Source organism: Abramis brama, assembly GCF_963993115.1.
Source record: "Abramis brama genome assembly, chromosome: 17".
Taxonomy (NCBI): Eukaryota; Metazoa; Chordata; class Actinopteri; order Cypriniformes; family Leuciscidae; genus Abramis; species Abramis brama.
The window spans coordinates 36,035,965-36,108,053 of NC_139979.1; the positions used below are offsets into that span (position 1 = coordinate 36,035,965).

Consider the following 72,089-nt stretch of genomic DNA (forward strand, 5'->3'; position numbering starts at 1 on the left):
AAGTCCTCTTTATGATTTATTATCAGGAACTCTGTGTTCTGCAGAAAGATAAATGAAAGACAAAACTGAAATGAAGGCAAGGATGAACAAATAAAAAGAATGAAGGAGTGAAAGGCAACAAAAGAATAAACAAAACAAATAATGAAGAAAAACTGATGAACAAACAAAAACTAGTTAAAGAAAGTATAAATTAACAAACTAATTAGAAGAGAGAGAAAATAAATCAATTGAATATAAAAAAATAAATAAAACAACACAGATAAAAACAAACTGAAAAGATGTGGGTGCTTAATTTTGTAAACAAACAAAATTTACCACTTAAATATTAATCTCCAACGCGCGTTCAACAACGTCTGCTCTCACGCGCATGTGTCGTGGTGCTCTCGTAAACGCGCGTCTCTCTCTCTCTCTCTCTCTCTCTCTTGTCACAAATAGAAAGTGAAAGTAAGTTTTCCTGTCGCCATTTTAAGCAGGACAAATGCAAATGTGTTTATCAACCATTATAACGGAATTTACGTGTAGTTTTATGATGTTAAAGCTGGAGGATTTGAGATCCTGTATCTTGTAAAAGTTTGATCAAGGTGAGTGTTCATGTGTGACTTTCTCATATTAATATGAATCTAAACATACATAGGCCATTTCACACAAACGCCAACAAACACGTCTTTTATTTACCGGATCAGTGTGTGTTGATGTGTGTCGGGGTTTGTTTTCTTTTTCACCCGAACATGTTCAGTCAGTGTTTCTCGGTGTCAGTTATTATTCAGAAAATGCTAAATCTAACGGCCGACTTGTGTGTGTGAAAAGGCCAATGATCTTGAGTTAACGCAGTCACATGATCCTTTTCTCCCACACTCCAGATATGTTCAGCTAAATTATTAAGGTTGTTTAATTTAATCATATAATTTAGTGTCTGGATGTTTCTTCATTCAGAGTCAATGGAGGAGATCAAACTCATCAGATTCTCCTGCAGCTTCATCATGGGTAAATCACAAGGATCCAGAGATGGAGATTTTCCTCCAGGATGCAGGTACTTTCAACATTATAAAACATAACATAACATTACATTCAACATAAAGTTGTTTTGGTGTGAAACATTGCAAAAATGTTACATTACCCCCTCCACACAGACAGACACACACACACACACACACACACACACACACACACACACACACATCAAAGAAAGTTTACAGAAAAAATATTATTTGTTTGCCTATTTTTGTGTTGAAACTCACATGAAATATTAAATTGAAAGATCATTGTTAATCCATGTATCACTCGATCAGTCGTTTTTTTATTTTTTATTTAAAGGTGCATTGCGCAACATTTCATGTTAAAAATACCCGTTTTTCTAACCCATACATGCTTAAACAATTGCCTGGTGGGCTGAAAGAGCCCTTCTCTGATCACTGCGATTGCCTTTATAATCCTGTACAGTAAAATAAATAAGAGGGATTCGGGACGGAATTTGAGACTTGGCGTGACGTCATGCGCGTTCACGCTCACCTGGTAATGTCTGGCAGGTTTGTGTATTCGCCGCCATTCTCCGTATCAGCGAAGACAACTCGAGCGACAAAACTTTAGTCAACTTTCGACAAAAGTAGAAGATGGATTCAAAGAGACCGGCTTGTAGTTCATTCCAAACCCCAACGCAAACTCCACGCAAGACAAAGAAAAGAAAACTTTTGTCTAGTGCCACAGGCGTCGGAATAAGACGAGTCAACATCGGGAAGGCTTTCAACCATAGACTGTAAAAAGCTTTCAACAAATGGAGAGCTCTCCGGTCTGCACACACTAGGAAGCGCCCGCGCCCGCGCCCTCAGATCACTTGGACGTGGCTGTGTACAAAAGGTAAAAACGATATAAATACTGTTCGTTGGAATCTCCGGTCTGCTCTAGAGCTCAAACGGGATCCTCAGTTGGCTTTTTTCTTGATAAAACGGTAAGATATAGCCCAGTCTCTAATGTCTGATACGGCAAATCTATGACAACAAATGATGTAATAATCTATGAATATTACCTTGAGACATTTGAGTGTACTTTGTTGACCAACTGTGTATGGTATGATTATTATTTTGAGCTTTTACAAAGTAATAACAAAGTAATAACTTATATTGTTCATGAACGTGTTTCCATAATAATACAATCATAAGTGGATACAGTAAACACATAAAACAGTTCAACATGGTCGATAGATGGAAACAAAAACCGAAGTTTTCTATTACCCCCGTTTTCCCCTCACACATAAGTGTGTAATTTACTCAAATGCCTTTCCTTTCACATATTTAAAATGACTTGCAGATTTATAACTTTATTACCTCTGAAGACATTATGACTGTAAACAAAAGATTTGTGCGGCTGTCTGATGCTCCTTTGGTTATGAACAGCTCGTGCTCGTGCAAGCGTGCGTGTGCGTGTGGTCCATGAGCGTGCACACCTCTGGTTGCAATTTCGCTTGTTGCCAGAGGGGGCATAGTTCTGCAAAAACTCAGAGACTTGTACAATGCACCTTTAAAGGTGCTCTAAGCGATGCCGGGAGTCGTAACTTCTTGTTGACATTCGAATTGTTGTCAAACAAAATGGAGGCTAGCTAGACCCTCCCTCCTCCTCATCCCGTCTCCTCCCTCCTCCCTTCCCTTCCGGCATAAAGGAAAGTCAAAGTAGTCACTACAAACAAAGTTAAGTTTTACTGATACTTCATTCAATGTGTAATGTCGCCAAGTTAGATAAAGGGTTTTATATATTGCAGAAAAAGAGAAGCATTATCTTAAAATCGTTTCGCAATCTGAGGTAACTATAGCTCCCATACAAGGACGCAATAATAGCAAGATAACGTTAGCTTCGCGTTTCCCAGTGAGCATAAACAACGGTGGCGGGTCAAAGTTGTCAATAGCCTATAAATGAACATTCAAATTCATAACAAACAGTGGATGTAAACAATCATTCACACAAATTGTCGCCCTACTGTGAATTTGCTTGATCATTTACAATAGAGATTGATCGCTAGCTGTTAGAAACATATAAGTTATGTTGTATTCACCAAAGTTAACGCTGACTGCATAGTTCTAGCTAATTACATCCTTGTGTTGGTTTGGCGAACATGAACGTCAGTTTAGAAAGAAAGATGGATTTACCTGTTCTGCAAAAACAGCAACTGAATGTCGGATTGGAAGCCCTTCTGCCGGCGGAGTTCTCGCCACCTTTCGAAGTTTTTTCCGATGTAAATTCGGTACTTCGCGCGTTCCTTATCCTCGTCCCTCTTTTTTGAAATTTGTTCATCGAAACTTCGTCTCTTTGGTCGTGTGTCGGCCATAATTCAAACTTCCCTCTTCTGCTTCTCTCTCCTCCACACACCCCCTTCACATGTACGCGCACTAACCCCCCAAACCCCCCCCTCAAATACTTCTTGCCAGTGATTGGCTGGAACACTGTTTTGTTGTGTTTCGTGGTGCGGGTGAGCCCAGTTTGTTTTTGTTGCCGTTTGTAGAGCCGTGCAAGCGTGCGTGTGCGTGTGGTCCATGAGCGTGCACACCTCTGGTTGCAATTTCGCTTGTCGCCAGAGGGGGCATAGTTCTGCAAAAATTCAGAGACTTGTGCTAGAAACTAAAAGCACAAAACTAGATAAAACTAGAGAGACCGCATGTGTGTCTCCAGTGTATTACAGTGTGTTCAGAGGACAGGCAGCTAACGGATAGTGAGGAGATGTTTGCTGTATGTGACAAAAAATGTTTTGGCCTATAAAACGTGTGACATCGCTTATAGCACCTTTAATATTGAAAGTAGAAAAATGAATAAACAGCTGGAATATTCGATTTCTACATGTGGGCAGGAATGAAACGCCCCTTTCCTCTGATTTGTCAGCCGAAGATCAAACTGTCCCGTCATCAGTTCCCTTTCAAAAGCTACAATCGATGCTGCGCCTCTTAGCACATTGGGAATGTCTTTTATCGTGACCAGCTGTGAATATAGTGTGTAACACATCAATAGAATTGACCTGGAGGTAATATAGCCTCAGTCGATGACGTCATTGGTGCGCACCCGCGACACAAGGCTATAAATAGATGAGCCACAAGTGCATTGTCAGGTCTTTTGTCTTCAGACCATACTGTGCATGTGTGCGTCAAAACTCTCCGCTATCTCTTATCTGACTACAGATCTTTGCTTAGGAGTTAGTTTCATCAGGCAGTGTGCAGAAAATTCTCATTTATCAATCTTTTTTTCTCAAAGTCTGTTAATAGAGTTTAAGAAGTCTTAAAAGAAAAGAAATGAGTCAACAGCAGAGTAGTAAGCGTTGTGTTCCTCCATGCTCCCGTCCTATGTCTGAGCTGGATACACACGATTACTGCTTTGTTTGTTGGGGGGAAGAGCACGCGGTTCTGGCGTTAGAGAAAGGCAAGTGTGAGCATTGTGAACTGTTCACAGTGAAGATGCTGCATGCTCGTCTGAACTATTTCCAGACCGCACCCACATTACCAACGCGGGGCTCTCACATGGATCTGTGTGACGAGCAAGAGACGGGTCCGTCCCTTTCGCTTGCTCAGTCACCAGATCCACATGTCCCTTCTCGTGATCCTGAAGCCCGCTCCGGTGCTTCTTCGGTTCACGAGGGGGATGATATATATCTCGGGTCTGCGGACCTTGAGCAGCCCGCCTCTGAGCATTCCTCTCGCGAAAATAGATCTGTAGAGGAATTGCTCGAGGGGGTTACTCGAGCGGTGGACAGGTTACAGCTTGACTGGCCACGCGAACAAGAGACCCCCAAACGTAGTAAGCTAGAGGATAGGTTTCTGTCCAGTGGCAGGGGGGAGAGACCACAACATCAGTCTCTTCCCCTTTTCGAGGACCTCCATGATGAGCTGTCTAAGTCATGGAGTAAACCATATACCTCTTGCGTCTTTGTGCCCTCGACGTCAAGGACTTGAGTGCGGGCAGTACGATCGGCGAGGAAGCGCTCTCTGAGCTTCGTCGAGCCACAGATCTGTCTCTCCGTGCGACCAAGCAAACGGCCTGTGCCATCGGCTGTTCAACGTCGGCTTTAGTCAGCACGGAGAGGCACCTGTGGCTTAATTTATCGGGTATCAAAGAGAAAGATAGATTGTTTCTATTAGATTCCCCTGTTTCTCCCTCTGGCCTGTTTGGCGACTCCGTCAATACTGTCATCAAGGAAGGTTCAAGGAAGTTAAGAAACATGAAGAAGCATTCGTTCAGTTCCTTCCTCGTCGCACTCAAGGGGAGGGGCGATCGGCCACCCAACCTCGCCCCGGTCCTTCAAAAGCCAGGGAGGTAAAGAAGCAGAGCGTGGCGGACCGTGCTCCCCCTTGTAAAGATTGGGGACAGGCTCATCACGCTCAGCAACCTCCCAAGCCAGACCTCAGGACTATTATTAATAGAAAGAGGAAGTCCTGATGGTCTGGCACCCAGTCTGGTGGGGGCAGCCCGCGTTGACTGGGGCGCGTTCAAGGTCTAATCGCCCCTTCTTGTTACCCCCACGAAACCTCTCCATCCCTGCCACCTCTCATGCTTATGGTGGCAGCGGTTTCCAGCAAAATGTTAGATGTTCCGTTGTTTCCTGCGGTCATTCAGGACACGGAACATCTAACATCCCCTCAAAAGGAAGTGTTAAAATTGATACCACCAGCATGGAAACTTCTGCCAGGCATAGAAACTTCTGCCACGCATTTCTGCGTGGGTATTAAGCACAGTACAGATAGGATACAGAATTCAATTTATTCATCGTCCTCCGCGTTTCAACGGCGTGGTATCCACTTCCGTGAAACCGGAGCTGATGCACGTACTGTCACAAAAGCTACAAAATCTTCTGAGCAAAGAGGCCATAAACATGTTCCTTTTCCAGAGAGAGAGTCGGGCTATTACAGCAGATACTTCCTGGTTCCCAAGAAGGATGGGGGGGTGTCTTAGATCTTCAAGGCTTAAAGTGTACAGTCAAAGCGCTCAAGTTCAAGATGTTAACCATCAAGACGGTCGTGTCGCAAATTCAACATCACGATTGGTTCGTCACGATCGATCTGAAGGATGCATATTTTCACATAGAAATATTGCCACAACACAGGAAATTCCTGAGGTTCACTTTCGGGGGCGAAGTGTACCAATTTCAGGTTCTTCCATTCGGCCTAGCCTTGACACCCCGCACATACACAGAATGCATGGATGCAGCACTGGCTCCATTACGACTCCAGGACATTCGCATTTTGAGTTACATCGAAGATGGGTTAATACTGGCACAATCGCAAGAGATGGCGCTTCAACGGAGACATTGTGTTAGCTCATCTAGTTTCTCTAGGGTTGAGACTCAACACCAAGAAAAGTGTTCTTTCTCCTGCCCAGAGAACGACTTATCTTGGGATCGTTTGGGATTAGATCACGATGCGGGCACAACTGTCTCCCGCTCGAATTGAGACCATTCGGCAGACCATGAGCAAAGTCAGGCTAGGCCAAGATCGCACTGTTCATCAGTATCAAAAAATGTTAGGTTTCATGGCTTCAGCATCCACAGTGATTCCTCTGGGGCTGTTGCACATGAGACCGTTTCAGTTGTGGCTTGGATGAAAGCCAGAGGATTTCATCCAAGGGCCAATCCTCAAAGGCAAATAAAAGTGACGCGCCACAGGCTTCGTACACTATCTCTGTGGCTCAGACCCCGGTTCCTCGCCTTGGGTCCCACTCTAGGGGCGCCTTGTCATCGCAGACTGTTAACGACAGACGCCTCCCTGATGGGCTGGGGAACGGTCTTAAAGGAGAACTCCGGTCAATTTTAACATTGAGCTAATTTTTTTGTACATTTGGAGTGCTGGATTTTTTTGTACATTTGCGATTGTCGAGTTCACGCGCGTGATCTTAGGTACTAAACCTATGCACGTGAACTCGACAATCGACTACTGTGGACTTCGACCGAAAACAGGATGTAAATACAGGTATGTGCGCTGGCTGAAATAACATCATTTTTATTCATATCTTTCACATCTACTGCAGTCAGATTTACCCGTGTTCACTCTGAAGGAATCACTCACATGACCTGGGCACTTGTAATGACACATCAAGGATGTTAAGAGGCTAAAAGCAGGTTTAAAACGTGCCCCATTGAAGTCAATAGGGTGCAAATTTTACTGACAGCACTCCAAATTTACAAAAAAATTAGCTCAATGTTAAAATTGACCGGAGTTCTCCTTTAAGTGGTCGTCCAGCTCAAGGGGAATGGGAGGGTCATCAACTCGATTGGCACATCAACTGCCTTGAGCTGATGGCCGTATTTCTGGCCCTGAAATATTTTCTCCTTCAATTGAGAGGTTGTCATGTCCTAGTGCGGGTGGACAACACAGCAGCAGTCTCTTATATAAATCACCAGGGAGGTCTGCGCTCACACAATCTGAACAGAATAGAGAGGCAGATTTTTCTCTGGACCCAGGACAAGTTCCTGTCACTCAGGGCAGTATACATTACAGGGCGTCTGAATGTGGGAGCGGATTTACTGTCCAGACAGAAACTACAGAGGAATGGATACTCCAACCGGAAGTAGTGAAACAGATTTGGACCAGATTTTACGAAGCGGAGGTGGACCTCTTCACCTCCCATCAGACAGCGCAATGTCCCCTCTATTTCTCTGAGTCACCCAGCCCCTCTGGGTCTGGATGCAATTGCATACACATGGCCCAGAATGCGCAGTGTGTGCGTCTCCTCCAGTTTCTCTGCTCCCGGGAGTTCTAGCCAGTTCGCCAACAAGGGTCTTGCCTCTTACTGATAGCGCCATGTTGGCCGAACAGAGTATGGTTCTCGTAGATAATATCTATCCTCGACGGCTCGCCATGGGCGATTCCGGAGAGGAGGGACCTTCTGTCTCAGGCGGAGGGCACGATATTCCATCCCAGGCCCGACCTGTGGAACCTTCATGTTTGGCCCCTGATGAGTACCAATTGAGAGACACTGGGCTTTCGCCGGATGTTATTGAGACCATTCTAAGTGCTAGGGCTTCCTCCACTAGAAAGAGTTACACCAGCAAATGGGGTGTTTTTGAAAGGTGGTGTGTTGTACACAATGTAGATCCGGTCAACTGCCAGATTGCTTTAGTTCTGGACTTCATGCAGGAGAAGTTATCAACAGACACATGCCCCGCCACTCTCAAGGTTTATGTGGCCGCTCTTTCGGCTTGCCACACCTTGGTTGACGGGGTGCCACTTGGGAGACATCCTCTGCTCACTCACTTCATTCGTGGGGCCAGATGACTGAGGCCTCCAGTAAGAACCAAGATTCCTTCATGGGACTTAGCTATAGTCCTGCTATAGGGTCTGCTTGAGACCCCCTTTGAACCTATAGAATCAGCGTCTGACAAACTTCTGACTCTAAAAATGTTTTTTTCTTATTTTGAAAAGAATTTGCGATATGCAGGCTCTGTCCATCTCACCATCCTGCTTAGACTTTGCTTCAGGAATAGTGAAAGTGATTTTGCATCCTCATCCTGACTACCTGCCTAAGGTTCCTTTCTCGACTGTACATCATGTCACTCTTGAGGCCTTCTGTCCTCCGCCATTCATAACGCTGGAGCAGGAGAGATCTCATAGACTGTGTCCAGTCCGTGCTCTTCAGGCTTACATCCACCGCACTAGCCAGTGGCGTAAGTCGGAGCAACTCTTCGTCTGTTATGGTGGTAGTAATAAAGGTGCAGCTGCCACCAAACAGACCATGTCTCATTGGGTCAGGGATGTTATTGGTCTTGCCTATGAGGCGCACAGTCAAGCCCCGCCAATAGGTCTTAGGCCACTCCACCAGGGGGGTCGCCTCCTCTAGTGCTTTGGCAAGAGGTCCCCCCTTACAACTTGTTTGTGATGTGGCAGGCTGGCCCTCTCCACACACATTCATAAGATTTTATAGTTTGGATGTTCATGCTACTCCGGGCTCTCATGTCCTTGAGTCAACATCACAAGCTAATGTCTGAGGCCTTCTTGCATTCTTGTGAGCACACCTGCACAACTGTAGGGTTCCAGACACTTTCAAGCACGGCGGCGTGGGTATTCTCATTCCCAATGCGCTAAGCAGCGCAGCATCGACTGTAGCTTTTGAAAGGGAATGTTCCGGGTTACTTGACTGTAACCCTGTTCCCTGAAAAAGCGGAACGAGAGGCTGCGCTACTTTGTCGTGCTGAAGATGTCCCGGGACTGCTCTTCAGACAAAATATCCTGACGATGCACCTGTGGCTCATCTATTTATAGCCTTGTGTTGCGGATGCGCGCCGATGACGTCATCGACCGAGGCTATATTTCCTCCGGGTCAATTCTATTGACGTGTTACACACAATATTCACAGCTGGTCACGATAAAAGACGTTCCCAATGCGCTAAGCAGCACAGCATCTCATTCCGCTTTTTCAGGGAACAGGGTTACAGTCAAATAACCCGGAACGTTCTTCCTCAGTTCTGCACTGCAGAATAAGAGTCCTCCGTACTGCAGTTATTCTTAACTTGTTTATTGCAACTACTACATTTCATATTTCTCTCATCAAACAACCAGACTATTGGCTCGACACGAACCGTAAAGGGGAAGAGTCTTGTAACGCAAAGCACATGATCAGACGGTGTGTTGATTAAATTACTGAGATTACCCCGTGATCAGATCCCCCCCCCCTCTAGTCTGGGACCTAATCAACGCATTGGAATACTCATTTACAACACCTCCATTGTCTCCAGATTCTGCCCCAAGATATACTAGACCAAACGGCGCCGACATTTGGCGTAAATCGTTGACTGCCCATCTGAATACACAGACCCCTTTCTGCTGGGTCAACAAGAACCTTTAAGTTATCACTCGGCGAACATCCGCTGACCAATAAGAGTCAGAAAAACTCACATCCCTGGACATTGTGATCAAAATCACTCTTTTCTATATATATTTTTGAAATGTATTCTGTGATATGTCATGGTCCTTATATGGAAGACCGTTATAACTGAGTGTTATGATATAATCAAAAGTGAAATGCTTATTATTATCAAGAAACATGTAACTGTTTGTTATTAACTGATATAACCACGATCCGTGGTATCGTTTTGTTCCAGAAATCCCAACGGCTCTGAATCTTTAACACAAAATATCAGAAAATGTGTTATTCAACTAAATACCAGCGGTATCATTGATAAGAACGAAACTATAATTCCAACATTCTAATATGAAGGGCGTATACACGCAAAGCGTCGGAAGGTTGGGCCCAATACGTTGTTAAAGACGATTGGCCTACAGGCGTGAAGGGGCGTGAGATTGGCCTCTTCAAAATGCCGTGTTTCCCTCCTCTCAATGCAGTCGCCAGAGAGAGAAAGAAGACACTCCTTTCTTCCTTCAAGGAAGCCTCGCTCGCTTTTATTTCGTTTTATTTTCCAAGTTTTATTTTCTTAAAACTACTCTACTTCAGTTGCTAGCCTTCTTCAACCAACCCACGAAACCAACTTAAAGCTAAAGATCATCTTTGCTGAGTTTCGCTCGCTTCGGTCGCTATAGCAACCAGAACGCTGTGACCACGTGACTTCAGTGCCTTCGTCCAACGCAGACGAAACATACAAGAGGGTCGATCGTCAACTCAGAGTAACGTAGCCTTTAAATTTGCAATCTGAAAAGAAACACTGTTTAAGGTTGCCTAAGAATTACTAGAGCTGTTGGGGTTTTGTTGTTAATGACTAAACTGTTTATGCCTTTTCTTTCTAAACTCATACTTACACTCTTTTCCACACATCCACTCACCCACGTGTTTCGACCCAAACACACTACCACGTGCTACTAGACGCGTGGCACGGACACACACACACACACCCACACCTACCTACAAACTACCATCTTCCACATACCTAAAAGCATTCTTATTCTCACTGTTATTATTCTCTCACTGATTCTCTCTCTCTCTCTTTCCTCTTCTCTTAACCTTTTATTTCATTGTATTTCGTATTACGATCGTTATATTGTTGTTTTGTTTATGCATATTTACTCCTGCGTGATTTAAAGTAGTATATGTAACCGTTAGCTTGTTTAAATAAACTTTGTTAAATCATTTGAATTAAGTTTGCCTGGTTGTTCAATTCTGAATCACTGAGAGTGCAGATTTTTACCTCATAAGCTTTACCTTTGACTTTACCATTGAGATATCTAAGATTGTCTAAACACGAAAATAATCATTCTTTTGTGGCCACAAGAAAAGGGTTATTTATCGGTGTTAAGGACGCTAGATTTCTGTTCAAACATTGTACATCCTGTTCGCTGGACGGATAGTATGCATAATAAATGAACATTTCTCAACTTCTACCTCAAATTTCCCCAAATTGAGCATAGTCTACCCGTCTATACCAGTGATTATTACGAGTAATTGTGTAATCACTGATATAAGTCGAGGTTTTAACCTATTCCCTATTTTTGAATAAATTAATTTGTGTAAGCAGCATATGCATATTCACATAGATGAATATTACCGCTGATTTGAGCTAATTAATTCCCTAACATAAAGTCATTGTTGTTACAGTCTAGACAGGGATTTCTTCTGTGTAGATATAAATTCACATACGCTTTGCATCAGCTTGGTATGGCAGGGTAAATGATGGCGGTCAGCATGGTCGCCCTCACTCAGTAAGTTTAAAAAAAAAAGTGTTATGACCTTTTGGTTTATTAAAATGTATTAGCCTAGAATTTAACACCCTGGGGTCGGCGGTATCGCCGGCGATACCAACTCGAGTTTTTTCTTATAAGTGCAATAGAGACTCTAAATACTCTGTTGACTTTGATCTTCCATACACGTTTCATACATCAATCGATCCTGTTAAGTGTGTATTATTTTTATGTATATTCTCTCTGTCAGTGTAGTCCATTCTGAAATGCGTCCTAAAATGAACTGTAACTCAGCGAATACTCAGTCAAACAGGCATACAGACACACAGGCATGAAGCTTGAATTCTCTTCTTTTAAATGAAGTAATTTTTATTAAAAAAATATTCTCAGTTTATGTAATATGTATGAAAAGAGAGAGATGTCAGTCGTTCTCATCTCAGCTCATTAAGTTTTAATGTGACTCCGCTCACGGAGAGCGCGCGCTATTCAAACGCAAATTATCTGAGGTGATCCAGGCAAACCGGGAACGCCCACATCAGCTGGATAACACACACAGCGAGTTCACTTTCAGACTCATGTACTTTACGACGCTGTGAGGAATAATACTATCTTGATAATAATCCTGGAAAATTTACCTCAGAAGTGCTGGAAGTTTCATTTCGAAGAGCAAAGGGATCCGGCTGAGGAATAGGTCAGTTCTATATCTGCTTTGTTCTAATCGCAAGTGTCTGTACACGCTGAATGAATGAATGCACAGATGCGTGCAGTTATGTAGCTACAGCTGGCAAAAAGACTGTTTAAATATGAATCGCGTTTCTATGTATGAATGAATGAACGCACAGATGCGCGCTGTTATGTAGCTACAGCTGGCAAAAATACTGTTTAAAAATGAATCGCGTTTCTGTGTGTGAATGAATGAACAGCTTTTACCAAACTCTATTGCTATACTGAGATGAGTAAAAATCGGATAGATTATAAAGTTTTTACTGTAAAATACTGCTACATCAAATAAGCTTATAATGTTGCCAATTTCTGCTCATATGAATTGAATTACGTATGATAAAATGTATACTTTAGTTTTCACAAAGAAAGATTACACTGGAAATATTGTTACTAGGGCTGTCAAAGTTAGCGCGTTAATAACGCGTTAACGCAAAATCATATTAACGGCACTAATTTTTTTAACGGGCGATTAACGCAGCGCATATTTTCTGTTTGACCCGTGGCCCAACCCCTAGTTGGAGAAATGGAGATACACAGTGTTGGCAACTTAGCGACATTGCAGACCCCTTTAGCGATTTTTTTTCCTTCAACAAAGCGCCCAAACCTTATTTAGTTTCTGAGAATCTACCGGTACTGCTCTCTCAGCACGCGCGCGCGCGCACCTCTCTCTCTCTCTCTCTCTCTCTCTCTCTCTCTCTCTCTCTCTCTCTCTCTCTCTCTCTCTCTGCGTCTTGCGCGGAGGAGCAGCGCTTTAATTCAGTTAAACAGATATTATGTTGCTTCTCTAATTTTACAAATATACACGGATATTGTCTTTAGCTTATGTGTATTTGATTTCACCAGACGATGGCTCGATTATCAGAATTTTTGTGCAGTTTAACGTCTTGGAAGGGAGAGCTGGTTATGTTTATTGGGTCGCGTTTCAGTCACCATTTCAAATTCATTCCGTTGTTTGACAACAGAAACAGTAAAATATACCAATGAAAACAGTTTTATTGAGAATTTAGCTTCATCAAAATGGGCACAGAGAGAGACAAACTACAATGTAATAATAAATGCTAAATGTACATTTAGCATTTTCAGAAGAGCTGCCCTGTCATGCAAAAATCTAAACATTTTTTTGTTAGTAAATTGCTCATTGCAAAGAAAGAGAAGTAATGGGAACATGGTATTTCTTTGTTCTTTCTACATGTGTCTAATAGACATGAACAAGTTCTTTGAAAAAACACCTATGACCTTTGAAAGATGTCTCGTCTTCATGCTCTATATTGACTATGGTTTCAATAATAAACATACATTTGCATAAAGCATCTATATTTATCCATGCCCACATTGATTAGAGTATTACAAACTTGAAAAGTATTAATTTAAGGTATATTTAGAACAAATAAAAAAATGTGCGATTAAATGCGATTAATCACGAGTTAACTCACGACAATCATGCGATTAATCGATTAAAAAATGTAATCGATTGACAGCCCTAATTGTTACAATTTTAATTGTTGTTGTAATTGTATAACCTTTTGAATAAAATAGCAAAAAAAAAGGTCAATATAAGCCTTCTCTTTAAATAATTTTATTATGCTTTATTAGTGACACATTTGGGTAGAGAATATATTCCAAATCTGAAAATACAGTATGAGAACAATTAACTGCACAATTACTAGAAATGTTTACCTTGGATATTATACAATTTGCAAGCACAATTTGTGGAAAAAACAACAACTGTGAACCAATTATATATATATATATTGTCCTTGCATTCTTTCTTGTGGCTCAGTCACACACCTGAATGAAAGGCTCATTACGTATGCAGCCTCATTATGCGGGGGCCCATTGTCTCCTCAGGTGTGAATCACTAAAAATATTACTATATATATAGTATATAAAAATATACTAAAAAAATTCATAGTAGCTTATAAAAATAGCCTACTGTGCACTTTATTACAACATTTAGCCTATTTTAAACGCCAATCCTAAACAAATTTATTTGAATTTAAACTGTACCAATTAGGGATGGCGAAAACTAAAAATTTTCTTGACCGACCACCGAGCCTCATTAACCGGTTGAAACCGGTTAACCGGTTAGTTTAAAATATGCTATTTGAAATAACAGCCATTTCGAGCAGCGCCTGCAATTTCGCAACTCTGTCGCATCTCTCTGCCGCTCTGCCTCCCGCTCACACACACACACACACACACACACTGCCCGTGCCCTTCCACTCACGTCACTTTTTTAAATAACTACAGCGCGAAACATGAGTCCCGCAAACGCGGCGCCGAGGAGATTGTATATAAACGGAGGACAAATGGCTCCTTAGTTTCAAAATGGTTTGGGTACAAGGTGATCGCGTTGAAAATAAAGGCGTTTGTCTAGCGTTAGAAGCTCATTTGAAACATTGCCGCGGCTAAGAAAATGACAGCTCCGAAGAGACGCCGCTTTAGTTTGAGGTAGTGCTAACAATAATAAAGAAAGATGATGATAGCACTGTATCACACAAGTTGCAACTTACATCTGTGTCATTCTTTTTGGTGAAATGGTCCCACACACTACTTTTCTTTGCACGCTTCATCCTGTCGTCTGCCCTGGCTCGAACCTCGAGTGTTTTAGCCTGTAGCCTTTACTTTTCGCAAACTTTGTGAGCACGCGAACCCAGACGCAGTGACCTCGCGCCAAATGTTTTTATTGGTTTATTAAGTACAAACAGGCGAGTTATGAAAAATTGAGTGGGAGGGATTTGTTCACTTCACACAAAAAGATCTTGGAATGAGATGGCTAACTGTAGTAGCGTTTAGCCCACTGTTTATAATAGCCTAATTTAGAGAGAACTTTTTTTTTTTAACCGACTACCGACAGCTTTGATCGGTTAACGTTGATACGGTCAACCATCGGTCAAACGGTCATCGTTTAACATCCCTAGTACCAATGTTGGTTTCGTGCATCTCTCATTCGGTCCAAAGTTTCCATATTTGCAATGTAACATTTGGATGCAAACTAATAATGTAAAGAAGGCTTTAAACTTCAGTCGAGTCCCAATATACATGTATTGGCTAAATCAGCATCTTCACAGCAAGGGGAATGAGTTTGGAATAACAGCAAGTAGCCTAGGACTGTGCGGCACAGCCTTTATATTGTACAACAGACCAATTAAATTAAGCAGAATAACTTTTTATATGTTTGGTTGACTGTGTTTTATTTTAATAATGAACAGGCTGCGATGTCAAGTTAGTAATGCCAGAAGTGAACTGATAATAGCCTAGATGTTGTGTGAGCGAGCGATGCCATCACTTGGATTTGTTGCTCAGCTGGGGAAATAACTTAATATTCTGTCGTTTAATACTATGTCATTCGAAACAGTAAAATTTATATTTTTATTTGTGTACATAAAAAATGACTACAAAATGCCATGCCTTTGAAAAATAAAGAAAATAACATGATACGCTGCTTTAGCGCGTCTCAGTCTCCTTGAACATCTTTCTGCCGCACACCAAAAATGAACCAAAATAGAGTGAATAGCCTTCTGACGCGCCTACTTTTCAAAGTCAACATTTAGATTATTTGAAGTAAAATGCATTATATATTCACTTAGGAATAAAACACAGCGTTGTTCATAAAAAAAAAAACGTGACTTTAAAGTTCGCAAAACATGAAAATAGCAAACCCCTGGCACTTGAGAACTCCTGGTCTACACAGAAGAAAGCCCTGTCTAGTCTATTCCCCAGTACGGGTTGTGTCGAGCCATTCGTTAGTCTGGTTGATGGAAAAAAGATGAGATGTAGTTGCAATAAACACGTTAAAAAAAGTTAAAACACGACTGAACGAATGATACACAGATTATTGTTTCCTCAAATTACTTCTTGATGCAGGGTAAATGTAGTCACAGTAATCTAAAGGATTAAACTGAATCTGTTCTCTGTTCCAGTTCAGTCCAGCAGAAGAGCTCAAACCCAGAGTCCAGCTGTGTGTCTATGAAGAGTAACCAGTCTATGCAGGAGCCACTAGAGTTTAAGAGTGGAGACAAATGGCCTGATCTCAGGTATATCACCTCTATGAAAGTTATGCTTATTATATTTGATTTTTATGAAATTGTTATTAATATAAAGCAGTTTAATGAGTTACAATCTTGCTGGTTTCAGTCTATTAATGATCATCATTGTGCTCTTGTGTAAAGCTCTATGTATTGTATTGTTAATACATTCACACACTGCAAAAGCTGTTGGTCTGTTACTCAGTTAATGACACAATTACATCAATATCAGTGTGTCTGATTCTTTACCCTTTTCATTCTGATTTAAGGTCAAACCTTCTATCCAGACCAGTTGAAAACAAAACTGTGTACAAGCCTGTGATTCAACCACAAGACTTTAATGAAAGCATGTGTCCTGGTTTCAGGTAAAATGCAGGAATTTTTGTTGTTGTTTAATTTTAGGTGCTGCAATTCACATCACAAATCACTCAAACACATGATTAATGATTAACACATTTCAGAAGCCTAATGATGTTCTGTGTCCCATAAATAGTTTTGTACTTTATGGCTATTTACTTCTCTGACTTGTATAATACTGTGGTATTTTAATCTTACAGCACTGACTCTAAATCTGCTGAAGTCCTCAACAAATTGAGATCAAATCTGAGACAGAAGTTTGAGTGTTTGTATGAGGGAATATCAAAGCAGGGAAACCCAACACTCCTGAATGAGATCTACACAGAGCTCTACATCACAGAGAGTGGAAGTGGAGAGATCAATAATGAGCATGAGGTGAGACAGATCGAGACACAGTCCAGGAGAGCAGAAACAGAGGACACACCGATCAAATGCAGTGACATCTTTAGACCTTTACCTGGACAAGACAAACCCATCAGAACTGTGCTGACAAAGGGAGTCGCTGGCATTGGGAAAACAGTCTCTGTGCAGAAGCTCATCCTGGACTGGGCTGAAGGGAAAGAGAATCAGGACGTCCAGCTCATATTTCCACTCGCTTTCAGAGAGCTCAACTTGATGAAGGACAAAACACTCAGTCTTTCAGATCTTCTTCATCTCTTTTTCCCTGAAACTAAAGAAATGGACATATCCAGTGAAGGATATAAAGTGTTGTTCATCTTTGATGGTCTGGATGAGTGTCGTCTGACTCTGGATTTTCAGAGCGATGTGAGGTTGTGTGATGGTACTGAGTCAGCCTCAGTGGACGCGCTGCTGACGAACCTCATTGTGGGAAATCTGCTTCCCTCTGCTCTCATCTGGATCACCTCCAGACCAGCAGCAGCGGATCTCGTCCCCTCTGAGTGTGTCCATCGAGTGACAGAGGTACGAGGCTTCAGTGACACACAGAAGGAGGAATACTTCAGGAAGAGAATCAGTGATCAGAGTCTGGCGGACAGGATCATCTCACACCTGAAGTCCTCAAGGAGCCTCTTTATTATGTGCCACATCCCAATGTTCTGCTGGATCTCAGCCACTGTTCTAGAGGAGATGTTGAGTGAAGCAGAGAGAGGAGAGATTCCCAAGACTCTCACTCAGATGTACACACACTTCCTGCTCATTCAGACCAACATCAAACATGAGAAGGACTATGAGAAGAAAGTGAAAGATGAAGACATGATTGTCAAACTGGGGAAACTGGCTTATCGGCAGCTTGTGAAAGGCAACCTGATCTTCTATGAGGAAGACCTGAGCGAGTGTGGCATTGATGAGGCAGAAGCATCAGTTTACTCAGGATTGTGCACTCAGATCTTCAGAGAGGAGTTGGGCTTGTATCAGGGGAAAGTCTTCAGCTTTGTTCATCTGAGCATTCAGGAACATCTAGCAGCTCTATATGTGCATCTCTCCTTTATCAACAATAACATCAATGTGTTTGACCAGATTACCAAACCAACTAATGGAGACAAAGTTCCCCTATCTGATCTCCACCAGAGAGCTGTGGATGAGGCTTTACACAGTAAAAATGGACATCTGGACCTTTTCCTTCGTTTCCTTCTGGGTCTGTCAGTGAAGTCTAATCAGAGTCTCTTACAAGAACTAAAGACACGTTTCCTTCTGGGTCTGTCAGTGGAGTCTAATCAGAGTCTCTTACAAGAACTAAAGACACAGACAGCAAACAGCTCTCACAACAATGAGAGAACAGCTGACTATATTAAAGAAAAGATCAGTGAGAATCCCTCTCCAGATAAATACATCAATCTGTTTCATTGTCTGAATGAACTGGGTGATCTTTCTCTAGTGAACGAAGCTGTACCTCATATGAGAGGATTACGTGATGTGAAACTCTCCTCGTCTCAGTGGTCAGCTTTAGTGTTTGTTTTGTTGTCCTCAGAGAAGACACTGCAGAAGTTTGACCTGAAGAGATTCATTGGATACGGAAAGGATCAGTAAGTAACACTGAGTGCAATCATTACAGTCTAAAACATTATGAACAAAGAGAAACTCAGAGATCAGAGGTGTTTAAATCTTAACAAAGAATTTCACTGCAGCAGCTCAGGCCATTTTGTCCATTCCAGATTAAATGAGGTCTGACGTTTCGGCATGTTAACATTATTATATGACGTAGCCAGTACGTGGACTCCACGACGTGGAGGATTACGTTTTTAACCAATGATATATCAGATATTTATTTGACACCGCTTTCAGCCAATCATTTGTTTGGCCAGAGATCTTATGGCATTAGACGCTATGCTGCTGCGCCGCAATAAAGATTCTAGAGCTGTTTTTTTTTTTAGGCCGATTCAGCGCAACTCCAAAAAGGAGGACAAATGAGTGTCCGGCTTGAGGCTGCGCCGGACAGGGGGCTTAAAATCCGGACTGTCCGGCCAAAATCCGGACGTATAGCCAACCTAGTGTAAATTAATCACTGAACACTATTTAGTATTTCTCCTAAATGAAGTTTTAATAGTATTTTTGTGGCCATGCACACTTACTAGAGCGTCTCATTGTGTTTAATGCTGAGGACTTGAGTCTACAAGCCTCAGAAGGACCCGTGTAACTTAATTTACAGTTGAGTGCGTGAGCCTTTCAAAGTAAACTCATTTGAGCGTTGTGTGCGCATAGTCTGCGCCATCACTAAAATTGGGATGCAAGCGGATCCTCCTGATAATGAAGATCACGTCACGCGGACGACAAAGTAAACTTGATAAAACAGTTAATGGCCTTGATGCCGTTCCTGGGGGCGTTTAGCTCTTCACAGTGGCGAAGCGGACGGGCACACAGGGCATATTACATTACTGTTGGTATTATTATTAGGCTACTTTTATCATTAAGATGATACGTGTTCAAATCCCGAACAAACTTGGACTACTTAAATTTTTATATTAGCCTATTAATGCATTTTATAGTCTATTATTGATGCAGATAGACTTGTCTAGTTCTAAAACTCTGTTACACCATAGTTTTTTGCTTATATTTATAAAATAAAATTACCATGCATTTCCATTTTACACTAAGGAACAAATATTATACAATGACTTTACTTCTGTAGCTTATAATAATTTCTAAAGCAGTTCTGTTAAAAAAGAAAGCAAATAATAATAATAATAATAATATATATATATCAATGATAATTCAATAGACCATATAAAATATATAAAATAAAGATATGCAAGAGGCACGTTTAAATGACAAACAAAATCAGAACCAGTATTCTGTTACGTTCATGGTTCCAGTGGCATGCACGGCTTTTTAAAATGTCACAAAGTGTTTTGAGATTGTTTTGCATGAAATATTGAAGTTTATAATTAAGTGTTTTGGCACACCACGACGAATGGCGCTATGCATTGTTCTAAAGCCAGGTTTTATTCTGTCATGTTAAATTAGTGTTCACAAACGCGGCGGCGCGTTCATTTGAATGAAGAGCTTGTGTGAGTGAACACACATTGGAACGTTTGGGCATTTCGCAACGAGTAAAGTCATGGCCGAGGGGTTGAACATATGTTTCGATCATACAGATGACACGGGTTCAAATCCCGAGCCAACTTGGACTATTGAAATTTTTATATTAGCCTATTAATGCATTTTATAGCCTATTATTGATGCAGAGAGATTTGTCTAGTTTTACAACTCTGTTACACCATTTTGCTTATAGCCTATTTATGAAATAAAATTACCATGCATTTCCATTTTACACTAAGGAACAAATATATAGGTTACAATGACTTTACTTCTGTAGCCTAATAATTCTAATCGTGATTTCAAAAGCAGTTCTGTTAATATATATAGCCTATATATATATATATATATATATATATATATATATATATATATATACTGTATATATATTGAATTAGTGTTCGACAAACGCGTTCATTTGGATTTATTTTTCTCTTAACAGCTAAAATAACTTAATTGGCTACTCTGTAGTTTTTCGGTCATACAGATAAGAGTAGAGTAGCCTACATCGTTCAAAACTTTAAACTTCTATTCATATTAGGCTCGTCTCTGTCTCTGGGAACTACGGCGTCACAAAAATGAACCGAAAGCCACTTGCCTTAGCTCAGTCACGATACGAAATTAATCGGCTATGTCTAAAGCCTGATTATGAAATCCATATGAAACCGAGAGGTACAGAGGATCTACTCAAACATGTTTAGCTATCATGTGAGCGCTTCCCAATGAGGAAAGGACAAGGAAAGTGGGAAAATCTCGCTCTAATTAAATGTAGGCTAAATCGCCCTGAATTAAATTGTAAAAACAGATCAAATAAATGTATTTGTCAATGTTGCGATATTGTTTCATTTAAGTTCATAATTATTCTATAAATGTTATTTAGTTTAACAGCAGATCGAAGCACTGTGGTTCGAGATTTATTTGAAAAAACTTTAATTCACAAATCGCTCCCTGGTTGTAAGGATTCAAAGATCCATGTGGAATTTAATTTTGAGTTTAACATTTGAGTGTTTTAATTCTTCAATTATTGAAATAATTAAATATTTAGTAATAAACATTTATGACAGAAATATTACTACATTAGCCTAACTTATTTAATTCCTTCATTATCAACACTTTAATAGCCTATTGCTAATGTCTAGAATAGCGATTTATTTAAGTGTGAATTGCAAACTCTTTGTTTTGCAGTCTCAAACTCAGATAGCCTGTGGGGGGTTTGGAGAACGCAGTAGGCTATAGTTGCTTTATCGTGGGGGTGCAGGACAAGAGGTGTTAATGTTCCGTCTTTCATATGGAGAGTGTCGGATAGCAGTCTGATGAGAAGGCAAAGGCACAATTATTTTAAGGATAAATCTCCAAAAGTCTATATGTAGGCCCTATATATTATTAAATTATAAATATTGTATTTTTATTTATTGTATTTAAAGGTTTTCCACACACAATTTCAATTTAGCAGATAGGCCTACAGAGCTCTTTTATTCGCGATCAATCTCGTTTTAAGGTGAATTCAGCAAGGCATGCTGTATTTAAAAAAAAAAAAATTTGTGAATCATTCACGAAATTGAGATGACTGACAGTGATACCCGGCCATAGCAACAGAAGACATTTTTCAAAACAGATCGAACAAATCAGAAAAAATACTTTCAATACAGTATTGCTTTCAATTAAAAAAATAAACAATGAAAATTAGTTTGAAAACCCATCTTACATTTCAAAGTATAAATAAAGTGTCGGGACAGTTTATTTATTTAAAACAGGGTTGCATCGATAGAGTTTAAGTTTGCATCGAAGAGTTCCCTTTGCGATGCAAAATAAGAAACACAGAATCTTATTCTTGCAACATTTTAAATTTCTATTGTCAAAGAAATTGCAGCTAAGTTAAAAAAATAAAACGGTACAAAACGAAAATAGTTCAAAGCAACATAAATTAAGAACAGGCGTTTTCTTTTTCCTCTCTCTCGCGCTGGATCTTTTTTTAGTAAGTTTATTTTGTCTCCCTCACTGCGCGCGCCAGGTCTTTCTCGAAATTAAACATTTCAAGGTAAAAACACACCATGCAGCTGATAAAACTGTATATGTCACTGCGTGTCATCCACACAAATCACGAAAGAAAAAACTGTAACAAATAGCCTTGTTGCTTCAAAAATACAGCATGCCTTGCTGAATTCACCTTAAAACAAGATTGATCGCGAATAAAAGAGCTCTGTAGGCCTATCTGCTAAATTGAAATTGTGTGTGGAAAACCTTTAAATACAATACAAACCTGTGTGTGGAAAACCTTTAAATACAATACAAAACCTTTAAATAAAGTTAATGGTATTAACCCCGGCTCATTGAGAGCGATTGAAAGCTGGTAGCAACTCAATTCGCCGCGGCGTGGTGGAAGATTACGCAATAGAGAGAAACTGACACTTTGCAAAGTCTGTGATTGCAACATGACATCATGACTTTGCGTAAACATACACGCCACTTTCAAGTCAAGTGGCGTGTTATCTATTATACGCATTTTGAGCTATCCGCGTGTATGTTCACGGCGAAACGAACCGTCATCTTCCGTATGTCTACGCCATTAAATGTCTGAGCGAAACGGAGCAAAATGTATATCAACATCTGGGGAGCGATATTTTTTTTCCTAGGATGGTAGGGGAAGACTCATAAATGGTATTAACCCCAGTGACGGGTAGGTTTAGGGACTGAGTTGGGGTAGGTCATATATACAGTAATGTAATGTTAAGTCAACGGCGTTGATAAACACGCTGAAAAGCGATTATGCGTGTTGATAGCACGGCAAAAATGGAAATACGAATTGGCGTCATACATACGCCATTTCATGAGATCAGTCTGGTGATTGTAGCGCCTCTAAGCGGTAAGAGGCTGCAAATACACACCCGCACGGCGGTAAAATTATTATTCTGGTTGAGTACCATCTGTATGTAAATATAGTGTTGTAGTGTAAATGCAGACTAATAGACCTGCCACAGCAACATTAACAAGAAGAAGAAAAAACAAATCTGTGACGGCTGAATACGAGGCTTCGACAGTTATAGATATAAAACAACTTTTTCACATGTCCTTTATAAAGCAGTGTTTCATTAAAAGAATTATTTGAAGGTATTTAGGAAGGTATCATGTATTATTTACTTATGATATGAATTAATATTATTATTGTTAGCATGAATAATTAACTTTTTTATTTTTTATTTTCAATTAGAGTCACACAGAACACTGGAGATGAAGTTCTCCAGAAGCTGATGCCTGTGGTTACAGAAACTAGATCAGCTGTGTAAGTAACACTGAGAACAAGCATCACTGTTAAAACATTATAACATTTCTTACTTAAACATTATAAATTAATAGTTTAACAAAAAGTATGAGTTACACTTCAGTTTTTAAACCCTCCACCTATCTGACCTGATTTGTGATCTACTTAACCGTTTTTATGATATTTGTGTGAGAAATTTATTTTCAAATATATGCATTTATAATTTATGTATATAAACATTTATATTTAATGTATGTAATGTATTCCATTTGATCAGTTTTATATAATATTTCTCCCTCACATAGAGACATAATCTCTTAGAATAACAGTTACTGATATATTGAAGGTTGTGCTGCTGTAATAAAATTATTTGAATGGAATAAAATGCAGGGAAATAACTATTATTTCATTACTTACAAGCAAAGCTATTAAAACAGCATGATCAAATTCATCAAATTATTTTTACGTCTGTTCATATGATGTAAGAGAATTAATGTTTTAAAAGCATTTGCTCTATTTCTCCTGCCGCTGTGAGTTCATGTGTTTGATCGGTAAATGATAGAACACAACAGTAATGTTATTAAATATTATGACAATTTAAAACAACTGTTTTTTATTTTAATATATTTTAAAATGTAATTTATTCCTGTGATCAAAGCTGAATTTCAGCATCATTACTCCAGTCTTCAGTGTCACATGATCCTTCAGAAATCATTCTAATATGATGATTTGATGCTCAAGAAACATTCTTTATGATTATTATCAATGTTGAAAACAGTCATGTACAATTTTCTTTCAGGATTCTTTGATGAATGGAAAGTTACACTTTACTATATATTCACGTAGAAAAGAGCTGTTTTACATTGGAATAATATTTAACAATATCACAGTTATTTTTAATAAAATAAATGCAGCAGAAGAGACTTCTTTTTTAAAATCTTAAAGATATTACCGATCCCGAACGTTTGACTGGTAGTGTATCTGCATGTATTGCTTTGGAATCATCATTCGTCTCCACAACTGCATAATTACACCAGCAGTTGTCTGTAATATGATGGTGCAGATAAAAACAACTCAGACTTAATACATGAATCCATGAAGTACAGCAGATACCAATTTAACTGGCCATAAGAAATATTTACCATACCATACCATACCACACCATCTTCTTCCGCTTATCCGGGGCCGGGTCGCGGGGGCAGCAGTCTAAGCAGAGATGCCCAGACTTCCCTATCCCTAGACACTTCCTCCAGCTCTTCCGGGGGGACACCGAGGCGTTCCCAGGCCAGCCGGGAGATATAGTCCCTCCAGCATGGCCTAGGCCTTCCCCGGGATCTCCTCCCGGTGGGACATGCCCGGAACACCTTCCCGGGAAGGCGTCCAGGAGGCATCCGGAACAGATGCCCGAGCCGCCTCAGCTGACCCCTCTCGATGTGGAGGAGCAGCGGCTCTACTCTGAGCTCCTCCCGAGTGACCGAGCTTCTCACCCTATCTCTAATCTAAGGGATCGCCCAGCCACCCTGCGGAGAAAGCTCATTTCGGCCGCCTGTATCCGGGATCTTGTCCTTTCGGTCATGACCCACAGCTCATGACCATAGGTGAGAGTAGGAAAGTAGATTGACCGGTAAATCGAGAGCTTCGCCTTGCAGCTCAGCTCCTTCTTCACCACGACAGACCGGTACATCGACCGCATTACTGCAGAAGCTGCACCGATCTGCCTGTCAATCTACCGTTCCATCCTTCCCTCACTCGTGAACAAAACCCCAAGATACTTGAACTCCTCCACGATAAGAAATACTTGATATCTTAACCCTCTGGGGACCAAGCTGTTTTTGGGGTCCTTGAGATGTTCTGACATGCCTTGACATTTGTGCTTTTTTCAGTTATTTATAAACATGTTAATGGCAAAGGTGTAAATTCAGTCTATATAGCACAAACAGGGCTACCATAATATGCGAGCAACGTGTATGTAGATGTTTGTATTTTTAAGAGAATAATGTTTATGCGTGGCTATTGAAAAAAATTAAAATGAAAGTTGCTGAATTAAGACCACAAAACACATATTAAATATGTGTCCACAAGACTTTTGACTAATTGATGTTGTCCCTTTGAGTTCTAGCTTCAAAATGATGTAAAAATAGTCTTGCTTTATCGTTCACAAAAAAAAATACATTGATTTAAATGGTGTAAAACAGGTTTTGCTTGGAAAGCCAATATGCGAGGGGGAGGAGTAGTTTACACCTTAGATTATGAATGTCCCACCCACTCTGTATAATGAGCCATTCACTCAGGTGTGAAACTGACTGAGCCACAATGCAAGGACAAAAGATGTATTTAGAAGAAGACTTATATTGACCATTTAAGATTTCGCTTACATCTCTCTTGTAAATATGTTTTGCTATTTTATTCAAAATGTTACAATTACAACAATAATTACAATTTCAACAATATTTCAAGTGTACTCTTTCTTTGTAAAAAAAAAAAAAAAAAAGATTATAGGCCTACATTTTATCATATGTATTCATTAGTTTGAATATAGCCAACATTGGAACATCTAACATCTTAGTCTATGAATTTATTTTTGACAAAAATAGTATTTTTTTGCAGTTTAATACGTTGCTTATACAAATACATTTTATTTCAACATATTCCAGTCGATTTTTACTCATCTCAGTAGGCTATAGCAAAGCAGTTTATTCTTTCACACACAGACGCGTGATTCATATTTAGGCTAAACAGTCTTTACAAATATGTCCCCTTCATTCATCTCACAGAAAGGCGAGTCATATTATAGAAATGCGATTCATCTTTTTGCGGTTTACATAGGCCTACACTAACGTTATTCCATAACGTTATTCCACACGTGAGAAAAGAAAACAGCCTACCTCACTCCTCAGCGGAATCTGCTCCTCATTTCAGGAGATATTGCTCCTCATCAGCACTGTTCTGAGGAATATTTTCTCCATAAGGTAGGCTATAATGTCTCACTCGCGAGGAGTCGCGACGCGCTTTGTTTACAGCTGATGTGGGCGTTTCACAGCTCTGAAATAGTTCTCAGAATTTGCGTTTGAATAGCACGCGCTCTCCGGGGAGTGGTCACATTACTGTGAATGAGCTCCTAATGAGCTCGACAGGAGTCGCTCTCTTTTTATACAGATTACAGAAGCTGAGAATATTTGTTTTTTATATAAATGACTTCATTTAAAAGATGCGATCTCAAGCTTTATGCCCGTGGGTCTGTTTGCCTGTTTGACTGAATTTTCGCGGAGTTATAGATCATTTTCGAACGCGTTTCAAATGGGAGTTTACTGACAGAGAGAAGGCAGAAATCGCATCATGTTAATTTTTCTTTATTTGTCAAAAAGCAAAACACTTTATTTTTATTGTGAGTATACAGAAAAAAAATAGAAACTGAACAGGATCGATTGATGTATTACACGAAAATGAAAGATCAAAATTAACAGAGCATTTAGTGTTTATTTTCATTGCTAAAAAAAAAAAACGAGCAAAACGCGCGGTTTGTGGTCCCCAGAGGGTTAATATACAAGATTGTAATCACTTACCATTGTCATGTGACTCGATTACATTATTTTCAAACTGTTGTGTAAAGTCATTCAGAAAATGAGAATGCGCACAAGAAGCAAGATGGCTGTTTTTTACGTATTTTTTTGTGTATTTGACCATTAAAATGCCACGAAGTGGAACACACTGTCAGGTGGCACAAGAAGCCATTGTGTGAGTGCCGATTTGAGTTCTCATGTGTTTTTAAATCATCAAGCTCATTTTGTTCATTTATCCGTGCTTCTTAATCACTCTAAAGTGTCAATAACTTTAAGCAATTCACTAAAAATGTTTAAAAATACAGTAAGCTGACACATGTACAGACACACACACACACACTAGGGCTGGGACGATGCACCTATCTCCTGATTCGATATTATCACGATACTTTGTTGCCGATACAATATGTATTGCGATTTTTAAAGGGGGGGTGAAATGCTCATTTTCACTCAATCTCCTGTTAACCCCCTGGGGCCGGCTCGTTTTTTTCCGTATGAGTGCAAAAAATTAATTTAAAAAAAATATTAATTTTTATCTTATATGCTTGTGTTATACATCAATCGATCCTGTTCAGTGTGTATTTTTTTTGTGTATGCTCATAATAAAAACAAAGTGTTGTGCTTTTCGCCAAATAAAGAAAAATAAACATGATGCGAGTTCTGCCTACTCTCCGTCAGTGAAGTCAATTCTGAAACGCGTCCGAAAATGAACTGTAACTCAGCGAACACTCAGTCAAACAGGCATACAGACACACAGGCATGAAGCTTGAATTCTCTTCTTTTAAATGAAGTAATTTTTATAAAAAACAAATATTCACAGTTTATATAATATGTATGTAAAGAGAGAGATGTCAGTCGTTCTCATCTCAGCTAATTAAGTTTTAATGTGACTCCGCCTACGGAGACCGCGCTATTCAAACGCAAATGTGAGGCGATCCATACAAACCTGTGAAACGCCCACATCCACTGGATAAGGTCGGTGAAACACTGGATGCGTGGCGTAAGCGTCTCAGCTGCGTGGCTTGTCCGTTTTTATTTCGGCTCCCATGTTAACAGTTTAGAGTTTGTACACTGCCTGTGTGAGACGCGCGTCTCAGGCGCGGCACGAGCCGTGTGGAAAACGCGTGCATTCTAGAAATAGAACCGACGCCTATTTTTCACGTGACACGCAAGCGTCTTGGAAGCGTTTCCATGCAAAATTGAATAGGAAAATCTGTTTATTTGTCATTTTGACACGAATACATATTAATAAATGTCCTTTTGATGTTTAAAAGTGTCTAGGTTTTGACATAAATGCAAATATAAATGTAATTTACAAAATATGATCGATTTTCAAATACTGCTGTATTGAATGAACAGCTTTTAGCAAACTCTATTGCTATACTGAGATGAGGAATATATACTGTATGTGTTTTGTCAAAAATAAAGTCATCAACTAACTAATGAATGCTTTACTTTGAAATACGTATGATAAAATGTATACTTTAGTTTTGAAAGACGTTGACTAGTTTTGAAAAGATTATAAAGTATGTATGTGCATGCATATGTATATATGTGTGTATATATATGAAGAGTTCAGATGCAAAAGCCTCTAAATGCCATCTGAAATTTTCTTCTAGAATGATCATTTTTATGAAGCTTGTATATTTAAGTTAGCTATAGGTGACACACCTGAATGAATGGCTCATTAAGTATGCAGGGACATTGTCTCACCAGGTGTGAACTACTTAATATGCATGATGCTGTTGGAGCGTTTACGCCCCATCCGCATATTAGCTTTCCAAACTAAAAGTGTTTCACAAAACTAAAATCAATGTATCGTTTTATGTGAATGATTAGGCAGGATGATTTTCACATCATTTTGAAGAAAAAACTCTAGGCGATGACATCCATTAGTCAAAAGTCTTATTGCCACATATTTAGTATGTGTTTTGTGGCCTTATTTCAGAAACTTTAATTTTTAGTTTTTTCGATAACCTTGCATAAACATTATTCTCTCAAAAATGAAAACGTACATACATGTGGCTCACATATTATGGAAGTCCTGTTTGTGCTATATAGAGTGAATTTACACCTTTGCCATTAATATGTTTATAAGCAACTGAAAAAAGCACAAATGTCAGGGCATGTCAGAACATCTCAAGGACCCCAAAAACACCCCAGACCCCCAGAGGGTTAATCTTGAGTACCTATAGAGTAGTATTGCATCCTTCATATCTCCAAAAAGTATTTAGATTTATTATATTTATAAAAGAAAGATAGGCTGTACCGAGTCTTTCCGGAAAAAAACGAGCGGCCGGGGGCGGGCCGTGTGGGCGAAGCTAAAGCTGTGTGCTAACGCGCCACACTAACAACACAGAGACATTTGAAGCAGTTTTACTCACCGCCCGGTTCCAACCACGACCGCGAACCTTTATCATTGCGACTGCTCGATCCTTAAGCATTAGACGATCTGCAGATCCGTCGATCTGGGCTTTGTTTATAAAACAATCATCGTCGAAATGCAGGGAACAAACAGTCTTACACAGCTCCGTTGATGATGCTCTGAAAAAACAAAATCCATCCACTGGTCCCTTAACGCTGGGTTCTTTGGGAATATGTGCAGGGTTGTCTTGCCCTGGCAACCAAAAACACACTTCTTTGGTGACATTGACCTCCCAAAAGCTGAGCAGAGCGCTTAGATGAGGTACTGCTTTCGCTATCTTGCTCTGGTCTACGAGTGTGCGCGCGCCCACGGGTTTCCGGCAGAAGTGCCCTTAGGACCCATATAAGGAAATTCCGCCCCAACTAACGTCATGCAGACCCATACTCGAAAAAAACTTTCCGAAACTTGTGACAAACCGGAAGGACAATTTTTGGCACAGAAATACTCCTTCAAATGTACAATTTAATTTTTGAAACTTTGTCCATGTTTAGCATGGGAATCCAACTCTTTAACAGTGTAAAAAACTCAGTATGCATGAAATAGCATTTCACCCCCCCCCCCTTTAAGAATTGCGATTTGCGATTGTTTCTATTAAAGGCTGATTTACTCTATTTTGATCGCTACCGTAGACATCAGTGTTTATATTTGAACTTTAAACTTTTATCCCAGTACTTCTATTTAAGCTGTTTCATGACAACTTTCTTTGGGTCAGCGGCAGCGCCAACACAGATTTGAATGTTGCAATATGATTTTGTCAAAGGTTTAATAGACAGACGAATTTGAAGAAGATTGTGTGTGTGTTTGAATGGAGATCACAGTATTTTAAAGATGAATCATGCAGCACTACTCTCTTATCTCTCTCTCAGCATATGAGCAGTGCGAGGGCTTTCAGTGCTTTCAATCTCACGTCTCTCCCACACGTCCACTTGAAAGGGATATTACGACACTCATAGATAACGACACATTTCATCCTCTGTTAGAACAAAAGTGGCTTACTTCTGTCAACCTCGTGTATAACCAAGGACAAACTAAAGCAATTTAATTTGAATCAATATTGATTCTGGAATAAAATAAAATCTATGTTAAAATCGTGAACCAAAAAATTGCGATAGTTTGGTGAGTCGATATTTTTCTCCCAGTCCTAACACACACAAGTTCCTTAAAATGTTTACAAATACATTAATTACATACACACACACACACACGTACACACACACATAAGTTCCTTAAAATGTTTACAAATACATTAATTACACACACACACACACACACACACACACAGGTTGGGTTTCCATGTTTTATAGGGGTGTAACGATATGCGTATTCGTATCGAACCGTTCGGTACGAGGCTTTCGGTTCGGTTTTTGGTACGCACTACGTACCGAACGGTTCGTTGGACCATTTTTTCTGCCGACCAAAATAGTTATTTCAAATGAAGGCGCGTCGCGGGTAGCAAGCGCGCTCATAGAGGCTGGCGCGACCACAACATCAACTGGCAAATGCAATGTAAGGAACGAAACTGAGCTACTCTTATTGTGTTTGTGTGGACCGTTTATCAGTTTTGACCAGTGAAGCGGGACTCGCGAGCCCTATGCGCGAGCCTGATTAAGCAACACCACACAGTGCTAAGAGATCCAGACTAGTAAAGAAAGCATTTGAATTTCAAATGCTTTTTGAATTCGCCACTGAAGTAATAACATCGCTGCGAGATCTAGTGAGAAACATGCACATTTCTCCGTTATTAACGGATCAAACAGCGCTGACGTGGAAACCAGGAAGCAATCGTGCCATGAATGAACTGGCCGGTGTCCACAGATCAGCAACATTCACCATGGAATGGATTTGCTGTAGTAACACTAACTGCAAGGTATGGAAGTTTGTCAGGAATAGTGGGCTATAATGCTTTCAAGTAACATTACGTCGGTTTTATTTTGACATTATGAATACAATTGCTGCCCTCAAATGTTAATCTGAACTAAAATAAACCTTTGTTTATAACTAGCCTACTACTACAATATTACATTTCATTTTGTCCAAGGAGCTGTTTTGTTTTATATGCTCATAAGAAGAGTCAAGTATAGCTCCATTATTGCTCAGTAAAAAAAAGCAACAAAATAAATAAATAAATCATACTTTATGATGTTAGTTTCATTAAATAAAATAATAATAAAAAAAATTAATTCAAGGAAATTTCTCTGGCATTTATTTATTGTTGCTTTATGGAAAACGTACCGAACCGAACCGTACCGAACCGTGACACAAGTGTATTGTATCGAACCGAACCGTGAATTTTGTGAACCATTACACCCCTAATGTTTTATAGGGATTTTCCATAGAAATAATGATTTTTATACTGTACAAACTGTGTATTGAATCCCCTAATCCTAACTGATGTAATTTAACAACTTGAACTAACAAATATTTGTATATATTTCATATTGACAGCATAATGTTAATTATGGTCATGTTTATCTCTGGATATAGGCTTAATGTGTGTCATTGTTCTCTACAGGTTGGTTGATTGTGGTGTGACAGATGAAGGTTGTGATGCTCTGGCTTCAGCTCTGAGATCAAACTCCTCGCACCTGAGAGAACTGGATCTGTCTGTGAATAATCTAGGAGACTCAGGAGTGAAGCTGCTCTCTGCTGTACTGGAGAATCCCCACTGTAAACTGGAGAAACTGTGGTAAGATCATACGTTACTCTCACATGAAACTGTCACTGTGAATTCATAAAGTATAATCAAATGGAATAAAATGCAGGGAAATAACTATTATTTCTATTATTACAAGCAAAGCTTTTAAAAACAACATGATCAGATTCATCAAATATTTTTTTACGTCTGTTCATATGATGTAAGAGAATTAATATTTTAAAGCGTTTGCTCTATTTCTCCTGCCGCTGTGAGTTCATGTGTTTGATCTGTGAATGATTGAACACATGAGCTGCTCCTCATTAAGGTGATTCTGCAGGACTGATACTCACACTGAAAAACACACTTTGACATTGTGATATACATTTACAGTGGCAAAAATAAATAAAATAAAAATAAAGATGGAAAACTCTCCAAAACGTATCCACAGTAAAAGGTTTGCTTGAGGCCAACCCAACTATTATGCCATAAGTATCCGCTCTTCGTCTGCTCGGTTTGGCCGACGCAGCGTTTACCCGCCGGAAGCCCGACTACGCCCATACAACAAACAAGTGTGTTTGTGTGTGCGTGCCAGTGCTGCTCCCTCAGCGGTGACAATCAGACAGATTTGTCACAGCCAGAAACTACCGATACAATCAAACTGTGTGTGTGTGTGTGTGTGTGTGTATGTAACAAGCGTCTTTCTGAGGAGAGCTACGAGAATTTCTGTCTTCTCTGTCACTATCCATCTTTATTGTCAGTGTCCTGAAGGGACGTAGATTTGTGATCTACGCAACCGGTTTTTATGACATTTCTATGAGAAGATTATCATCATATATATGCATTTATAGTGAATGTATATAAACATTTATACTGTTAACCCTCTGAGGTCTGAGCTGTTTTCTGGGCCCTGGAGGTGTTCTGACATGCTCTGACATTTCTGGTTATTTCTGTTACTTGTGACATTTTCATGGCTAAAGTCTAATTACACTGTATTCAGCACAAACTCTGCTACGATAATATATCAGCAGCATGTATGTAAAAGTTTGTAGTTTTGAGATAATGAAATTTATGCGTGGTTTGTTAAAATACAAAAAAAAATTCTCACTGAAATAAGGCCATGAAACCCATACTGATTATTTCTTCACAAGACTTTTGAAAATTGTATGACTTAGCCTAGAATATTTGCTCTAAAACTATGTGAAAATCACCCTGACTGCTCATTCAGATAAGACAATATATTGATTTAAAAATTTTACGACGTGTTTTGTGTGAAAAAGCTTTATGCGGAGGTCATTAATATGTAAGCTTTTCACACTTGAGAAAGACAAAGACACTCCCCTAATGGCCCTATCAGGAGCTATCAGGCCCTGTCATTCTGAGCAACCTTGCACAATACTGTAAATGAGGAGATTTAAAAAAGAATGGCTTTTAAATTGTTTGGATTTATTTACAACACAAAATAATCCAAAGATACATAACAAATGCCAAAAAGCACTTATTGAAAACAATGATCCAAAGACAGAGACCTTTGTGCCATTCCTAAAAACATTGTACATACCTTTAATTTCCAAGGTGTTTGATTTTCACTTTACCATGTTCATGTACAGAGACTCATGTGAATGTTGAAGTCCTCAGTGGCATCTGGGCCCTGAAAAAAAAGTGAACATACTGATATCAAGAGAAAGGCCTGCACGATTTTGGAAATAAATATTAGATTTTTCTTTATTGCTTTTTAAAATTCACAGAACACACACACACACACACACACATACACACAAATGTTTCCAACAATATATAATATAATGAACACCATGTTTGTTGTGCCTTGTAGGCATAAGCTATGCAGTGCTGGATATAATAATAATAACAATAACCTATAGCAGTATAAATCTTCCAAAAGATTTCAGTAACAACTAAGCTAGAGAAAAATATATTGATTATCATGTTACTTCAAATGTTTCCATTCGTTATGATGATATGAAATGAGATAATAGTAAAAACATGAAGCCGTTTGGTGCGTTTTGCTTTCATCCAAAATATGATACATTCAAATGCGATCGCGCTGCAAAATATGATACATTCAAACGCGATCGCGATCCAAAATATAATACATTCAAACGCGATCGCGTGCGAAATATGACACATTCAAACGCGATCGCGATCCAAGATATGATACCTTCAAACGCGATCGCGCTCAAATATAAAACATTATGGTTACCATATACATATCTACGTTTGAGCAGATATCCACAAACACAGTAACAGTAAACACGGGTCTAAATATTATAATATTCCCCCATATATCTAGCAACAGTTCAACTGCAACGTGACATTTATGCAACAATAACAAACTAATATGTAAGAATTTATTACCTTACATCTTTCTTGTCTTCAAATCGCGTTCTTCTTCTTCTGCGGTAGCCTAAATCCAATGTAAGCTCAGGCGCGTCTTTCAAACTCGACGAAAAGTGAAGTGAAGTGTTTTGGTGTTTTGTTGTTGAGGTAATGAGCGAGTTCGCGTTCCATGTGGAGATTTGCATGTCAATCTCTTTTGCGCGAGTGGGCGTGGCCAAATTAAATCTAATGAGCAAGCGTTTGAGAAGCTGGACATCTTGTTGGTTTTATACAAATTACTTAACCCTCTGAGGTCTGAGCTGTTTTCTGGGCCCTGGAGGTGTTCTGACATGCTCTGACATTTCTGGTTATTTCTGTTACTTGTGACATTTTCATGGTTAAAGTCTAATTACACTGTATTCAGCACAAACTCTGCTACAATAATATATCAACAGCATGTATGTAAAAGTTTGTAGTTTTGAGATAATGACATTTATGCGTGGTTTGTGAAAATACAAAAAAAAATTCTCACTGAAATAAGGCTATGAAACCCATACTGATTATTTCTTCACAAGACTTTTGAAAATTGTATCACGTAGCCTAGAATATTTGCTCTAAAACTATGTGAAAATCACCCTGATTGCTCATTCAGATAAGACAATATATTGATTTAAAAATTTTACGACGTGTTTTGTGTGAAAAAGCCTTATGCGAGAGCTCATTAATATGTAAGCTTTTCTCACCTGAGAAAGACAAAGACCCTCCCCTAACGGCCCTATTAGGAGTTATCAGGCCCTGTCATTCTGAGCAACCTTGCACAATACTGTAAATGAGGAGATTTAAAAAAAGAATGGCTTTTAAATTGTTTGGATTTATTTACAACACAACATAGTCCAAAGATACACACAACAAATGCCAAAAAAGCACTTATTGAAAACAATGATCCAAAGACAGAGACCTTTGTGCCATTCCTAAAAACATTGTACATACCTTTCATTTCCAAGGTGTTTGATTTTCACTTTACCATGTTCATGTTCACTGAAGTCCTCAGTGGCATCTGGTCCCTGAAAAAAAAAGTGAACATACTGATATCAAGAGAAAGGCCTGCACGATTTTGGGAATAAATTTTTGATTTTTCTGGTTAAAATTGCTATTTAAAATTCACAGAATACACACACACACACACAAATGTTTCCAACAATATATAATATAATGAACAGTGAACACCAGGTTTGTTGTGCCTTGTAGGCATAGGCTATGCGCAGTGCTGGATAAAATATGATACATTCAAACGTGATCACGATCCAAAATATGATACATTCAAACGCGATCGCGCTGCAAAATATGATACATTCAAACGCGATCGCGCTGCAAAATATGATACATTAAAACGCGATCACGATCCAAAATATGATACATTCAAACGTGATCACGATCCAAAATATGATACATTCAAACGCGATCGCGCTCAAATATAAAACATTATGGTTACCATATACATATCTTCGTTTGAGCAGATATCCCCAAACACAGTAACAGTAAACACGGGTCTAAATATTATAATATTCACCATATATCTAGCAACAGTTCAACTGCAATGTGAAATTTATGCAACAATAGCAAACTAATATGTAAGTATATAATTTCTTACCTTATCTTTCTTGTCTTCAAATCGGGTTCTTCTTCTTCTGATGTAAATCCAATGTAAGCTCAGGCACGTCTTTCAAACTCGACGAAAAGTGAAGTGAAGTGTTTTGTTGTTGAGGTAATGAGCGCGATCGCGTTCCATGTGGAGATTTGCATGTGAATATCTTTTGCGCGAGTGGGCGTGGTAAATTAAAAAATAATTAGGAAGCGTTTGAGAAGCTGGACATCTTGTTGGTTTTATACAAATTACTTAAACAGAGAATATTTGTTCCCTTTCGTAAAGGGAACTCCCGCTGCATCGATACTCGATACTTTGGGGAATGCCTTCGGCATGAAGCGTCTGAAGTCAACTATGGAACTATTCCAATCTTGATTGGTGCAACGTCACCCGTGACGTCGCATGTGACGGTGATCCGGAAGCTATAAAACGGTCACAGGAACCAGGAAATGTTAGCTTCTGGTCTTCAGCAAGCGCTCTATGTCATCTTGTCTGTTCTATTTGGTGTTGTTTGTCCCGTGAAAAGAGTATTATTTATGGCGAATAAAGAGAAGCTATTCAGGCAGTGTGCGTCCCCTTGCCCACGTTATTTAAGCGAGGGTGACACATACTCGCTTTGTGTAGTTTGTCTGGGAGTGGAGCATGCACGGGCGGGGCTCGAGGGCGCTGTCTGTGCAAACTGTTTTCAATGAAAAAGCTCCGCTCCCGTTAGAGCTTGTTCGATCAATTAGATCAGGCTCGCGTTTCCAGTGCATTAGGTCCCGCGGCTGTTGAGGCAGCGCGCCGCTTGTATGCATGGGATTCGCACGTGGGGCTGGCATATAATACTGAGACGGTTGCGACCCTTTCTCAGCGTTTATCAACCAGCCCCACTTGTCTCGCGCACGGTTCGGAAGCCCGCGCTGCGGCTTCTTCCGACCGTGTTAAAGACACAGCGTTTGATTTATTTGGCTCCGAGGAGTTAGATATTATCTATCAACACTGAATCACGTGGATATGGGGATTCGCCACCCCATATTCCCGTTAGTGAGGAGTTGCTGGAGGTTGTAATCAGGGCAGTGGTTAAATTATATGTTAAATGGCCATATAATAAGCAGGAAGCGACTAAGAAAAATAAAATGAATGAGCGCTTCCTGCAGACCCAGTCACAATCTTCGTGTCAGAGCCTTCCCTTTTTCACTGATCTCCATACTGAGGTATCAAGATCGTGGAAAAATCCATTATTTTCCCCGCATGTATATATTTACTCATCCATTAGGGAATCTAATGAAAATGGTTAGGAGGTGATGGCTCGGGTTGAGGAATATTTTGCGAAATATTTTCTCCCCGACATTGCGTCACCCCTGATAGCTCAGACACTTCCCTCCAAATCTCGTACATCGAATTTGTTAGGGAAAGCATATATGGCGGTGGGTCGAGCCGGTGCATGCCCACACATGATGGGGTTATTACAGGCATACCTGGCTGACCTCCTCAAGCAGGTGGATGATAACTGGGAGGTCTCACTCAATGGATATTACTGAATTTCGTAGAGTAGCTGACTTATCTCTCTGTATTATTAAAGAGACGGCCCGTGCTATTGGCCGTTCTATGGCAGCACTAGTCGTCTCAGAGAGACATTTATGGCTTAATCGCTTGGGCATCGGGGAGAAAGACAGGGCTTTCCTTCCCGATGCCCCCCTTTCGCCTTCTGGCCTCTTTGGCGACGCGGCAAGAACCGTTGTCGAGAGGCTTCAGGAGGCAGAGCGACAATCAGCTATCCCCAGTTGTCAGTCCAGGTCTCATGGGGTTGCTGCCAGGGGGCAGCCTCATGGGACAGCCGCCAGCTCCTCATTTTTTGAGAAGGTTTCCTCTCGTGCCCCCCCTTATAAGGCTTGGGCCAGAAGAAACATTCTCGCACGAAGCCCTCCATACCGAAGACAGGTCTGAGGACTGTCTCTCGGGTTAAGATGGCTTCAACTAAGAGGTCTTGTCGTAACACGCAGACCCTTATGGGCGTTCCCCCAGGAGAGCGAGTACAGGAGTCTCGCCCCCTTATGCAGCCCTTAGGAAATCGATGTTCGCTTCCCGCCGCCGATGGCGCTTCGGGACACATCGGCTTCCAGCGAACACAAATCGCAGTATCTGCCCGAAGACGTTGCGGCCCTGTCGAGTTCGCCGCCTCTCAGGAGGTCTGTAGAGAGCATATTTCGGGTAGTTCCTGCCAGTTAGCTGCTTCAGGTCACCGAAGCCATTTGGAAATTTATAGCCGAGGCCAGTCTCGAGGGACTGGTCCCCATAATGGCATATTTAGACACCCCGAGGGGTCTTCAAAATATAGCCTAGGGGGTCCTGCTTACAGTGGAGCTAATATACAAATATTATCTACTAAGGGTGGTTCACATGTCGGCCAGCCCCGAGCAGGGTCGGTTTTTGGAACAGGAAGTCTAGTCCCTCTTAACACAGGAAACCTCAAAGTGGGCTTTTCCTTGGTTACGGGAGCCCGGGTTCTACAGCTGGCACTTCATAGTTCCTATGAGGGGGGGAGTTAGGCCTTATTTTGGATCTCACGGTACTGGATCAACCTCCGAGGGGGTTCAGATTCAAGTTACCGACTGTCAGTCAGACCAGCTCCGAGGACTGGTCTGTCTTGATAGATCCACAAGCTCCTTAACTCCTCTTTCCCTTCTAACCCCATCACAGGAAGTTTCCGAGATCGGCTTTTGGGGGGAAAAGCACATCAGTTCTGGACTCTTCCAGTCGGCCTAGCCTTATCCCCTCGCACCTTCACTAAATGTATGGACATGGCCCTTGCTCCATTGAGACTTCAGGGGGTCCGCATCTTATAGAGGACTGGCTCATTTTGGCTTAGTCGAAAATAACTAGCAATTCAACATCGAGATGTTGTTTTGCGTCATCTGAGGTGCGTGGGGTTGAGACTCAATGTGAAGAAAAGTTCCTTAACTCCTCTTCAGAGGATTACGTTCCTGGGAGTAGAGTGGGACTCAGTCACGATGCGGGCACAATTGTCTCCTGCTCGTATTAATACTATCTTAAACACAATGAAGAGTATTAGGTTTGGCCAGGCTATCACTGTCAAACACTTTCAAAGAGCTTTGGGTCTTATGGCTGCAGCTTCCACGGTAGTACCCTTTGGTCTGCTCCATATGAGGGCCTTGCAGTGGTGGCTCAGGAACAAGGGATTTTCTCCTCTAGGAAAACCCTTTTCGTACGATTAGAGTTACGCGCAGATGCCTTCGTTCTCTTGTCGTATGGAAGAAACCATGGTTCCTGTCTCAGTGCCCGGTTTTGGGAGCACCATGTGAGAGAAAAACTCTGACCACGGATGCGTCCCTCACGGGCTGGGGTGCGGTTATGGAGGGCCGTTACACCCAAGGTACTTGGAAAGACCATCATCTCACATTGCATATTAATCGCTTGGAGATGTTGGCCGTTTTTTTTTTTTTTTGCCCTGAGGCACTTCCTTGTAGACCTCAGAGGCCATCATGTTCTGGTTAGGACAGACAATATGTCAGTGGTCTCTTATATCAACCGCCAAGGAGGTTTGAGATCTCGCCCTCTTTGTAGACTGGCGCATCAAATTCTTCTTTGGTCCCAGGACAAATTTCTCTCTGTCAGATCTATTTATATTCCTGGGGTTGAAAATATGGGAGCAGACATCCTGTCGAGGCAGGGGCTGAGGCCCGGGGAATGGCGGCTCCACCCTGAAGTGGTTGAGCTTATATGGAGAGAGTTTGGCCGGGCGGAGGTTGACCTGTTCGCTTCTCATGAGAACTCTCATTGCCCGCTCTGGTACTCTCTCTCACATCCAGCTCCTTTGGGCTTGGATGCCATGGTACAGATATGGCCGAGGTCACATCTGTACGCTTTTCCCCCGATCGCTCTGCTCCCTGGGGTTCTAGAAAGGGTCAGGAGGTACGGAGTGAGACTACTCCTTGTAGCTCCGTACTGGCCGGCCCGAATTTGGTTTTCGGACCTTATTAGTCTCTTGGAGAGTCCTCCATGGGAAATTCCTATTAGGAGAGATCTTCTGTCTCAGGCTGATGGTACATTATTTCATCCCCGACCAGAGTTATGGAGACTATGGGTCTGGCCCCTGAGGGGGTCCCACCCATAATTAGGTTGCCCTTTCCACCGAGGTGGTCAGGACATCCATACTAGAACCCCACTCTACTAGGAACTAAACAATTAAGTTAGGGAGGGCATTGAACCCAGTGTTATTACTGCCCACTGGCTTCAGTACTGGTGTTCCATCCTACTCTCTAACGGGATCTCCCGTTCATGCTTAGGGCCTCTGTGGCGGCCTTAGTGCCCTCCACAAGCTTCTAAGGGTGTGCACGTAGGGACATTCCCACTGAAACTCCATGTTCCTGTAGATTGGAGGATGAATCCTTTCATCCAGCCTTTTGGCATCAGGTTGATGGGCTATCCCTGGCACCCATCATGTCCTGTGGATGACATATATGAATATAGGAGTATATATGAATATATAGAAGAATCTTTTGAGTCTGCTTCCTGCTCGTCTTACTCCCTGGAAGAGTGGTGGTGCTGCCCCCTCTTACTTGCTAGCGTGGGAGCCACTCAACGTTATTTTTGCCCGGTACTGAAGTACCTGTAGGCAATGTTAAGATTCTTCGGGTATTCCATCCTCCATCGCATGTGTCGGATGGTCAAGGTCGTAGCCTTTGAGGTTCCTACATTAGGCCTCAGGCTGAGAAGTCAGTCCATCTAGTTATGCATCAAGGGTTAGGAGCTATTCCCTTTATTAAGAGCACAGTTGGTTATCTAAAACCACTCATATCTGAAGTACAAGGTGCGCTTTTGCCTTCACCTCTCATCTAATATTTTCTACTGTCTGGGGCTCCCATTCATGAGGTCAGTTGAGCCTCCGGCTCCAGACCTCCCCTTCTTGCACCAAATCTTATGACAAGCTAGTTTGGATCTGCCCTCTACTCATTCTATCGTCCGTGAGTGTACCAGATGCTTTATACCAGGGCGTTTTTTCTCTCAGTGTGGCGGCGTGGGTATTCGTTCCCCAAAGTATCGAGTATCGATGCAGCGGGAGTTCCCTTTACGAAAGGGAACGTCTCGGGTTACTAATGTAACCCTCGTTCCCTGAGTAGGGAACGAGACGCTGCATCCCTCGGCCACACTTTTCGCGCCCCTGAGAACGACTTGCTTTGACCATTTAGAAGCTAACATTTCCTGGTTCCTGTGACCGTTTTATAGCTTCCGGATCACCGTCACATGCGACGTCACGGGTGACGTTGCACCAATCAAGATTGGAATAGTTCCATAGTTGACTTCAGACGCTTCATGCCGAAGGCATTCCCCAAAGTATCGAGTATCGATGCAGCGTCTCGTTCCCTACTCAGGGAACGAGGGTTACATTAGTAACCCGAGACGTTTTCGTTTTGAATCCGATCATTTAAAAGTACACACTTAAATGTTTATAAAGGTGTATGGCTCATAAATGTGTGACAAGTATTCGCTGAGTTTTGTTTCAGTTTATAGACGTGCTCAAGAAAAAAAAGTTCACCGCGACGGAGAGGCAGAACGCACACCCTGTCTATTTTCTTTATTTTACAAAAGCACAATGTTTTGATTTGATTGTAAGTGGACACATACAAAAGTAGAAATATCACAGATTCTTTTTTTATATTTCTTTTTTCTGTATGACCATAAATGACGAAGAAATTTAAGTTTATAGTGCTACAATGTGGAGAAAATCCAGCAAAACGCGCCCGCGCGTTTGTCAACCTCAGAGGGTTAAACAGAGAATATTTGTTTTCGTTTTGAATCCGATCATTTAAAAGTACACACTTAAATGTTTAAAGGTATATGGCTCATAAATGTGTGACAAGTATTCGCTGAGTTTTGTTTCAGTTTATAGACGTGCTCAAGAAAAAAAAGTTCACCGCGACGGAGAGGCAGAACGCACACCCTGTATATTTTCTTTATTTTACAAAAGCACAATGTTTTGATTTGATTGTAAGTGGACACATACAGATTGTAAGTACTAATGCCCGCGCGTTTGCCGACCTCAGAGGGTTAAAGGGAAAATACAGATTGTGTTCAATGATCTGGTAGGAATTTCACTGTCCGCTGTAAAATCCTCCAGTTTCCCCCTGATATGTAGTGAGAGCCGGCATGGGCCGCTGACAGATGACAGTCGCTCGTCCCTCTCTCTCTCCTCTGTCTTGCTCTGCCACACACACTCCCTCTCTTTTAAGAGACGTCACACACACACATTTAAGAGGATTTTTCAGAATGATTGTGAGGTAGACTTAAGCTGAAAGAGGGGTTTTCATGACTCTTTAATCAATCAATCAATCAATCAAAGTTTATTGCCATTTGCACAGGTACGTTTCAGTACAGGTACATTGGAATTCTTGTGCATGTCTCAGAGTCAGGTTCTAAATTAAAAAGAATATAAGCATATATATACACACATACATACACATACACTCACTTAAAGGATTATTAGGAACACCTGTTCAATTTCTCATTAATGCAATTATCTAATCAACCAATCACATGGCAGTTGCTTCAATGCATTTAGGGGTGTGGTCCTGGTCAAGACAATCTCCTGAACTCCAAACTGAATGTCAGAATGGGAAAGAAAGGTGATTTAAGCAATTTTGAGCGTGGCATGGTTGTTGGTGCCAGACGGGCCGGTCTGAGTATTTCACAATCTGCTCAGTTACTGGGATTTTCACGCACAACCATTTCTAGGGTTTACAAAGAATGGTGTGAAAAAGGAAAAACATCCAGTATGCATCAGTCCTGTGGGCAAAAATGCCTTGTTGATGCTAGAGGTCAGAGGAGAATGGGCCGACTGATTCAAGCTGATAGAAGAGCAACTTTGACTGAAATAACCACTCGTTACAACCGAGGTATGCAGCAAAGCATTTGTGAAGCCACAACACGCACAACCTTGAGGCGGATGGGCTACAACAGCAGAAGACCCCACCGGGTACCACTCATCTCCACTACAAACAGGAAAAAGAGGCTACAATTTGCACGAGCTCACCAAAATTGGACAGTTGAAGACTGGAAAAATGTTGCCTGGTCTGATGAGTCTCGATTTCTGTTGAGACATTCAGATGGTAGAGTCAGAATTTGGCGTAAACAGAATGAGAACATGGATCCATCATGCCTTGTTACCACTGTGCAGGCTGGTGGTGGTGGTGTAATGGTGTGGGGGATGTTTTCTTGGCACACTTTAGGCCCCTTAGTGCCAAGTGGGCATCGTTTAAATGCCACGGCCTACCTGAGCATTGTTTCTGACCATGTCCATCCCTTTATGACCACCATGTACCCATCCTCTGATGGCTACTTCCAGCAGGATAATGCACCATGTCACAAAGCTCGAATCATTTCAAATTGGTTTCTTGAACATGACAATGAGTTCACTGTACTAAAATGGCCCCCACAGTCACCAGATCTCAACCCAATAGAGCATCTTTGGGATGTGGTGGAACGGGAGCTTCGTGCCCTGGATGTGCATCCCACAAATCTCCATCAACTGCAAGATGCTATCCTATCAATATGGGCCAACATTTCTAAAGAATGCTTTCAGCACCTTGTTGAATCAATGCCACGTAGAATTAAGGCAGTTCTGAAGGCAAAAGGGGGTCAAACACAGTATTAGTATGGTGTTCCTAATAATCCTTTAGGTGAGTGTACATACATACATATACATACACATACATATATACATACACTACACACATACACACACATATACATATTCACATATATACAAGCACATGCATATCCTAAGATAGAACAGAGAGCAACACAACATTTTAAAAATGCAAAGAGTGCAAAAACTGTATAAATAACCTGTCTAGTTTAAATAAATACACATTATAATAAATAATAATAATATTGCACATACAAGAAAACTCTAAATAGAATAAAATACTCTATCATTACAATGATTAAAAACATGGAGTAGGGTACTTTTTGCCCTCCTTAATGTCCTGTGCCACTAGCCTAACAGTGGCTGGAAAGAAGCTGTTAAACAGACGGGCCTTGTGTGTACTAATGCTCACAGGTCTGCGGTGTCTCAGGTTATAGCCTGTGTCCACTCACTTAAAAAAAAGCATGAGCTGGGTGGTGTTTGTCCTTAAGGATATTCTGTGCTTTGCTTCTACAGCGCTGGGTGTATATAATATCCATGGAGGGGAGGTTAGAGACGATAACCCTCTCTGCAGGTTTTATGACCCATTGCAGTGATTTCCTTTCGGCCAGGGTGGTGTTGCCATACCACACTGTGATACCACTGGTGAGGATACTCTCAACAAGGCCTTTGTAGACATGGGTTAGGGGTTGACGTTGAAGTCTGGCCTTCTTCAATACTCTTATGAAAGGCAGTCTCTGCTGGGCTTTTTTCACTGTAGCCACAGTGTTTTTAGCCAAGCTGAGATTTTCTGAGATGTGAAGTCCTAAGAACTTATAGCTGTCAGTCCGCTCCACCTCAATCCCATTGATGGTAAGAGGCTGTAAGATGGGAGCTCTCCTCCTAAAGTCCAGAATGAGTTCCTTTGTTTTACCAATGTTAAGAACAAGATCATTGTCCTCCCCATAGACAGTGACCTTGTGAACCATGTCCCTGTATGATGACTCATTACCCCCTCTGATGAGGCCAAGGATAGTTGTATCGTCTGCGTACTTAATTATGATGATATTGTCCTAGTTGGTGACACAGTCATATGTATACAGTGAAAAAAGTATAGGGCTGAGACAGCAGCTCTGTGGGGCTCCTGTGCTCACTGTAAGCTCAGATGAGACCTTCTTTCCCATCCTCACCACCTGTGGCCTATCTGTGAGGAAATCTGTTATCCAGTTACAAGTGGTCATTGGTACTCCCAGTTCTATCAGCTTACCGGTCAGCTTCATCGGCCGGATCGTATTAAAGGCTGAGCTGTAATCCAGAAACAATAGCCGTGCATATGTGTTGTGAGTGTCCAGGTGCTGCAAAATATAATGAAGTGCCAGTGCCACCGCATCGTCCACTGACCTGTTCGAGCGGTAGGCAAACTGAAGAGGGTCTACTGTGTCAGGGACCACAGAATTGATATTTTGTAGGACCAACTTCTCCATACACTTCATGGCAACCGATGTAAGCGCCACTGGTCTAAAATCATTCATCGTAATTGTGTTCGTTTTTTTCGGAACCGGTACTATAATAGAGGACTTAAAAATACGTGGGACTGTTTCTTGGAGGAGAGAGGTGTTAAAAATGTCCGTGTACACCTCCACCAGCTGTTCAGCACAGACTTTAAGGACTCTCGGAGCCACACCATCGGGTCCCACAGCCTTACGGGGGTTCACCTTCCTCAGAGCTTTAAGGACCTGTGAGTGTGTCACCTGCAATACAGTCTCCTCTGAGTTACAGGGGACTTTTAAGGGTCTGTCTCTGTTGTTTTTGTCGAATCTGGCATAGAACTTGTTAAAGTTGTCCAGTAGAGAAGAGTCTTGGGTCACAGTTCTGTTTGCATCTTTCCTGTAGTTGGTGACTGACTGGTTTCCTTGCCACATCCTTCTGCTGTTATTTTCCCTGTAACAGTTCTCAAGTCTCTGGGTATATGCCCTCTTGGCAGCCCTGATGGATTTTTGGAGCTCATATCTGGCATGCTTATACTCCATGATGTCTCCTGACTTGAAGGCTGTACTCCGGTTTCTAATTTTGATGCGCACATCCGCATTAAACCAGATTAGAAAGAACACTCATAGTTCTGGAGGGGATGCAAATGGAGGTGCACCAGTCAATATAGCTGCTAACAGTATCTGTATATTCATGGATATTGTCTGTGGCTACCCTAAAAAGGACTCTTTATTGTTCATTAAATTTACATTACATTTACCTCTTCTTACCTTCTTCTAATTTTTCTATATTTTGATGTGATATACAGGTTTAATTTGTTATATCAGCTTTTATATAATCACTGAAAAAAATGTGTCGGATCAAAGTAAAAAAATGACTTCAACTCATTACAAGTGATCAATTTACTTTTACTCAAGTAGGTTTGAACAAATCAAATTTCTATGGTCAGTTGAAACTAAAAATACTCTTTGAACCAAAGATGGTTTTTACATGATTAAATCACAAATTATCACAATCCTTTTGATTAACTTCAAAATCAAAAATCAAAATAACTACAAACAATGCTGTGTCACTGTGGTTTCCTCAGGAACAGACTGAAGACTCAGATTATAGCCACAAACTCAAGCTTTAATAATAGTGCTCTGGAATAAGCTGACAGGGAAAACACACATAAACACAACGGAGATCGGACAAAGACTGAAGGAAAGGGTGCATCTTATATAGCAAACAGAAACAGATAATTAATCAGTAACCATTAGGGATGGGAACCGAGAATCGGTTCTTCTTCAGAACCAGTGCCCAGTAAATCGATTCCTTGGAACCGTTAACATGCCTGCTTAACAATTCCGCTTATTGGTTCCACTCGTTCAAATGTGACACGACGTCACACACGTGCTGAGTTGTTTTGGTTCAGAATGTAGCAAACACTATGAGCAAACATGGCATTGAGGCAGAAGTGTTCTGACCGCGTCCTAACCGGTCCTAACTACATGCGACGCGAAGGTGCGACACGCGATAAAAGTATAATTTTCCATGTTAATCAAAGTTTAACCAGCCGCGACACACGACGATTCTATTTGAAACGGATCCTATTCTACTGCGACATCGCGCTGGAACAACAATCTCAAAGTGTGGCAATGATAATATCAGGTACTATTTATGTGCTTTATTTAATGTTAAAAGCGTGTATAATGTGACTGAATATCATTTAGTGCTCCCAGCTTTGTAGCTGTAAAAACAACAATGGAATAGTCACATCAGATCTTGAAACGGCACATAAATGGCAGTTTTATTTTATTTTTTTGTCCGGACCAATGAAGGTGAAAATTATAAATTGGATCAGATATTTAAGCGAGTTAATACAAACAAATTTGTACTTAATTCCTCACCCAATAAGAATCGATAAGAGAATCGCTAAGGAATCGGATCGATAAGCAATATCGATAATGGAATCGGAATCGTTAAATTCTTATCAATTCCCATCCCTAGTAACCATAGAAACAAAGGAGTGGTGGGAAAAGAAAAGGAAAACAGGAACCAATCAAAACACAAACTTAAAAGTCCAAACATGAACGGACATGTTATCTACAATTACACGTGACAGTACCCCGTCCTCCTGAAGATGCTTAACATGTAATTAAACGCAATGCGTTCGTAATCTGGGCTCATCTGCTATTCTGTAGGCTACATATGCTTTATTAATAAGGTGTGTACAGAATTTGATCTTTTAACATGACTGTCTTAGTACATTAAAAGATAATTCCGGTATTTAGCACTTTGACTCTCTTTTCTGGTTTGTTTTGGATGAACTAGAGTGGTGGACACAGAAATTTTGACGATGGGTCCTGTCTTGACTTTTTGACTCATTTAGAATAGCCTTTGACCGCTTCAGAGTGGCTGACTACGGGCATGCACGAACATGTCCTTAAAACAACCCTTAACGTTCGTTTTCAAAACTGTGCAACTCAACGACCCTTAGAATCGCCCCAATCCTCCCCTGCTAACACTTACACACACACACACACACACACATACACACACACACGTTCCTTAAAATGTTTACAAATATATTAAGCACACTCTTTCTCTCTCTCTCTCTCTCTCTCTCTCTCTCTCTCTCTCTCTCTCACACACACACACACACACACACACACAATGTTTACAAATACATTAAGCACACTCTCTCACACACACACACACACACAAACACACACACACACATTTCTTAAAATGTTTACAAATACATTAAGCACACTCACACACACACACACATTCTTTAAATTGTTTACAAATACACTGAGCATTAAAGCACATTCACACACACGTTGGGTTTCCGTGTTTTATGGGGACTTTCCATAGAAATAATAATCTCTATAAGAACAATAATCTCTATAGTCAATCCCCTAATCCTAACTGATGTATTTTCACAATGTGAACTAATGAGTATTTGTATATATTGAATATTGACAGCATTATGTTAATTATGGTCATGTTTATCTCTGGATATAGGCTTAATGTGTGTCATTGTTCTCTACAGGTTGGTTGATTGTGGTGTCACAGATGAAGGTTGTGCTGCTCTGGCTTCAGCTCTGAGATCAAACCCCTCGCACCTGAGATATCTGGATCTGTCTGAGAATAAACTAGGAGACTCAGGAGTGAAGCTGCTGAAGGATCTGAAGGATGATCCACATTGTAAACTGGAGACAATAGGGTAACAATAGTTTTTAACGATTTTAATGATGATGATGTGTGTGTGTGTGTGTGTGTGTGTGAATATTTTGTCTGAGATCATCAGATAATGAGTCTTAAATTCAGCTTCAGTTTCTGTAGGTCTCTGAACTTTAAACTGTGTTTAATATGAGTTTAATTCTGCTCATGTTGTTGTGACTAATTGTGAAAATAATATTCATGTTATTTGCAGCTTTTCCCCTTTAACTGTCTCTATAGGCGTCTTTACACAGCCGAGTTAAAGGATTAGTTCACTTTCAAAAATGTTTTTGCTGATAATTCACCCCAATTTCGTCCAAGATATCTATGTCTTTCTTTCTTCAGTCGAAAAATTTTTTAGGTTTTTGAGGAAAACATTCCAGGATTTTTCTACACAAAATGGACTTCAATGAAAAACAACTATTCCAATGTTCAAAAAAGGTTCAAATGTCCGTCTCAATGCAGCTTCAAAGTCTCGACACGATCCCAGTCGAGAAATAAGGGTCTTGTCTAGTGAAATGATCGTTCGTTTTCTAAAAAAATAAATAAATAAAAAATAAATATATATATATATATATTTTTTATTTTTTTATTTTTTTAGAAAACGACCGATCATATATATATATATAGACCTGTATACTTTTTAACCACAAATGCCCGTCTTGTACCATCTCGAAGATGTGCCACGCATTGCGTCATCACGCTGGAAAGGTCGCGAAAAATAATAATATTATAAATAATAATAATAATAAATAATAAATGAATAAAAATATGTCGGATGATTTTGAAGTTGGAGGAGAAGATGAGATGACATTTTTCGCCCTTCCGTGTCTTTCTGAACTGGAGTACACAGACAAATAACTTAGACAGATGACGTGACGCGTGACCTTTCCAATGTGATGCAGAGTTAAGGCTGCTCTAAAGCGGCTCTGTGTCTGCTCAGAGTTCTGTTTAAAGACAAAATGCCACATAAAAGCAGACTTAAAATATGACGGGTCTGACCCACCTCAGCCCCTATTATCAAAGATGACTCTGATATTGTTTTGTTCAGTGTAAATGAACGCGATCTTGTGCCGCTCTAAACTACGTCATTGTCATGACAACCAAACACGCGGCGCGAGAATCAAAAAGCGGAAGACTAAACATATCGGCCTAGCTCATTATTGTTTTAGCCAAATTAAAAAATTTCAGCCAACAAGGGACAATAAAGTAAAAGTGTCCTGTACTCACATCGTGAAGACGTGTGTAATCAATTGGCTTTCGCCATTTGTAATCTTCCTTTGAAAAGACTGGCAGATCAACGCGTCGCTACGTTTCTCTCAGATACGCTAAATGCTTATTCGCCGTCACTGTGTTATATTATATTCCAAAAATCATCTTCTTGAGGACGATATTTCACCCACACACGACCTGCCTGAAACGCTAACGACAGCAGAATTGTTCTTTCTGGCTCTTTGAAAAAAAAAATTCCTGCAGTGATCGACCCGGTGTAATAATTCATAATATATTTGTAGCATTTGATCCATCTGGAACAGTTTTATCAGGAAATAGAAAATAGCTATCAGTACCACAGAATTATGACAAACATCAGAGCGTGAGATCGCTATATCACACAGAGGAAATCTAAAATTATGTATTTTTATTTATCTTGAGTTTTATTTCTGTGTTTACTGTTTAATTACTTTTAAATTCATTTTATAACACTTTGTTAAAACTGTAGTTTCATAATAGTAATGTTCAAAAGTATTATTTCCCATGATTTTAATTCCTGTGTAAATGCATTTATGTTCTCCACGTCAGAGAAGCAATAAACATTCTGTGTAAATGCACATTTTGTGATTTTATGCCGCTTCAGATTTGGCTTCTGTGTAAAGACGCCTTATGTGTGTGATAATCTGAGATTTGGGCTGTTATTAACTGATATTAAATGTGTAGTGAGTGTAATGGTCATTTCTGCTGGTTCTGTATCAGCTGTCCGGTGTGTGAAAGTGACCTTTCATGTGCTTTTGATTTTGTAAAGTGACTTTGTTCTCATGTTTGAGAATGAATTAATATAGATTATCTAGTTAGTTTTCTAATAAAAATATGTGACAGATGTAATATCTCATACTGCATATGTGACTGTTTGTGTGTTTTATTTTAGGTTATAGATGACAGTGAGATCTTCTTATGATCATCTGATGGTGAATAAGGATCCACTACAGAGACTCACAGTCAACAGAATCAACAGAGACTGAAGATACAGTGACTTCACTGTTATAAATTAAGACTTCATTTAGATTTCCGCGATCCTCTGACAGACCTGATGAGCCGGCAGTGAAACACCTTTTATTTCACAGCAAATTATAGTTTCTCATTCATAGATTAATCATTTTATGTGTATAAACGCACAGTAACTCAAAAAGCTCTGAGTTTTTTCACAGAGTAAATAAAGAGCCTGCATATCTTTGTGTTTGTGTTGTACCAGCAGAGGGAGACAAAGACTGATGAAATATATTTTTTTCATAATTATGAGAAGAAGAAAATACAGTTCAAGCTCATTTTTAGAAAACAATGGAAGCTTGCGTTTATACATCATGTTTTTAATAATAGTTGCATTGCATTTGTATTAATGTATTAAAGGGGTCATATGATGTGTTTTCATGTTTTATTTTTCTTTAGTGTGTTATGTAGATGTTTTTGCATGTATAAGATCTACAGACTTACAAAGCTCAAAGTCTCCTATAAAAAGATTTTGGTGCTCGAGCCCCTTTTTCAAAATGAATCAAAAGTGCCCCTCTCAAACAAATATCAATGATAATATTGTGGTCAATAAAACAAAATGCATTTGATTATAATTAACATGAAAATGTGAACAAAACTAAAGTAGCCTATTGTTACGTATCTGTCAGTCTGAGGTGTCGTTGCCGTAACACGCTGCTATGGGTTGCGTCACTTGCGTGTGTCTTGCTTCGTGCTTGACTGACGTGACCATACACATAATAAATACTTATATTATGTAATATGTCTATGGATGTGACAGGGTCAGTCTGCGTGATTTCCCACACAAACCAAACTACACGTGTTACTGTATGGAACAAATCTTCAAACACAAGAAAAAGGTTTGTCAAAGACAAACACTACTTTTGATTCTTCATTGTTTAATGTAGTTTTGCAAATAATATGAATCCATAACCTGCAGTCCTCCTGCATAACATTTAAAAGTATTTGTTTGCATAAAGTTAATGATTACCAATGATCACAGAGCTGATTGGCCACACAAGGCTGAACGATTCTGACAATTTGTGGCGTATCCTGACAACCCTTTTCCATCCTTTTCCTGAATGTCTACTGTAGTCGTGCTCTAAACCAGAAGTGCTGTTTCTGGGGCGTCCCGCTGTCAAACGCCGTCTCGGGTGATCTTCGGGCCACTGCTGTTGGCTGACAGCCAATAATGGACCTGGTCGTCTAGCAGCTCGTCTGAACGTCTGAACATCCCTAAACAGTAAAATGCAGAGACCAGTTGTGTTGGGTTGTGCTGCATCTTTTCAAGCTGCTTGGCCATTGTAGTCCTGGCATCAGGGTTCGAAATGACTTAGGACTCTTGGGGGGTCCCCTAAAATTGAATTATTAAATTATTAAAAATTCTGAAGAAAACCTTGCTACACTATATACTGTAGGCAAAATTATATGGACCAATGTTGTAGGTGGGATAATGGTCTTGGGATGTTTTTCATGGTTTGGGCTAGGCCCAGTATTGTAGTGGTGTCTGGAGAAGTGGCTATAATCTAACAGGTAAACCTCTAACTCTGGGGCAACAGAGTTACAAGTTCTTTTTCCTCTTTTTCTCTCCATGATGCAGGATTCTAAATGAAGAAAAATAATATTAGCTTCCTATATAGCTTACCAAGCTCTCATGTATATACTTATTCATGCTCAAATCACATTCACTTTAATCAACTCACAGACTTGAATTAAGTCCTGGTTATCTTTCGTAATCACTGACTGGACAAGTAGGTTGTTAAGCTAGCTTTGAATAACTAGTCTAGCTGCTAGGTCTGCTATGGAAGCTTGTTTCCGCCACAGAATAAAACATTTTAAAAGATAATTGCGACTTTTTATCTCAATTGCGAGTTTACATCTCACAAGACTTTATTTCTCAGAATTGCGAGATATAAAGTCAGAATTGTGAGATATAAAGTCATAATTGCGTGAAATAAAGTCGCAATTGCGTGTTATAAAGTCAGAATTCAGATGTTTTTGCAATTGTGACTACATCACGCAATTCTGACCTTATAACACACAATTGCGAGTTTATATCTCGCAATTCTGGCATCTTTTCTCAGAATTGTGAGATATAAAAGTCCAATTCTAAGGAAAAAAAAGAGACTTTTTTTTTACCTCAGAATAGTTTATATCTTACAATTCTGACTTTATAACACGCAATTGCGACTTTATATCATGCAGTTCTGACTTTATATCTCCCAATTGCGTATTATAAAGTCAGAATTGCAAGATATATGCAATTCTAAGAAAAAAAGTCAGAATTTCAAGTATATTTCTCGCAATTGCGAGTTTATATCTCATAATTCTGACTTTATAACACGCAAGAATTGCGACTTTATATCACACAATGTTGACTTAACACACAATTGCGAATTTCTCACGTAATTCTGAGATAAAAAGTCAGAACTCGCCATTGTTAGAAAAAAGTCAGAATTGTGAGATTTTTTTTTTTTTTTTTTCACTCTGTGGCGGAAACAAGCTTCCATAGTCTTCTGTTAGCTGGCAGATCATTTGGCTTCAAACACATACAGTTAGCAAGAAACGTTGACAAACGTACTCTTCTAATCATTATACTGGGTATCTAGTTAATGCAACTTTTGATATAGGAACTCGAACTCCTAATATTTTACTATAAGCAATTATGGAGATATAAACATAATCGAAGCACTTACAGGATTTTCATTCAGGATTTCACTCTTTGTGAGGTTTCGTTTTGACGCGTTCAGCTACAGCGCGTGTGTGCGGGAGCACCACAACAATCTGTGACGCTGTATATGAACTCACTCGGCTAATAGCTGCCCTGATTGCTGCCTCGCGCTAGGAAATAAATTAATTACTGTTATAAATATAAAACGTCAATAAAGACCTATAATTTTCACAACCATTTTTAATGTTAAAATATATTTGTCGAGGACCCCCCAAAATCCAAAAATATATTATTATGGGGGTTCCCTAATTACTTATGGAGGGTCTGGGACCACCCCAGACCCCCCTCATTTCGAACCCTGCCTGGCATCACTGTAGTTGCAGTTTTCAGCCGGTTCACTGAGTAGTCCAAGCATCCTCCTCACACGAGAGACTGAGGTAGAAATGTGGCTTAACAAGAAAACAAGAAAAACTAATCAATTGCAACAACCAATAAAAATAAAATAGCAACAAACACTTGGACCAGGAAACAAAACTACTCTGCTTCCCTTCAATGCTTCTGCTCTATTTACAATTTACATACTTCATTATTTGAAAAATAGCATAAAATATGTTTTATACAGCAATAAACGGTCCCTAATAAACATTTAGACCCAAAACTTGCAAAACCTCATCGCTTCGCCTCAGAATGCCTTTATTAACCCACTAGAGTCGTATGGATAACTTTTATGAAGGATCGATGCACTTTTTTGATCTTCAAAAACTCGGACACTATTCAATGCCATTACAAAGCTGGGAAGAGTCAGGATATTTTTATAGGAACTCTGATTGTGTTCGGCTGAAAGAAGACAGTCAGATACATCTAGGATGGCTTGAGCAGGAGTAAATTATGGGATAATTTTTGGTTGAACTGTTCCTTTAACTCTTCTAAGCTTCATGAACTCTACAGGGTTGGTTGGAGTTTGAGGTCTAGAGTAGATGAGCTGGGGAAGACCGGTCCAGCTGATGCAGGTCTACTGTCCTACTACTACTACTACTAAACTACTTCGATGGAACCTCAACGTTTGTTGAACATCAACGTTTGCTTAATGTGTTCCCACATTAAGTCCTTGAATTTAAAGTTAACCAAGGTGTGTGAACCCTGAATTAAGACATATTTTAAATACAGCGCAGCTGTTTAATGAAGCAGCAACATATGATAGATAGGACAGAACAAGAAAGGCTATTAATAATCTTTCATTGTGCACAAGTATTATGATATGAAAGGCTCCAATACAGTGCGGCACACAGCGCTTATGCGCATCCCGAGTGAATGATGCTCTCGAAGCAACATGGAGTCAAAGCGCTTCGCATTGAAAAGGGAGGGAAGAGTTTAAGTGAATTTAACGACTTAAATATTCATCTCTACCTCACATTATACTATAGAATGGCTTCAGAACACATATAACATAGTACATGAAAACTTTATGGTGCTTTATAATATTTTTGTGCCTTTTGTGGGGCTTAATAATAACACAGAATAGTATATACGCACAATATCGGATTTGGATCGGCCTCGTCTGATCAATACCTGATCCGGCCAAGAATGGCAGTGTCAGAGCCGATACCGATACTAAGTGTCGGAACGGTGCATCCCTAATATCATGTTCTATCAATGAAGTATGAGAAGGAACATCAGAAAACAAATAACTGTACGTCTGAAAAACATGAGTCACGTCACCTCGTTTCGGTAACAGTCAACTGGGAAACAGAATTAAATACACAAGTAAACTGTTACACCGTTTGAAATTGATGATTTCTCTGGATTTAAACATTGTTGGAAACATTTGGGATAATGTAAGTACACAAGTCAGCAAAATATATAAAATGGTTCTAGTGTATTTTGGGCGTTTTAATAAAAAAATCTGACATATTGTGCCTTTAAAGCCAGTCTGCACGGTCACATTACTGTACTAGTTTTGACAACAGCTTCTAAATATGACAAGGTTCAAATTACAGGACTTTGTCTAAAGGAACATTAGGCATGAAATAATTCCTAATAGTAAACCAACACTTTGTAAACATGCATTCATACCAGGCTTATTACAAAATGAACTGCTCAGCCTTTTATTTTATTTTTATTTTAATTTTTTTTTACTGTTTTTGTCTCGTGTGATTTTCGTAATGCAGCGATGAGTGCAGAGATCGCTCTGTGGTAATAATTATGATTATTTGTAATTATTATGAGATTTGACATGACAAGGAAAATAAATGTTGGCTTTTTAGTGCAGCAGCCTCAGCTGTGAATGATTCAGTGCCCCAAAGGTTCATTTTCAATTTGCACAGTGAAAGGTTACCATTACAATTTGACCTCCAAATGGATCTCCTTGCTAATGAACTATCATTTCATTTTGGCTCCTTTTGTCATTAAGATTGCTGTGACTACCATCTGTTTATTATTTAGCTCATACATGAATACACATTCTGAGTCAGTAAAGCTGTAAAGCAGCTCTAAAAGAAAATAGGGTCTGTGCAGAGGACAGGTCTGGTTCTTGTGTCTCTGCTGAGGATCAGTGCAGATGCCTGTCGTGTTGATGAGGCCTTCACAGGAGAGAGTCTAGTTAACACCGTCTCTGCTGACAACATCATGAGTTGTGGTCGTGTCTAGGCGCAGGTCCTCCATCTGATCTGGATGCGGCCCGGATCCGGCTAGGCGCAGGTCCACCATCTGATCTGGATACGACCCGGATCCGGCTGACTACATCATGAGTTGTGGTCGTGTCTAGGCACAGGTCCTCCATCTGATCTGGATACGGCCCGGATCCAGCTGACTACATCATGCGTTGTGGTCGTGTCTAGACGCAGGTCCACCATCTGATCTGGATACGGCCCGGATACGGCTGACTACATCATGCGTTGTGGTCGTGTCTAGACGCAGGTCCACCATCTGATCTGGATACGGCCCGGATCCGGCTGACTACATCATGCGTTGTGGTCGTGTCTAGGCGCAGGTCCACCATCTGATCTGGATACGGCCCGGATCCGGCTGACTACATCATGCGTTGTGGTCGTGTCTAGACGCAGGTCCACCATCTGATCTGGATACGGCCCGGATCCGGCTGACTACATCATGAGTTGTGGTCGTGTCTAGACGCAGGTCCACCATCTGATCTGGATACGGCCCGGATACGGCTGACTACATCATGCGTTGTGGTCGTGTCTAGGCGCAGGTCCTCCATCTGATCTGGATACGGCCCGGATCCGGCTGACTACATCATGAGTTGTGGTCGTGTCTAGGCGCAGGTCCACCATCTGATCTGGATACGGCCCGGATCCGGCTGACTACATCATGAGTTGTGGTCGTGTCTAGACGCAGGTCCACCATCTGATCTGGATACGGCCAGGATACGGCTGACTACATCATGCGTTGTGGTCGTGTCTAGCCGCAGGTCCTCCATCTGATCTGGATACGGCCCGGATCCGGCTGACTACATCATGAGTTGTGGTCGTGTCTAGGCGCAGGTCCACCATCTGATCTGGATACGGCCCGGATACGGCTGACTACATCATGAGTTGTGGTCGTGTCTAGACGCAGGTCCACCATCTGATCTGGATACGGCCCGGATCCGGCTGACTACATCATGAGTTGTGGTCGTGTCTAGACGCAGGTCCTCCATCTGATCTGGATACGGCCCGGATCCGGCTGACTACATCATGAGTTGTGGTCGTGTCTAGAAGCAGGTCGTCTATCTGATCTGGATACGGCCCGGATCCGGCTGACTACATCATGGGTTGTGGTCGTGTCTAGCCGCAGGTCCACCATCTGATCTGGATACGGCCAGGATCCGGCTGACTACATCATGCGTTGTGGTCATGTCTAGGCGCAGGTCCACTGTCTGACCTGGATATGGCCTGGATCCGGCTGACTACATCATGGGTTGTGGTTGTGTCTAGCCGCAGGTCCTCCATCTGATCTGCAGGTCCACCATCTGATCTGGATACGCCCGGATCCGGCTGACTACATCATGGGTTGTGGTCGTGTCTAGGCGCAGGTCGTCCATCTGATCTGGATACGGCCCAGATCCGGCTGACTACATCATGAGTTGTGGTCATGTCTAGGCGCAGGTCCTCCATCTGATCTGTATACGGCCCAGGTCCGGCTGACTACAGTAAACCTCGGGATAAACAGAAAGACTAACATTAGCGTTGATGCTATTCTTCTTATGATGTAACGAGTACATCGGGTGTTATGGGAAGTGTTCCTGGTTGCGGCTGACCTAATTTATGCCGCCTAACAATCATTTAACTGATTTGAATCATATAAATTGATAATGTTCTATGTGTATGCCAGGTTAAAGAGATGTGTTTTTAGTTTAGATTTAAACTGACAGAGTGTGTCTGCTTCCCGGACAATGCTAGGAAGATTATTCCAAAGTTTACGTGCTAAATAGGAGAAGGATCTGCCGCCAGCAGTCGATTTTGACATTCTAGGTATTATCAACTTGCCGGAATTTTGAGATTGCAATAGACCTGAAGGACTATAATGCTTTAAGAGTAACAACTAACATGTAACAACAAAACTAGCATGCTTCCTAATGATATCTCCCAAGGGTAGCATGTACAGAGTGAAAAGCATTGGCCCTATTACTGAGCCTTGCAGTACTCCTACTGAAATTGTAAGAGGAGCGGATTTTGTTTGCAACTTTTTTAAAAGAGTAGCATGATTATAGTTTAACTTATTGAAATTATGATTAGCTTGTAACGTGACATGCTTCCCCAACAATGTTTAACTCTATTGGACCAACATAAACAGTATTTTATGTGGCATTACTTTATGAGTTTTTCTTGATTGGAGAGTAAAATAAGAATAACTTGAACAACAAAAACTACTATGATAAATGTATACATAGGCCTACTTAAAGCTATCTCTGTAAGTGAGGGGAAAATGCACATGTGGGAGAAACGGGAAGAAAACAGTATTGATATTGGCTATATAAATGATTGTTAACTGTAAACAAAATCTATAGGTCATCTATCTTTCACACAGGGAGCAGTCAGGACTGTGATGGTTCATGTAAGTGACAATGATCCCTCCTCTCAAATGCATTGACAAACGCACATGATTAGTTGGGCTGGCTAAGCAGTTGCTGCAGCATTTATTGGCAGCAAGGGAATCTGCTGTGGTAATTTGAGTCATTGATGCCACGATGCTCAATCACACTGACCTGTCACTGAAATTCAGACTGGATAATTTCATCTATTCATCCACACATCCATCCATCCATACTCAAACAATGTCTGTTCCTAACATTTCCCTTCTAAGCAGTGGCATATATTGCACTAATGAAATAGAATTTGAGACAAAGTCCAATCTTCTACACACACACACACACACACACACACACACACACTCATCACAAATACTTACCACATGCTCCATTTATGTAAATCCGTTTTAATAATTGAATTACTCTCTCTAATAACTGTTGCTTTGGTCTTTGTCAACACGTGCTTGCACCACCTGCTGGTAAGGTGGACTAACAGCAGATGGAGATTATGAATTGGTAATCTGCTGTTCTTTCAGTTCCCGTATGGGAATTGTTTAATTTTCTGGTGAATTTGAACCACTGAATTTGTGGAAACAAATTTGTAAAGCGAAATAAAATTGACCGAAAATTGCGTGTCAAATACTATAGGTTGTATTTTTAAACAGAATGGATATTTTGGAAGTGAAATCTGAAAGGTGAATATGGATTGTTGAATTTTTAATAATGAAAATGTGTGCGAAATGTTTTGAATTGAAATATTCACAGCTTAAAGTAGTCAATAATTGTATCCCTTAAAACTCATTTTTGATTAGCAAAATGACATTTAAACATAAAAAATTCGTCATGGCTTAAAATATCTTGAATGTAACTCGACACCCTTGCCTAATTTAGTATGCGCGGTTCTATAAATATGCAAATGAGCCCCGCCTCCACTCACTCACTCAGCTCAGAGATCCACTCGTTGACGATCACACGCTGATCTGATTGGTTACAAGGTAGTTTGTGACGTCAGAAACACCAGCGATTTCAAAGCGATTTTTGAGACTGTCTTTGGTTCACTGCAGTTTTAAGGAGGAAATACTCAGCAATGGTGTCAACTTATGAATTTACACATGGTTTGCCTTAAAGCAAATTAAAACACCACATAGACATATAAACAACATTAAAAGCTGGATTTTCATCACAGGAGGACTTTAAATATACGACCATGTTGAATTTCAGTCCATTAAAATGCAAGCCCTGAAAATACAATGCATTAAAATGCAAGCCTGGTTAATGTAATGAAATGCATATTTTTTCCAAGTAGTGCAATTGAACAAGCTTTTTTGTTTCAAATACGTTTGCCATTATTTTACTTCCATATAGATGTAACAAAATACACTTTGTAATGTAATGCACTTTGTAACAATGTTAAAGGCTCAGGGAAGGAGGAGGCGGGAACCGGCGAACGTTCAAAACATTTTTATCATAAAATAAACAAACAACAAAACGAAAGTAAAACGGCAGCCCCTCACGGACAACTGCCACGTATAAACATAACAAAACACAACATAAATAGTCCAGGCTTGGTCCTCTCTGGTCCTTCACTGTTGTCACACCTCCTTTTATTCTTCCGGAGCTCCTCCGTGAGACTCGAGGCTTCATTAACACTCGCGCCACCGGCCTCACTCCGTTCCCACAGCTCTCGGCCCGCACTGCTTGCCACATACTTTTGCATATTTCTCTGATGGACATTGATGAGTTACATCTATTTAGAATAGCTCTGTAAATATACGATGAATGAGACCATCTCCTGCAGTTGAACCTTGCTAATCTCCTATATCTCTGATATTTTAGAGGTGGTGAAAGCCGAGTTAAACGTAGGCAGATTGCACAGAAAGAAGTTTAAAGGTTTATTCCATCCACTCTGATCTCTCTGAAAACTGTAAAAGCCATTCAGTAATATAAAATGGCAAATATGGCATATATTCTCTGTACCAAATGTGTGTGTTCAGACAGCAGTGAGATGCTCATCATTCCCAGGCAGACACGTCTGCTTCTAAACACTAGCTCAGACAATGACATTTGAATGTATCGTTCCTCACAACTCTGGAAATCAGAGTCTTTTTACATCTGTGCTGTCTCTCATCCAGCTGTCACTCAGCACTGCAGTAAGAGCGGCTGGGGATGCAGTGGGAAAATAGGCGACACCTAGAACTCTATTCATGTCATACAGTAAAGAAAAAGGGGCAGTTTTTCATGTCCTCTCCATTGCAACAACCATCAATTTAGCTCTGTGGTGGCCGGATACAGGCCTGCCGGCCCAGCTGTGTTTGACACAGTTTATCTGCTCTACTGAAGCATATCATTTTTTTATTATTAACCTCACACTCAAAAAGAAAGTGTCTTTTCACAATAAAGATGTGAAAATACAGTGCAGCCGAGTTTGAAGCCAAGCGATCAGGCTCTTTGCCATTACTCTTGTCTCTCTGTTCCTTCATGACTTCTGTGAAGTCACCATCCAAAAACAAAACAAATCTAGATGACACAACTGTGTTCAATATCTTCATTCCACACACTTCAGTGCTATTACGACTGCCTGGCCAATAAATTAAACCCATTTACTGATCTGTAGTATGTATGCAGATTGATGCTTGTATAATTTAATTTCACACAAATTTAATTTGAGATTATGTACTCAGTCACCAAGGATGGCTGCCAGGGGAGAGAAATAAAATTGGATTATAATGGATTTGAATTCTACATTACAGCGGGAATCAGGCAAAGATCAGGGTTCTCGTGTATACATTGCATATTTGGAAACAGTTTGCATAAAAAAAAAAAAAATGTGTACACCATTTCTCATGCACACATCCAGATTTGTAGTTGTAAATTTGTCAAGAAAACATCTAGGTTATATGTAACCCTAGTTCCCTGAGTGTGAAGTAGATGCAGTGTAACGACGCAGTGGGAACACGTCAGTCTGAAACCCTTTAGAATCCACGTCTCATTTCCACTTTTTGACCTATACGTTTCCAATTCCAATTCCAATGTATTTATAAAGCACACAATGAAACAACAATGTTAAAAATCCTAAAAAAACAGGTATATCTACAGCAGCAATACCTCATCACTCATGTGTGCTACGCTAAACGCTAACATAGAAAACGTACTCGGTTACTAACGTAACCTTGGTTCTCTCTAGAAGAGGGAACGAGTACTGCGTAAGTATCTTACGCTAGGGGAAAATCTCTTTTCCGCGAGATATTGAAGCCGAAAAATTATCCTTTAATTTTGTATTAATGTAAAACGCGTTGCAGCAGCATGCCACTCCATCCCACTCCATCCCACTCCATCCCACATACAGCAGCGTTCGTAGACGCAAGTGCTTTTAACATGACATCATACAGACAGGGCGGGATTCGGCCTGAACTGATGTATGTCTATACCGACAACAGCTTGGCCTGTAAGGCGGGAACCTCCAGGTTGTAAAACCTTATAAATGTAGACGGGGAGGCCCAGCCTGCCGCCATACATATGTCTTGTAAGGCAATCCCGCTAGACCAAGCCCACGAAGAGGCCATGCCCCTCGTGGAGTGCGCTCTGACACCCAACGGGCACTGCAAGCCCTTGGTAGTGTATGCCAGCGCTATGGCGTCAACTATCCATCTGGATAGGCTCTGTTTCGATGCAGCTAGTCCCTTGGAACGCCCGCTGAACGAAACAAATAGCTGCTCTGTCTGTCTAAAAGCAGACGAGCGAGACACATAAGCTCTTAGCGCCCTAACTGGACAAAGAAAGCTTGCGTCCCCTTCCTCGTCAGAGACCGGCAGGGCAGACAGGGAAATGACCTGAGCCTGAAACGGTGTGTTGAGGGATTTTGGAACGTAACCATGCCCAGGTTTGAGTATGACTCTTGAGTCATTTGACCCAAACTCCATGCACGCCGCACTCACGGAGAGCGCGTGTAAGTCACCTATGCGCTTCACTGAAGCGAGAGCCAGTAAAAACACTGTTTTGAAAGACAAGTGTTTAAAATCAATTGACTGGATAGGCTCGAATGGGTCACCTTTCATGGCCTCCAACACCGTAGAAAGGTCCCACACAGGGACTGAAGGAGGTCTGGGAGGATTCAGCCTCCTAGCTCCCCTAAGGAAGTGGGAGACTAAATCATTCCTTCCTACTGACTGACCAAGCGTTGTTTTAGAAAACGCTGCTATAGCCGCCACATAGACTTTGAACGTGGAAGGGGTCCTGCCCTTATCCAGTAGCTCTTGTAGGAAGGAGAGAACCTCCGTCACCCCGCAATCTAGGGGTGAAACGCCCCGAGCTGTGCACCAGCCGGAAAACACCGACCACTTTGAGGAATAAAGCCGTCGAGTAGACAGAGCTCTAGCCTGAGTGATAGTGTTTAACACTCCCTCTGGGAGGTCAGCGGGTACCCGTTGATAGTCCACACATGAAGGGACCACAGCTCCAGGTGAGGATGCCAAATCGAACCCCTGGCCTGAGAGAGGAGGTCCCTCCTCACTGGCACTGGCCACGGGACAGCAACGACATGTTGTCCGAGCGGACTAAGACGTGGTGACCCTTTATTTGGGGACGAAAACGCGTCAGCGCGTTGTCCACTGCCAACATTTCCAGGCAGTTTATATGTTGGAGCTTCTCCCGTTCTGACCATTGGCCAAAGAACGGTCTGCCCTCGAGCAGCGCTCCCCATCCCGAGGTGGAGGCGTCTGTTGACACCACTTTCATCCTCAAGGAAGTCCCCAGGCTTACACCTGATTGGTAATTGAGATGATTGACCTTGAGATGAAGCAGACCGGACGCCCACGCTCGGCGCGGTACTCGCGCTTTTAGCCAGAACTGCAGAGGGCGCATGCGGAGCAAGCCCAGCTGGAGAACTGATGATGTTGAGGCCATGAGACCCAGCATCTTCTGAAATTTCTTGAGCGGGACGGTCGTGCCACAGCGGAAAGAGCTCGCTGCGTGCTGAATGTCCAGCGCGCGCTGTGATGACAGCCACGCTATCATAGACCGCGAGTCCAGTTCTGTGCCCAGAAAGGATATTATCTGACTGGGGATCAGTGAACTCTTCGCCCAATTGACTCTTAGACCTAGATTCTCGAGGTGTTCGAGTAAAATGGTCCTGTGCTCCACGAGCTCTGAGTGAGATTGAGCTAGAATCAGCCAATCATCCAAGTAGTTCAATACTCGCATGCCCCGGAGTCTGAGAGGTGCGAGCGCTGCGTCCATGCACATCGTAAATGTACGGGGTGCTAGGGACAAACCGAACAGAAGGACTGTACTCTCCCGAATGGTAGGACTGACTGTAAGCCTGGCTCTCGAAGGCGAATCTCAAGTATCGCCTGTGACGTGACGCTATCTGTATTTGAAAATACGCGTCCTTCAGATCTATCGACATAAACCAGTCTCCTCGGCAAACCTGCGCGAGGATTTTTCTGGTTGTGAGCATTTTGAAGCGGCGTCTCGCCAATGCTTTGTTCAGCTGTCTTAGATCTAGTATCGGTCTGAGACCACCGTCTTTCTCCGGTACCAGGAAGTATCTGCTGTACAGCCCCCCTTCGCTTTGAGCTTGGGATAAAGGCTCTATTGCCCCTTTGCTCAACAGTTTCGATATTTCGGCTCGAAGTAGGTGTGCTACTTCTGTATTCACCGTGGTTTCGACGCGCGCCGCCACACGGCGAGGGCATCGACAGAACTGTAGCGAATAGCCTCTTTTTATAATGTCCAGCACCCATTCCGAAACCCCGGGAAGCGCTGCCCATGCATCTGCATGGGTGGCTAGAGGTTGGATGCGAAGAGCGCTCTGGTCGCTTGGCGACAGAGGTGCTTCGGTGTGCTGTAAAATAGGCGTTATGCTCATGACATTTGAGGCGGGGAGCGCGCTGATCACAGCGGGCAGATTGCCCGCGCTCGACCCCGCTGCGGTGTTTAACCGAGTGAGGGAGGGCTGGGCAAGTCCCGTGGGACTTGTCATGTCTGTGAGTGAATGCGGGCGCGGGAGAGCGGGCACACTTACTGCATTGAATGCATTGTTTGCCTGAGCAGAGTGAATGCGCACTGGTTTCGTTTTTACAGAAACGGTGAGACATGCAGAACATAGTGTTTGTGGGCACTGGGCAGTGGGCACGTTTACTATGTTGTATGCGCAATCAACCTGAGTCGATTTTATGAGCGCGGGCCCTGTGTGAAGGGCTGTGCTTGTGTGTAGGGATGGGCACTGGGCAGTGGGCATTTTTTCTACACACATAACACCATCGGCCGTGGCCGGGACACCAGAAAATACACTCTTTATGGGATTTATCTGGGTAGCCGTAAAAACGGCATTTGTGTGCAGGCAAGCGGGCAGCTGTTCCGGCTTATACACTGCAGAATACACTGGAACAGTCGCATTTCTTGGAACTGAACAAGCGATGAGCTTTGGTGGAAGTCCGGCCACGGCGGGACTCGAACACCGAGGCTTTGCTAGGCGTGCAAGGATGACTTCGGGGCTTCGGGCTTCACCGCAATCCTAGGCCGTGGCCCACGCGGAGCGTGCTGTGAGCTCCGAGCAGGTGGTTTTGCACAGCCCGCTGTGGAACTGGAGCGCTTCGGTAAGAAGTGCTTAAAGGCCTGTGACGCTTTCTGCACCTCTGCGAATCTCTCCACGAAGTCGTTGACAGAGGATCCGAAGAGGCCAGCAGAAGAAAGCGGGGCGTCGAGGAACGCGGTGCGCTCAGACTCAGACATCTCCGAGAGCGTCAGCCATAAGTGTCTCTCAGCAACAGTGAGAGAAGCCATGCTCCGTCCAATGGCCTGTGCAGCAGACTTAGTAGCGCGGAGAGCGAGGTCTGAAGCACTCCTTAAGTCTGCCATGCAAATTGCATCTGGTTCGCTCTCGTCCAGCTTTCGGAGGAGATCGGCCTGGAAAATCTGCCGTGTGGCCACCGTGTGCAGCGCTGACGCAGCCTGCCCAGCAGCGGAGGAAGCACGACCGAGCAGTGTTGACGTCGTGCGGCAGGCTTTGGAGGGTAGAGCCGGTTTTGCACGCCGTCCAGCAGAGGGCGGGCAAAGGTGGGGTGTCTTTCCGCCTCTTCGACCGGCGGAAGCGAATGGTATCCTCTGCTCTTAGCACCATCAACAGTAGAGAATGCTGGCGAAACAGAAGAGCGCATTCGAGCTGAGAAGGGGGCGTAGGGGTGTCGCAATATACCGGTGTTGACGATAATCGTGATATTCAAAGCGTGAAATATCGACATCGTGTTAATTTAGAGTGTGACAATATACCGGTATTGGCGATAACCACAATGTTTAAAATGAATAACACTCTTATGATAACATGACACGTAAATACTACAGCGCCAGTACCTGGTTGACCTCTCAGATGTCAGTATTGCACCCGCGAACACCTATCAAATAAGAAGACGACGCAGCGCTCGTCCGCGCGCGCAGCTATAGTGAAACACTCTGTCCACACCCGAACAAAGTAAGCTCGCTAGTATTAAGAACAGAGTTCTTCGACTTCAAAGAAAACAGCACCTTAAAGGTGGTCGCACACCGGACGAGAAGCGCAGCGCCACGTCTTTAAAATTAAAACATATTCTGTATGAGTGTAGCCTACACACACCGGCGGCCGCGGCACCCAGCAACGGCTCAGGACCTTGTTCAAAATCCTGCCGCGACACAGAGCGCCATTTACATCGTTGTATATTAAATTTACATTATATTTGTCTCAAATCATCGATTTCACCCTGTGCTGCAATATACATTTAATTTTACATTAATTTACAGAAATCAGCTGCTTGAATGAAAATTGCTGATGTTTATCGGATTTTCAGGTGATTTTTCTCAATTCATTCAGTTAACGGATGCTCTGAGGTAAAGTGTTCAGATCACAGACTCAGCAACTATTGTACAGTATAATCATAACATAGTACATACATTTTCTCAATTCCATAATGTCCTTAAACATAATGATATTGCTGGCCATAAACTGAGAAAGTGCGCGTCGGGTGTGCGATACCTCAAGTTGTCATGGACGCGACGCGCCTATTATTTTACTAGTCATGGAATGGGAAACGTGACATTAACAGGGGGTTTCTGTGTTCATATATTTAATAAAGGGTGATTATTAAAATTAAGAACCCCCTTTTCTTTACTCATCTTATTTTTAGGGGTTCAAGCATGAAATGCTGAAACCCTATTGTAATTGTAAGGATTCGTAAAACGCATCGTGCAGGACAAACCGTAAGGCCTAGAGACTTGAAACCTGGCCAGATGGTAGGCCTCAATTTGGGGACAACCTATCAGAGTATGACCCCGATTGGCCCATAGGTGGCGCTACAGCAACCAAAAGTTCAAAATCGCTCATAACTCTTAGACTGTTTGTCCCAGGATCAAGTGTCTTATATCTTTGGAATCCTTGGCTCAAGGCGGACAAAATGGCTATCTCCGATTTGGATGTAGGCAGGGAAAATGTTCTGCTATGTCGAATTTTGTCCAAAACCTACTTTTGCAAACTAGTCCCTGGTTTTTCGCCCGATCGGAACCAAACCAGTCTAGGACAATTCTCTGGACTCTCTAGATCAATAATTATCAAAAAAAAGTTGAACTTTGGCATTTGGGTGGCTGTAACAGGGTCATTTAGAAAAGGGGCGTGGCAAAATACACTCAAAAGCCTATAAATCCCAAAGGAAAACTCAGAACTTCACCAAAATTGATAAGCATATGTGTCAGAACACGGTGAGGAAGCATGCAGAGTTTCATGGAGATCGGACCATAGGTGGGGCTATAACTGACAAAAAGCCTTCATTCTTATTAGGGGTTCAAGCATGAAATGCTGAAACCCTATTGTAATTGTAAGGATTCGTAAAACGCATCGTGCAGGACAAACCGTAAGGCCTAGAGACTTGAAACCTGGCCAGATGGTAGGCCTCAATTTGGGGACAACCTATCAGAGTATGACCCCGATTGGCCCATAGGTGGCGCTACAGCAACCAAAAGTTCAAAATCGCTCATAACTCTTAGGCTGTTTGTCCCAGGGTCAAGTGTCTTATATCGTTGGAATCCTTGGCTCAAGGCGGACAAAATGGCTATCTCCGATTTGGATGTAGGCAGGGAAAAATTTCTGCTATGTCGAATTTTGTCCAAAACCTACTTTTGCAAACTAGTCCCTGGTTTTTCGCCCGATCGGAACCAAACCAGTCCAGGACAATTCTCTGGACTCTCTAGATCAATAATTATCAAAAAAAAGTTGAACTTTGGCATTTGGGTGGCTGTAACAGGGTCATTTAGAAAAGGGGCGTGGCAAAATACACTCAAAAGCCTATAAATCCCAAAGGAAAACTCAGAACTTCACCAAAATTGATGAGCATATGTGTCAGAACACGGTGAGGAAGCATGCAGAGTTTCATGGAGATCGGACCATAGGTGGCGCTATAACTGGCAAAAAGCCTTCATTCTTATTAGGGGTTCAAGCATATGTGTCAGAACAGGGCCACTTTTACTAAAATGGTTATAAATTGTGAACGGAAAGAGATTTTTTTTGCTAAACTTGGGATACATCTTCCTGAGCTCAACCTGAGATCACTTGAAAAAAAATCGCAACAATTGGCCACTTGGTGGCACTATAAAATGGTTATAACTTGTGAGCGGAAAGAGATATTTTATAGAGAGATATATTATAGTTGACATGAAAAAAACCGTGACAATTGGCCACTCGGTGGCGCTATAACAGTGAAAAAAATCATGAAAATAGCTATAAGCGCACCCAACTGTTAGTCTACTGAAAATTGGCACGCAGTGTCTTTGTCCAGGGTGCCATGATAGTCTATGAGAACATTGGTGTATCTCAAAAAACTCAGTATACGTCATTGGCACAATGCCTTGAAGGAGCCTTAGAAGTTTCAAGCCAGTGTTTTTTCACAGGAGTGACCTCCTAAGACTCCTGAATCCTTGCAGAGTCCAACAATACCAAACATGACAGGTTTCGCCTTATGGTTTTTGTAAGTGTCATTTAGAGCTTTAAAAAATTGTGTTCTTAAAAAAAATAATTAAAAAAAAATCTTCAAAGCCGTTAGTCCGATCGAGACAACAACAAAAAAACACTTGAAATTTGAAATTTGAAAACATAGGTAAATAGCTAAACAATAACGCCAAAATGTTAAAATTATGATAGGAACTGACAAAAAAATGAATTAAATCCAATCAATTTCACCCATGGATCATTTTGATGCTCTCACATGTTTGAAACAAACAATGATGGATTGTCATGAAATTTGTTTTGAATTGGGACTGGCGAATCCCCGTCCATACTGTCAATGACCATTCGCAAAGACCCGCCCACTTTAGTTACTGTCTGACAAGCGACGCCACTCTCACACCACACCAAGTTCTCACGCAGTGAAAAATACATTGCGGATCAGAGAGGAGTACTTTTGATATGAAACAAATGGCGCTTTTCCACTACAGCCAGCTCGGCTCGGCACGGCTCGGCTCGACTTGACTCAGCTTTGTTTGGTTTTCCACTGTGTAAAAGTTGTACCTGTACCTGCTTCCAGGTACTTTTTTTCGTACCACCTCCGGCGAGGTTCTAAGTGAGCTGGGGCAAGCTGAGGCGATACTAAAATGTGACGTGAAAACACGGCAGACTGCTGATTGGTCAGAGAGAATCGTCACTATTCACTGCGTCATCATTGCACGCGCCAGACGGAGTATCCTGAATAAAAAACAGCAAAAACAAAAACATCCAGAAACAGCATCCACTCGATTTCCTTCATTGTCCATTGTGTGTGGCAGCGGATGTATCTCGCGTAGAAGATTAAGTCACGGCAGTTTCCTGCAGCGTCGCTATGACGACCAGGTACTATTGTGGAGGTACTATCTGCAATGGAAAACGGAGCGAAAAGCGAGCCGAGTCGAGTCGAGTCAAGTTGAGTTGAGCTGGTACTGGTAATGGAAAAGCGCCAAAAGTCTCACCTTTCAAATGTAGTCATTTTTTAGAGACATTTAAACAATAAATACCGTTTTGTGACTCTTTAATGTGTCTGACAGATCGCTGTAGACTCAAGGCTCAGTTAAAGCTGCTCGTGAACCGATCCTCTCTTCCTTCTAGTTAATTTATAGCATTAAAATAAACATGAATGAACATAAAAGGAATGTTGTTTTAAAGTGCTAAGACGTCAGTACACTTTGTTTTTCAAATTTAAATCCTCCAAAGTTAATCTACTAACTCTCCTGACTGCTTTGTGGGACAAAATGGCGGATTATGATTAGTCAGATCACCTGTCAATCAAACTCCCTGCGAAGGGTCAATTGAGAATGCCCGTGTGCACAATCCTGATCTAATCGACAACTTTGCAGTTGCACATAGGAAAGCCCGGAAAATCCCGCTATAATGTAAGAGAGCATCTTTTTTATGTATTTGGACCTAGGCCTAACAATGTGTTATGGTGCGCTGTCACCAGTGTTTTTTGTTTTGTTTTGTTTTTATGAGCGTAGGCTTCTCCTGATTTTGTTAGTCATCTCATCTCTTATATGCTGTGTATGATCATATCCTGCCCTATTGATGGTAGCCTACTCGCGGACATTGCGTCATCAATGTCATCAATTGCGTCATCAAGGGGCCCGCCTTGATAATCCTACTTAAGTGCCCAGTGTTGGCTCGTTACACCACTGAATATAATTGTCTAAACTCCTTATCAAAATTACATATTTACAACAAATTTGCCACATATATATAGGCACACTTTGAGTACTACTAATAAAAGTGGTGGAGATCAGGCAAGACTGTAAGAAGACTCAGGCAAAAAGGTGCTATAACTGTAAAAACGCTTTAAAACCATATATTTCCTATGGCAAACTGCATGTATTGGCTGTAAATTGACTTTTTCATCTATGATGGCAGTTGTTAAATGCTTGCTAAATAAAACGTAATGTCTTTTGATGCTTGTGTGCTTAAAGGCCTTAAAGGCCTTAACTGCTTGAACCCCGATAAATGCTGCTTGCAGCTTTAATTGTATTTGTTTTTGCACTTGATTTTTTTTTTCCAAATCTGCTATCTGCATGACTTTATTGGCGCTGGTGCAACAATAGGTTTAAGAGCTTTTCAGTTCTTCAGGAAATCTTCAGACAGTGTTTTGCTTCAGTTTGAAACCAGATAAACTTCACATGCTTGTCTTCCTTCACAAAAATTTGCCATAGATTGAGTACGCAAGAAGTAAAAATGCATGTGCCTTGTGTTTATCAGTATCCCTATGTTTGTTAGATAAAAAAGAAAAACTAAGTAAAAATGTACTTTTGAAAAAAAAAAAAATTCTATAGATATCGCGATATATCGATATCGTGCATTCTTTTGGCCACAATAACCGTGGTGTGAAAAATCTAACATCGTGACAGCCCTAGTTCCAAGCTTTGGCGACTTCTTCATGTAACTCAGGAAGAAAGGGTGCCGGTTTGGACTCAGGCGAAGCACGCTCCCCAGGAAGGAAGAATCCATCCAGCCGGTTGTGAGAGGGAAGCTCAGGCGTAGACCACTCGAGGCCGAGGCTCGCCGCAGCCTGCGCGAGTACACGCATTAGCTCCATCTCGATGCTAGCTCTTTTGCTCGGCGATCCGCGAGCAGAAGGCGCAAGATCCACAGAGCTCGTCCAATCCTCACTGCCCGACGCCAGCAGAGAGCAGGTGTCATCCTCCCCAGACACGGCTTTCAAATCATCCTCCTCAATAGAAGCGGCGGCGGACCGCGGCAGCTGTCCAACAGGAAGTGACTCGACCAAATCCGGCGAAGCAAGCGGGCGAACCGGCGAGCTTTGGCAGGCTGGAGAAGGTTCCGGAACCTGCTGAGCACGGCGCTTTTTACGGCGCGGCAACACAGCGGGTGGAGGTGCAGGTTTGGAGAAAACTGCCAGACGAGTCTTCAGAGTCGCCATAGGCAGTAGCTCGCAGTGAGGGCAGCCGCCGTCGGCGAGCGCGAGCGCTGCGTGATCTTCACCCAGGCAGGAAACGCAGATAACATGGCGGTCCCCGTCGCTGAGTGGGGCTCAGCACGAGCCGCATGAAGGCATCTTGAAAAAGACGCGAGCTCTTTTAGAGTGTGTGTCGCGCCGGCGAACACACACACACAGAACAGAGAGTGAAAAAGGATATAGGCGCCGGATAGCGCAGCGGGAGCGGCAGTAGAAGGCGGCGTGGCCAGCGGCTTCAGGTGATGGCTCGTCTCGCTGAAAGGCTTCTTCAGACTGCGCGGCTTCCTTCTCCGGATCCAGCGATGCGTGAGCTTAGCTGAAGAGATGAAAAATCAGATATCAGCTGCCTCTGAGCCTTGTTTTATAGGCCTAAGCCACGCCTGTTTCGGCGGGAGGTGACGCAATGGGTGCGAAGCGCCCTCATTGGATCTGACGTCACGATAGGCCTCGCTCAATAGGCTGATGCAGTTGCCGCAGAGCAGCCAATAGGCGCGCGAGCTGTCTCGCCTATGTCTGCATGCTGCTGCAACGCGTTTTGCATTAATACAAAATTAAAGGATAATTTTTTGGCTTCAATATCTCGCGGAAAAGAGATTTTCCCCTAGCGTAAGATACTTACGCAGTACGAGAGACCTCTCGTAAAGAACATATATTTTTAAACTTCTACAGACTGCAATGTTTCCATACAGGTCACAAAGTCCACATGTGTATTTGAATTTATCAAACAAACACATCTCTTAATAGGGCAGACTTTCTTCAGCTGATCAGAAGGGGCAATAGTAAAAAGAATGTGATTATTATCAGTTACCAAGAAATCATCTATGATAATCAAG

The 72,089-nt window shown here is 41.5% G+C and overlaps 1 protein-coding gene across 1 annotated transcript; it reads left to right on the forward strand.

Moving 5' to 3' along the window:
* The first annotated feature begins 413 nt into the window (after window positions 1-413).
* On the forward strand, window positions 414-51,010 carry LOC311067968 (NACHT, LRR and PYD domains-containing protein 3-like). The gene is made up of 9 exons (XM_084090118.1): window positions 414-581; window positions 934-1,030; window positions 16,238-16,351; window positions 16,612-16,707; window positions 16,900-18,681; window positions 23,400-23,471; window positions 31,948-32,121; window positions 48,202-48,375; window positions 50,515-51,010. Exons 2-9 carry the CDS (start codon window positions 939-941, stop codon window positions 50,519-50,521), a joined length of 2,511 nt encoding a protein of 836 aa, XP_083946244.1. The 5' UTR covers window positions 414-581; window positions 934-938; the 3' UTR covers window positions 50,522-51,010.
* The last annotated feature ends 21,079 nt before the right edge of the window (window positions 51,011-72,089 follow it).

Excerpts from the sequence above, each read along its gene's own strand:
- LOC311067968 (XM_084090118.1), top strand. The coding sequence starts at position 939 with ATGGAGGAGATCAAACTCATCAGATTCTCCTGCAGCTTCATCATGGGT. Across the intron at positions 1,031-16,237 it reads GATTTTCCTCCAGGATGCAG|TTCAGTCCAGCAGAAGAGCT; the intron begins GTACTTTCAACA and ends TCTCTGTTCCAG. Across the intron at positions 23,472-31,947 it reads ACAGAAACTAGATCAGCTGT|GTTGGTTGATTGTGGTGTGA; the intron begins GTAAGTAACACT and ends TGTTCTCTACAG.